General features: G+C 37.8%; 1 protein-coding gene across 1 annotated transcript; it reads right to left on the bottom strand.

The window, feature by feature from the left end:
- Positions 1-32,326: 32,326 nt before the first annotated feature.
- Positions 32,327-66,700, bottom strand: LOC117399577 (E3 ubiquitin-protein ligase RNF144B-like). The gene is made up of 8 exons (XM_033998854.3): positions 66,422-66,700; positions 55,071-55,279; positions 44,948-45,052; positions 40,782-40,842; positions 38,588-38,798; positions 37,768-37,912; positions 36,266-36,355; positions 32,327-35,890 (listed from the first exon to the last, which is right to left on the bottom strand). The coding sequence occupies exons 2-8, from the start codon at positions 55,239-55,241 to the stop codon at positions 35,744-35,746; spliced, it is 930 nt and encodes a 309-aa protein (XP_033854745.1). The 5' UTR covers positions 55,242-55,279; positions 66,422-66,700; the 3' UTR covers positions 32,327-35,743.
- Between the last annotated feature and the right edge of the window lie 5,389 nt (positions 66,701-72,089).

The following is a 72,089-nucleotide window of genomic DNA, read 5'->3' as shown; positions in this document are numbered from 1 at the left end:
GGACTACAGTAATTGTATGGCAGAGCTTAGGTTCAGTAGATTGGACATCTTTATATTGTTTTATAGTGATGTACCAGTTTGGAAATGTGACAGTAAAAAAATACTGTTTTTAAAAAATGTTTGAGATTGTGCGGGCATCGGGGTCCTCACATGAACACCGATTGTCACAGCAATTTGCCATTCTACACAGACCTCTCCTGGTTAGCTTACAAATGTTGTGCTTGAGTCAGGGTTTCATTAAAGATTTTAGAATCTTTAATAGACAAAGTTTGCTGCTAGCTGTAATTATTCATTTTGAATGGTATTTGATCTAAAATAAGAAATCACACTTTGTAATAGTGTGCACCCTGTAGAGTGAAGATGTCACAGGGATAAATGTTAAATAAATATGATAACTGTGTGACAATGATTGTTCAAATAATTACTGGGGCACTTTAATTGTGGCAGAACAGAAACACCCAAACCAATAAAGTAAAATCAAATGTATTAAATATATTTTCTTTTACTAAAACCCCAAAAAATATAATCATAACAATTGCCTGCAGGCACAATATAAGAACATCAAATATAGCAGCTTATAAGAACCCCAACAGGATCTTCAGCACAGCACTCCTACAATGTGACTATCAAGAGGTAGAATACACGGGGGGAGAGGGGGGTGTCAAGCGGGGGGGTCGTGGTTTCTCCATCAGTTCTACAGGCAAATACAGCTTCACTAAACTTTGAAAAGCAGGGTACATTAAACGAGAGACAGTATCAGAATACTTCAATATATGCAATGATTAAGAAGAGTATCACGTATGTATGTACGTATATATATATATATATATATATATATATATATATATATATATATATGCATACATTATATGAAGATATAACCATATAAACACACAGTATAGAGACACAGAGGACGAGGACGATAAAGTTTAAGAAATCAACAACTTGAGTTAGATCGTGTTTAGAAACAATACACTCGCATTGCTTCACAGTTGCGCTTACTTTACTTTAATCTAACTCCAGCCGGCAGACGCGTCTCTCGCACAAACCAACTTCGTCACAGCAACCAGCACAGTACAGCACAGCACAGCACACGCCCGCGGATCGGTCCAGGCACTCGAGTCAGCAGGTAAACAATCCGGCAGCAGCATTGCTTGTAGAACAGATGGTATCGGTAAAGTGGATATCCCTTTCGTCACGTCACGTCTCTCTGCATCTCAGTTCCCGGTCAGCACATTCCCCCTGTATTATTCCCCCTGTATTCTCTCCCCTGTATTCTCTCCCCTGTATTCTCTCTCTTTCAGCCAAATGGGATGGTATAAATACCCGACACTAACTTGTAGCTCAGCCCATAAATAACAACAGTTGTTCAGCTGAAGCTCATCCGTTCATTCGTCCACCTGCAAATAGTGCCTTAAAAACACACAGCAAATCCACAGCAGTGTGCTCAAAGTAAATAAATAAAATAATGAATGAAGTGTCAATCTCAAACTCAAAATAAAGTGAAAGCAAAACAAGAAAATTGTGACAACACAATTAATACAAATAGTAATAATAATAACAACAATAATAATAATAATACTTTGCAGGTGTGACAGATAACACTATGTAACACAATTTTTGTTCCTGGGTAGTAAGTGTTATTTCCTAATTGCTTATGCCTCAAAAGTATAGAAAATGGCTATTATTCCCCACAAACTTTGCTTTTGTGACCAGGACAAAACAGGTGAATTTGTGTCTTTTCGTTCACATAAAGTCAGAAAAAAACAACATATGAATCCAAATTAACATGTATTTATACTAAAGTAATACAAAAATGACTACAAAAGATTTAGAAGTGAGTAGTTTTCGAGATTTACGATTATACTGTAAATCACTTTCACGAATCAGCCCCCAAATGTAGTCTCCCATCATGTTCTCGTTATACTGTCCTTGGTAGCGGCGTTCAAAGTCCAGTATATCCTGGTGGAAGCGCTCGCCTTGCTCCTCCGAGTACGCTCCCATGTTCTCCTTGAATTTATCAAGATGAGCACCAAGGATATGGACTTTGAGGGACATCCTACAGCCCATTGTGCCGTAGTTCTTCACCAGAGTCTCAACCAGCTCCACATAGTTTTCGGCCTTGTGATTGCCCAGGAAGCCCCGAACCACTGCGACAAAGCTGTTCCAAGCCGCTTTCTCCTTACTAGTGAGCTTCTTGGGGAATTCATTGCACTCCAGGATCTTCTTTATCTGTGGTCCGACGAAGACACCGGCTTTGACCTTTGCCTCAGACAGCTTAGGGAAGAAGTCTTGAAGGTACTTGAAGGCTGCCGACTCCTTATCTAGAGCTCTGACAAATTGTTTCATAAGGCCCAATTTGATGTGCAGTGGTTGCATCAGCACCTTCCGGGGGTCCACCAGTGGCTCCCACTTGACGTTGTTCCTCCCCACAGAGAACTCGGTCCGCTGTGGCCAGACCCGCCTGTGGTAGTGCGCCTTGGTGTCCCTGCTGTCCCTGCTGTCCCAAAGGCAAAGATAGCAGGGAAACTTGGTAAAACCGCCTTGGAGACCCATCAGGAATGCCACCATTTTGAAGTCTCCTATGACCTTGATGCCATCTCAGAAAAATGCAGATATGTATCCACTTAGGCAGCTGGAACTAAACTGAACTGGTGGGCTTAAGGCCCCTGTATTTATACTACTATTTATATTACTGGAAAGTTCTAGAAGTTACTCCAAGTTTACTCAGCACTGAATCTATCTGGAATGTTCTGGAAAATAGGTAAATTTCAAAATATCACTGTCCTGGTCACAAAAGCAAAGTTTGTTGGGAATAATAGCCATTTTCTATACTTTTGACATACATATTCATAAACCAGTTCATTCTCCTGTTAACCAATGTATGCCCTGGAGGATACCGGCATGAACAACAGACAGATGAACAAATCCAAACGTTGAACTTGCTTACTGCTTGACTCCATGAAATGGTAACCAATTACCTGTTTCTGTCTGAAATGTGGATGAAACTGCGAATGCATTTAACTAACAGGAGGTTTTCACAAACAGGCAGGATACAGAGGACCAAGGATATGTTGAATAAAATGCAATTGAGATGTTGAAAAACATTTTGTAGGAATATGTAGCAGGCACAGCAGGCAGCAATGTGGAAAATATGTGTTTTCTTGTAAACTCTACAGCAGTAGTTAAAGTGGGGCGGTATGCGCCGGTATGCATACTGGTAAAAAATGGCAGTATGCCATACCAGCAAAAAAATTAAATAAATAATAAAAATAATAATATAAAGTCTTACTACTGATGCAAAACGTAGATCTTGTTTTTCATCAACAGAATTACCTGAATCTATTCAGTTGGCAACTTGAGTTATCTTGGGTTGATTGACAGGAATTCCCTCCACTCACTTGTAAATAATCACTGAGACTGACATTCGCTCTAGCCTATCAGAGGCTTTGTTGAGTTGTTCTGTTCTTGTTTGAACTGGTACAAGTAAAATTCATCCCTCTTTTAGTAAACACTGAGCTGAGAAACGCCACAAACTGCAGTGTGAGCTAGTGTGGTGTGTTTCATGGAATTAGATCAAATTGGCTACCTCTGCATTTATTTTATTAATTATTACAGTATATTGGTTTTATTTGTCTGCCGTGTGTAAAAAAAAAAAAAAATTACCTACCGCCACAAAAGCCCTGTTTTGTCAAGATCATAACACGACTGCATCGTAAAAGAAAAGTGCACAGATTAGCCTGCTGCAGTATACCAGAGAATAGCGTGTTCTTACAGACAAGTGAATATGTAAAGTAAAAAAAAACAAAAAAAAAAAACGTTCAGATATTTTCATTACTATGGCGTTTGTAAAGCTGTTCTGGAAACATCTATCAAATCCTGTTTCAATTTTTTATTTTGTATAGCGCCCTTAAAAGCAGTCATCTCAGAGCGCTTCACAATTAATAGTACAGCAACAAATAAAACGATTATACATAAAAAAGCACAAGGATATAAAACAATCATAAAAATCATAAAAACGCCTTTCTAAAAAAGTAAGTCTTTAAATTAGCTTTAAAAACACTCAAAGAGGCCGAGTCCCTGATCTCTAGTGGAATAGAGTTCCATAATTTGGGGGCATAGCAACAGAAGGTCCTGTCGCCCATAGAGCGCAGGCGAACAGGCGGGACACACAGCAGTCTGAAATCAGCAGAGCGGAGGTTGCGAGCAGGAGTGTAAAAAGATAAAAGATCTGACAGATAAGTCGGAGCTAGCCCATGAAGAGCCTTATATGTCAGCATTAAAATTTTAAAATCAAGTTAACTTGGTTCAAGCTAATATGCTGCAATACAAAACGTAGCCTAGTTGAGAAACTCCTTTATCATATTCCACATGCAACAAAACCATGGTTACCAACATTCTAATTCAAATAACGTCTGGTCACAGCGAAGCTATACCTAGATATAGATCCTACACCAAAAAAAAAAAAAAAAAGTCTCAAATAAACCGTAGAAAACACATGCACAGAACAAAACATTCGATAGTTGAACAGAACTAACTTGCACTTATTCCGAGCTCCACTCCTCTCCTTAAGCACAGGTGGACTCAATGGAGGCAAGGCAGACTGGCCTGCTTTGTCCTGCCACGGAGACTTGTGCCGTCGATCAGGGTATTGTGCACAATACTCATTAAGTGTTTTCCTCTTGCGACCCATTTTCAAATCAAACTAGTAACTCACCGTATATACCTGTAATAGCAAACGCTTACTTACTTAACCCGCTAATTTCAAAGTAGGCGTTTTGAATGACAGGCGCTGTAGCTGGCAAATGAAAGTGCACAGTCGGTCTGATGATTGACATTCATTTAAACAAATGAGAGCATTCTAGCGCTGCTTCAGCCAACGAGATCTGTCAGGACAGGATGAAATGGCCAACAGTGAAACTACACTAGCTTATTAAGGAACCAGTGATTTGACTGACAGCGACCCTTAGCCATTCAGAGTGGGGAGGGAAATTTTGAATAAAACATATTTCACTACTCAAGCAGTTTTGAGTACTTGGTCGTTAGTCCAATGACTGGCTAAGTAAAATGTATGGATTATTTATTTATATATATATATATATATATATATATATATATATATATATATATATATATATATATATATATATATATATATATATATTATGTAAGGCAGTGTGTTGTGTGAGACAGCAGGGAGGGGGTTAAAACCTCCCTGAAGGAAAAATGGCACCTTTTTGTATTTAGTTAATTAGTTTTGTTAATTGTTTTATTATTAATTATCCCCTGCACCTGGTAGCTATTGTAAATTAGAGCCAGGTGCAGGGTATTTAAGAGGAGCAGTCAGTCTGCTCGAGGCTGCTGAGTAGAAGGAGGCAGATGAGGTGCTTTGCTTCTGAGCAGTCAGAAAAGTAAGTGCTGTGTTAGCGTGTGGGTTCTGTGGTGCCAGGTAAACGGCTTAGCCGTCCTGCAAGTTAGCCAGGGAAAGTACCTGTTTAGTAAGCGCTCCAAAACGGAGTTAGGTTTTTGTTTTGTGTTTATTTTGTTTCTGTTTAATAAAAATAGCGCAGCCGTGCTTTAACCCTCCATTTCTCTGTCCTGGGTCGCAGTTCTTAAAGGGGCACGAACCCGAGTGAGTGGCAAGCTCGCTCACAATATATATATGAATTTGTATTTTTGTGAGTTAATAATAATTTTTCTCCACTAGGTGTCACTTCTCTAGGAGTGTAATCATAAGTAGTCATTGGTGAGTGACACTAAGATTGGTATGATTGGATAACTAATTAAAGGCAAAACTTCCGGTTCGAGAAAGGGAAGAGAAATCACAATTGTTATTGCTTGGTTATATGTACTAGGCTGAAAATCGCTTATCATCCAGTGCCTCATTCTCAATAAATGAACACCTGAGCATGACTCTTTTCTACTCCTCAGGAGTTATATTTAAGAGTAAGCATCCACTAGAAGCAAGATTCCCATCTTGCACTAGCATGCATAACTTTAATTATTACACCCTTTGGTGTTTTCTGATTGAAGCCAGCACATTTTACCAATTGCTTTACAAATGATTCAATCAATTGCTGCTAAGAAATGTATTGAAGAGATTTGCATTCAATATTTATCAAGTGCTCAAATAACAAGTACTGTACTCAACCCGTGCTAACCCAGGTTTAATCCATTTTCCTACCGTATTAGCACTAGCGACTTTATCACCAGTCCTTTCATTTTGGTTAAGGTCTTTTAGTTATTTAAGTTATTTTATACTTCAATTTAGAATATGCAGGCATCTCCAAAACAAAACATTGTTTTTCCATGGTAAATTGGCACAGTATGTATGCCATGCTTTTCTTGTTCTTCTGCATAGTTGAATTCAGATTAATTTTGTATTGGATCAATCTTAATTAGTTTAATTTTGCAGGAGGTTTTTCTTACATGTTTTTAAATGTGGATACAAGGCACTGAAAATGTTAGTTGTTGCTTGACATTAATGTAAAGCTCTTGCAGTATTTAAAAAAAGTATTATTTTCATAAAAGTATTTAAATCATTCATTCTTGCTTATGCTAGAACAATGCACCAAAGACTAGAGACTTAAATAAATGGAGTGACAGTCAGTCATTTATTCCACAAGCTGTATGATCACCACCTTATGTGTGATACCATACTCCACCTGCCAGCTCTCTAGCACTAATACAGCTCATTATCGGAGCCTCCTTATTTGATGAGCTGGATCGTCCACACCTGCCTGGTCCTTAATTAGCTGTCTGTATAAAGGCTACACATTTTAATTTGCTTGCCTCCGGGTAAGTGAATGAATAATTTTATCCTGATTGTCTACACTAAAATCAATTTATTTTCTTTTGTGAATAGCAGCTACAGAGTTCATGTCCAGGTCTACTTCCCCACACAGTTTAACAGTATTTGCAGTCACGCATTAAACAGTATATTATTTATTTTCTATTAACTGTTAGTTAATAATATATAATAGGCCAGGTAAAACTGCAAACACCCGAGCCCTATGGATGATCAATACCAAGTCAATCTTATGCTTGAAATCAGTTCAAATTGTTAATGTAGTAACGTTTAGCAAATTAAATTTTTAACCCTAACCCTTAGCTAAAAATTAACAATGTTTGTTAACGGTTAATAAACTAAAGAAAACAGCCCTTAAAATAAAGCGTGATCATATTTGCTTATAGGGTTTTAAGCTAAAGAAACCTTACAAAATATTAGGTTTTTATCAAAGACGGTGTGTTGTGAGAGTCACTGTAGTGCAATGGTTACTCCCCATGTCAAAATCAATTCTCGCTCCTATTTAAGGGACTCACACCTGAATTAAGGACAGCTCCTGCTTGACCAGTATCCAAGATCAAACTGTCACCATTCTATATTGCATGAATGACATAAATCCATCAACGCTGGGCCTCAAGCTTTGAATCTATGTTTGTTTTTTGTTTTTTTTTTGCTCCTTCACCTTAACAACAATGGGCCTGATTTTGATAACACGGGAGCAAGCCCAAGGGCAACAGTCAAAGTAATTCCGTTAGCGCTGCAGGGAGTGGTCTGTCCCAAGAGACGCACAAGCATAATCCGACACAGTGTCTTTGCGCTACGCCAATCACTGCCGAGTGGGAGGTGAAATCTGATGCCCAATTGTGAGTCAGTAGCATTCCCTTTAAAAAACTGTTTGCGCTGGCGCCAGGACGCTCAGCAATTTTGAGTTGAGAAAAAGAATAAGCAGCGTTATCTCTGTGTTTTTGGTATCTAACATGGAAGAGACACCATCACAGCATGAAGTGGAATTTGGCAATTCACAGACAATGAAAGAAATGCTTCACGCCTCAGGACCAGATATTTTTGCAGGAAGTTGATAATAATATATGGCACAAAACCTCGCGAACCCAGGGCAAATAATGTGAAAAAGGCACGGGAACAAATTGCTGCATCTATGAATGCTTCTTTGATTGGCATCCGAAGAACTGCACAAGAGTGCTGAAAACGGTTCAACAATGTCTGGCGGAGAAGCAAACACAAATGATCATCTGCTCGCTGGGCTGCAGCATACACAAGTGGGGGTCCCTCTGTCATGGCAAATTTCGCCCCCCACTGTAGTTGTAAATTATTATTATTATTTTTTTCTTAGCAGACACCCTTATCCAGGGCAACTTATAATTGTTACAAGATATCACATTTTTGTATTTTTACATACAATTAGATTATTTTCTACACATTATTTTTAAATGAATAACATGACCATTCAGTTTTGTGATTAAAGGCCCTATTCATAAAAATACTTGCCAACTGCCGTAATAAAACAAATTTTGTTTAAAATTAATGAAAGTTGTCTACAGTAAAACTTCAAATAATCGCCAGTCTCCAATACTCGCCGGTCTCTAATAAGCGCTGGGGCTGCTGGGAAATATGGTAAATAGACGCCGGGTCTCTTTTAAACACTGGGTTGCGTCATACTGAATGTTCCAGCCAATACACACGGCTGTACAGCGAGCTTACCAATTTGTAATAGATACGGGCTCCTAAGTCACATTAATGAGTGAAAGTGTGTTTGTACATCACTTCAAGCACCAAGGAATGAGTGATAGGAGAGATATCTGGCTGGCGTTACGTGCCGCGAATGTCCTCAGAATTCCATATGTGGGTTATATGGTGGTCGATTTCCAGGTGGGCGAAGTGACGATTCCAAGCCCGAGGGTTGTCATTGTGGATGACAATTGTTTGGGTTCGCAACAAACAATTTTAGGAATGAATGTGATTCAAGCCTGCTGGGAGCAATTCCTTCTTCAAAGAACTGTTAATGATCGTTCTTATATTTCTCAGCCTCACCCTATAGAAGAAGTATGGAAAACTGCCTTTGCTACCTGCCCAAGTATCCAAGCCACAATGCCGAGGGTCGGCCATACAAGTACCCCACACCTAGCATCTCGTCGCCCAGTTACTGTTCAAGCACAAAGCAAGCAGGTGGTGTGGACTAGAGTGGCGGATGACTTCAAAGGAGCCGAGTATTGTGCCATGGTGGAATCCAACGGTAAAGATGGACGAACAGAGGTGGCAAGGTCAATGAGTATGGTTTGTCAAGGGTGAGTTCTGATTCGCCTGAGGAATTCAAGTACTCACCCAATCACTGTGAATCGATTCCAGCAATTGGCTGAAGCATCTATGATTGACCCAGAAGATGTGTAAAATGTAAAATGGTGAGTGACATGCTGCAGTGTGTGCTTTCCTTCCAAAGCAAAGTGGGGCTTTTGATCAGAGACTTGCACACCATTTCCCCAAACTTGACGTATTTGTGACGTGCATGACTCAACTGAGGTAGAGGTTTGAAGCACGATTTTGTGACTTTTGCAATGGAAAGGTTTTGTTGTTTTTTTGCAAAATCCTTTTGTTGTACCAGTGAGAGCCACCTCTACTAAACTGGCACAAATGGGGGCAGCAACTGCCAATTCAGAGTCTGAACATTTGGAACTTCAAGCTGACTTTGACATGCAAGCAATACATTCGACATGCTATGTGCCTGAATTCTGGTTTAAAGTACCTCAAGAAAAATACCCCACATTGGTATCCTGTGCTTTTAAGGGACTGTCCGTGTTTGGTAGCACATATGTGTGTGAAGCCAGCTTTTCGGCAATTAACTCAATGAAGAACAAGCACCGTGACAGACTGAGGCACGACCGCCTGCAACATTGTTTGCGTGCCGCAACCACCTCCTACAAACCACGTTATCAGAATATTACAAGCAAGTTCACTCGTTTCCGAAGTTCCAACGAGTAAAGGTAAGTTAAAAACGTATTCCATTTTTAATGTTTGGGGATAAGGGGGTTATAATTTGTCTATGTGGCCCGCCAATGATCGCAGAGTTACTTATGTGGCCCTCCACAATATTTTAGTGGGGAATGCTGCTCTAAAGCAACAGTGTGGTAATTAGAGCTGAGAGATACAGGGTTTGGTTGAGTGTGTAACATTTGTGGGTACTGTCCTATCTGATTTTGCAAAATTTAGGACCATACCGAAATTGTGGGAGACAAGTGTGTGCACATTTTGGCTGCCTGTGTATCCCTGACAGTGACAGTAGAGGCAGAATTAATTGTTCTAGATATTTTAGATGCTTGTTGTGAATCCTGCAACTTTTTTGTTTTTGTTGTGCTTCTTTTAACATTTGTGTAAAATAAAACCTTGTTAATTGTACTCTCTTTGACTGCTGGCTGGTGGTGGATTTTAGTGGTGTGGCTCCCCTACAGAAATACTATCGAACCTGTGTAAGCCTACTGTATGGTTAATCTATTGACATTTAGAGACAGTAAAGGTTTATATAATCTATTTTATTTAGCTCTCTGTACAGGTAACTCCCGTTCTGGCGTAGTCTGGCTAAATTATATACTTACTTTACCCCTGCCATGCCTGTGCATGCGCTAGAGTGCCGCGCCACACACACATATATATATATATATATATATATATATATATATATATATATATATATATATATATTTTATGGCCACCTACACCACCTCAGACATTTTGCTGAATGCAAGAAATAGTTAACACCCCCCCCCCCCCCCCCAAAAAAAAAAATAATATCACATAATGCGATATCTACTTGTGTAACTGAAGGTAACAGAAGGAAGAAAAAAAACTAAAAAAGGACCTAGACCTTCACCCGCATCCTATATAAAAAAATGATATAGCATAATTATACATAATAGGTGGCATCATATAACAATTAGTTTGTTTGTTTTTTCTTTCAGTATACAAAGGATATGGTAGGGTTGGATTCTGGAATAAAGTCCTTCTTTAGGATGCTGGTTGCAGATGTTGGGCAATGAGAATGTGTTTAATATTGTTCATTATGTAGATCTTATAAGCACCTGAAGACCACCGACCAAGCTTTTTTTATGACATGCGCAGTTTTGCTGAGCAGCTGTTGTTGCAGCTCCGATCCTGAAGGAATGGCACAAATAGTTTGAGGAAGAAATGCCGTCTTTTTGGCAATCTTGGAGTTTTGCAGAAACCAGACCTGCAGACTGGCGGGTTCTGCGCAGTTTAGAAACAGCAGGTCCAGAGGTGCGGATCGGGATCTGAAGGCCAGATATCTCAGCATGGAAGCGTGGGGACAAATAAAAAACAGAATTGGTGTGAGCAATGTGAACAGTTTCACCTTCACTTAATTTATCAGATTTACTTTGTTTACGAAAGATAGAAGACACCCCTGAGCTGCAGCAGGACCCCGACAGGCAGCCAGAGGGAGCAAAAAAGGTAAATGCAACCAGCATGACACTCTACGTGCTCCAAATGCACAGAATACATGACCCGGGACCGAAGTTCAAGGTCCACGCAAACTACAGCAAACCACCTCGACAGGCAGCTAGAAGCAGAAATTAGTACGATATTTTTACTTGCTTAAAGATGTACAAAATACATGACCTGGGATTGAAGTTTAAGGTCTCCAAGGGGTCATGTAATGGATCAAGGTTTCGGTGGTGATTTTGCCATGCCTGAGGAACCCACAGTAGCAGAGGAGACGCTGTTTTTAGAAGGACATCCTTGAATGGGGAGAAGCATCCGGAGTGCAGAATGATGATAGAACTCCAGGACTCCTTAGTGATGGGTGGTACGGAAGATGAAGGTTAGAGTAGATCTTTAGATGTCCTGCAGTGACATTTGTATCCTGAATGTTGGAGCAGGTCCTTGAATATCCCGCAGTGACTATAAATCGGAATTTCGGTCTTCCTATTTTGACCTGGCCTCATACTCCACACTGCTGCCCACTCTCTCGTCTCCTTACTACCGTGCACTCACTCTTTACAGGTACAAAAAAACCCTCAAAATAAAATTAATACCACACAAATTGGGCTGTTAAATGCTTAAATGACTGGCTTTTAAAAAATACAATTTGACTTTAAATTAATTACTTAATAATTAATAATCTTCATCCCAACAAAGCATCTTAAACTCTTGCGCTGTTAGAGCCAATGGGAGTGAATTACCTAGCAACAATTGTTACGTAGCATATGCAGGAAGGCAGCACCTCACAGATACACAACTAAGCAAGGTTTTTTTTTTTTTTTTAATAGTTATTTAGTCAGAAAAATGAATTGAAACACACATAGCAAGGTTTTTATAGTATAATTTAAAGTCTTTATTATTATTATTTTTTTTACTTGACAACAAGTGACAATATGCCTTACTGCTTAAGAATTTCATTTGTATTATTATAAACATATTTGTCAATCTTAATGTTTTTATAGTTTCACAAATCGATGGATTGTGCTTGTCCAATAAATAACTAATATAGTAATATAACACTAACACTAAACACTAAAATCGAAAGAAAAAAAAATCATTACATTTTTTGCCAGGGAAAGTTTGTCTTGAAATGCTTCTAAACAGTAAACTTTACGTTTTTTAAAACATATTCCCAACAAGTACACGCTTGACCACGAAGTGTTATAAATTACACAAAACTATATTTTCAAATCCGCTAATACCTTTGCGACTATGATGTATTTTTCTTTACTAGATTGCTGCATTTAAATGTCAGGTTCATGTATTAAGAAAGCAGTATCACTTATTTGCTCATTTACAAAACAATTTAAATAATACCTTAAGTTTAAAAGATTAGCGCGTGTCTTGACAAAGGCTTTCACTCTCAGGCAGCCATTTCTGGGTTTCTTTGTAAGCAACAGAAGATCAGCTTCTTCCACAGCTAGCCAATCAGAAGTAATAGGAGTGGGACTTAAACACTTTTTTAAATGTTTGTGTATGTGCTAGACTACCGCAATTCAGTTTTCAGAAAATTGCGTGGCTCTCTACAAATATACCCTGAGTGCCTTTTTAGCAACAGAGCGAACATAGGAAAAATAAATAAATAAAAACTACTTGTCCGACGGGCAACAGCAAAACTTGTTGTCCCGGACGTCGGGCGATACGAATTGGCCACCCCCGAAATATATTGATTCAGTGCTCAGATTTAGTCTAAATTGGCATCCATAACATAAAAAAACTTAATATTAATTTATATAGACATATCCTGTACAACAACGTTCCTCACAAACTAATATGCAAAACTTGTTTGGCTCCCAAAAAATACCACAAAACATTGCACCACAGGTACAACTACAATTTCTCAGACAAACAAATGCCCTTCAAAATGAGCTGCAACACGCCACGTTTCTACATATTATAAACCAAAACCCATGCATTTAAAAATGTTTTTTGGACGTGAGGTGTCACAGTCCTGAATTTGATGTTTACGCGTGGCTGCTTTTGCATCCTTCCTGCGGATTTTGAGCATGAGGATTACTGGAACGAGAAACATTCGGTGACACAGTCACTGAAATGAAGTGCAAACTGAAACATTGCAGCGTTTGTCGGGACATTTTCCTCCCAATTCCTGGACTGGTCTATGCTTGGAGAGTCAAATCCATAATGTGAAGGTTAAGGACAACGTCTACACGACCGGTGGGGATATGTAACCAAACAAACGACAAGCGGTACATTTTAAAGCATGGCAAGACTGAGTTTGCAAAATAGGTTTATATACCTATAGGTTAATGGGAACTTGCCGGTAGTAGGTTTGTAGATTAATCAATGAATGAACTAGGCCACTGTTCTTCATTGCACGGCCCGTGAGCCAGTGCGGCCCCCGTAAACCCTAAGGGCGACTCCTGGACTCATCTTACAAATTATGATGACGGCAGTGATAAATGAATAGTGTAAGACAGTAATCACAGTGTAACAAAACACTGACACATGCGCATATTTAAAAATGGGGTTAAGGGAAAAAAAGGCGCTTCTATTACTACGCGTCATCATCAGCGCATAGCGGTTTGTGGAGATTTTGTATCTGTATTTCGTGGAGAAAGTTACTTGAGGAAGAATGCAGCGTTTTTTAATTCCGTTAAAAAGACAATCAGAAAATAACAAAGAAACAGAAGCAAATGAAAGCGATTCATTAAGTGCCAAACAAGAGGGGCTGGAGGTAGCAGTAGCCATGAGGCCACAAGCCAAGGTTGGAGGAAATCGGAAAAGACATCTGGCAACAGTTATTGGCAGATCTTTCAGCAGCACCTTGTTTTAGTCTAGCTTTGGACGCGAGTACAGATATAAGTGACTTCTCACAATTGTGTGGGTGGGTTTGTTTCCCCAAAGAAGAATTATTCTGTGAGGATCTGTTGTTTCTGACACCCATGAAAACCCAAATGAAAGGTTCAGATGTTTTTTCTGCAATTCTCTATTTTTTTTTTACTGAAATAACCTAGTGGAAGAAGCTAATATCTGTGTGTACAGACGGTGCACCAAACATGAGGGGGAAAGAAAACGTATTGATGCGAAAGCGAGGTGGCATTCCAAAATTCATTACGTTTCACTGCATAATTCACCAGGAAGCACTCGTGAGCAAATTGAAAAACAGTGAAATGCAAGAAGTTATGCAGCTGGTTGTAAAGTTGATCAATTTAATTGTTTCAAGAGTATTGAATCACAGGCAATTTCGTTTTTTGGTTTCAGAGTACAAAACAGAGTATGGCGACAAAATAGTGATGCACAATGAAGTGAGATGGTTGTCTTGTGGCGGGGTTCTTTAAAGATTTCTGGGTCTTCTTCCTCTGATTCGTGAATTTCTTGAAAGCAAGGGGAAGGGGGAGAAAGAATAGGAAGATCCAGGCTGGATAATAAAGCTGCAATTTCTGACTGACATCACAAGCCACTTGAATGCACTAAACCTCCAATTACAGGGGAAACAAAAACTTCCAAGTCACATGCTGCGTGTTGTTACAGAATTTCATTGCAAGATCACAATGTTGTTTATTCCTGATTTGTGCAGGAATTGCTTTGTTCACTTAACAAAATCTTTTGAATCATTACCAGCACACATCCAGCACATACACCTGCGAGTCCACCTTTTCAACAATGAATGTTGTGAAACAAACTGACCAGTGAATATTTGGACTGCCTCAGTTTTGCATTATTCACTTTTTAAATAGTTGTTTTATACTGGTTCACCTTGCATAATTTAATTTAATGTCAGTTTAGTTAGTATTAGCCCATTATGCTTTAAATGTTTTTATTATTGTTATTGTTATTATTATTTATTTCTTAGCAGATGCCCTTATCCAGGGCGACTTACAATTGTTAGAAGATATCACATTATTTTTACATACAATTACATTATTTTTTACACATTATTTTTACATACAATTACCCATTTATACAGTTGGGTTTTTACTAGAGCAATCTAGGTAATGTGCCTTGCTCCAGGGTACAGCAGCATTGTCCCCCACCTGGGATTGAACCCACGACCCTCCGGTCAAAAGTCCAGAGCCCTAAATACTACTCCACACTGCTGGCACATGTTCATCTATCAATTCCCATTATATATATGTAACAAATTAATGCACTTACCCGTCACACGCGATTTTCGGCTGTGTCACCAGTTTTCTGATACAAAGCCGATCTCTTCAGTGTTAAAATGTATTATCTGTCTTGTTTAGTATTGTTTTTTTTCGCATACGCAATTCAGTCAATGCAATTATACAGTGCTTCCTCCAGTTTCACCTGCAAAATGCAATAACAGCAAAGCGAACAAGAACAGTGGTTCCATCTGCGGTCGTCCATAATCATCTCTTATGCCAAGTGATATTTTCAGAATCATATTGTTCTGAATTAAAATACTACTTCTGTTGAAAAAATAGTACATCTAAATGGAAGCCTACTTATTGTTAAACACAGTTCTTTCAGCTATGTATTTTTGACATTGTATCTTTTTTGTGTTCCCTGAAAAACGGACAAGGGTTGGAAGGGGCCACAATAAAAAAATCTGATATGCGTCACAGGCGTTTAACCGCAAAATCTTATAGGGTTGGATATGTGAGTGCTGACTGTATATTGTTTTTGTTTTTCTGTTATAAGCTCAGCAGTTACTTTACTCAAACAGCAACATTAAAGGAAAGCAGCACTTCATTGTTGTTAGATAAGCAATTGTGGTACCCTTATTTGGTGTATTCTCACATTATAATCTCATTTCAGTTATTTTTTTTTCTGGATGCTAAATCTTAATGTGAGTATACTATTGCATTATTTTTTACTTAGTGTAGTTATTAAAGCTGTAATTGATGACATTGACCGAGAGTATCTCAGTCTCTCTCTCTCTCTCTCTCTCTCTCTCTCTCTCTCTCTCTCTCTCTCTCTCTCTCTCTCATATATATATATATATATATATATATATAATATATATAATATATATATATATATATATACACAGACGTGCTCAAATTTGTTGGTACCCTTACAGCTCATTGAAATAATGCTTCATTCCTCCTGAAAAGTGATAAAATTAAAAGCTATTTTATCATGTGTACTTGCATGCCTTTGGTATGTCATAGAATAAAGCAAAGAAGCTGTGAAAAGAGATGAATTATTGCTTATTCTACAAAGATATTCTAAAATGGCCTGGACACATTTGTTGGTACCCCTTAGAAAAGATAATAAATAATTGGATTATAGTGATATTTCAAACTAATTAGTTTCTTTAATTAGTATCACACATGTCTCCAATCTTGTAATCAGTCATTCAGCCTATTTAAATGGAGAAAAGTAGTCACTGTGCTGTTTGGTATCATTGTGTGCACCACACTGAACATGGACCAGAGAAAGCAAAGGAGAGAGTTGTCTGAGGAGATCAGAAAGAAAATAATAGACAAGCATGGTAAAGGTAAAGGCTACAAGACCATCTCCAAGCAGCTTGATGTTCCTGTGACAACAGTTGCAAATATTATTAAGAAGTTTAAGGTCCATGGAACTGTAGCCAACCTCCCTGGGCGCGGCCGCAAGAGGAAAATCGACCCCAGATTGAACAGAAGGATAGTGCGAATGGTAGAAAAAGAACCAAGGATAACTGCCAAAGAGATACAAGCTGAACTCCAAGGTGAAGGTACGTCAGTTTCTGATCGCACCATCCGTCGCTTTTTGAGCGAAAGTGGGCTCCATGGAAGAAGACCCAGGATGACTCCACTTTTGACAGAAAAACATTAAAAAGCCAGACTGGAATTTGCTAAAATGCATATTGACAAGCCACAATTCTTCTGGGAGAATGTCCTTTGGACAGATGAGTCAAAACTGGAGCTTTTTGGCAAGTCACATCAGCTCTATGTTCACAGACGAAAAAAAGAAGCTTTCAAAGAAAAGAACACCATACCTACAGTGAAACATGGAGGAGGCTCAGTTATGTTTTGGGGCTGCTTTGCTGCGCCTGGCACAGGATGCCTTGAATCTGTGCAGGGCACAATGAAATCTCAAGACTATCAAGGCATTCTGGAGCGAAACGTACTGCCCAGTGTCAGAAAGCTCTGTCTCAGTCGCAGGTCATGGGTCCTCCAACAGGATAATGACCCAAAACACACAGCTAAAAGCACCCAAGAATGGATAAGAACAAAACATTTGACTATTCTGAAGTGGCCTTCTATGAGTCCTGATCTGAATCCTATTGAACATCTGTGGAAAGAGCTGAAACTTGCAGTCTGGAGAAGGCACCCATCAAACCTGAGATAGCTGGAGCAGTTTGCTCAGGAAGAGTGGGCCAAACTACCTGTTAACAGGTGCAGAAGTCTCATTGAGAGCTACAGAAAACGTTTGATTGCAGTGATTGCCTCTAAAGGTTGTGCAACAAAATATTAGGTTAGCGGTCCCATCATTTTTGTCCATGCCATTTTCATTTGTTTTCTTATTTACAATATTATGTTGAATAAAAAATCAAAAGCAAAGTCTGATTTCTATTAAATATGGAATAAACAATGGTGGATGCCAATTACTTTTGTCAGTTTCAAGTTATTTCAGAGAAAATTGTGCATTCTTCGTTTTTTGTGGAGGGGTACCAACAAATTTGAGCACGTCTGTATATATATATATATATATATATATATATATATATATATATATATATAACCATGTCATAATATTTTGAAATTGATTCATTTAAAAAAATTAAAAATTAAAATGGTCAGGGTGGGAATTATCTCCAAAAAATTATGGATCTCCTGATAATGTGGCAAAATAAGTTAACAATTTATATATCTTACATATACTGTAACTCGACAGATTACATTAAGTCTGATAGAAACATTTTTGGCTGTGATAATTCACAGTAGGTTGTCTGTCATGGGATGATATTTGCTTATTTTTCTTTCAGCTTGTTATTTCCATTTTTTTTCCATCATTAAACATAAAATATCTTACTTGCCAATATGCTAAGGGCACTCATTTAAAGTCATTATTCCTTATCTCAATTTGATTATTTAAAAAAAAAAAATGAAGTGAGTGCTAAAAATGGAGAATAAAGAAAGTGCCTTGAAGGCTTTTCCTGAATCAGACAGCATATCTGATGCACTGTAGTTGTACCCCATCTAGTGCAGGACAACGGATTTACATTGAATACTGAATTCAACCAAAGGCAAGTCTTTTTCTACTCCTGTCTAAATGGACAAAAGCTGGTGCTGTTTAGAATCATATGTTAAAAGCAGACTTGTCATCCATGTGGAACTGCATCTGTCCCTCCTGCTTCTTTTGCTGGCCAGAGAGAAGAGTCATATTCCAGTAAGAAATGCACTGAACATATGCTGGTGCCGACCAGTGGGACAGATACAGTAAGTGATACAATAGTTACGTGTATCCTCTGTCTGAAGGGGGCACTGGGACCAGCACATCTCTATTTGGATACCGAGAAATGAAAGTCTTGTTAGAAATTCTGAGCTAAATGTTAAGAGGAAGGGAAAATGGTAGTAAAAGATAAATAAGTGTAGGACAAAAAATCTCAGTAACTACATACAAAGTGAAGTATAATAATAATAATAATAGTAAAATGATCATCCATGTCATATCATATCCATGTCATACAGTATCTATGTGCCAGTGTACAAAAACACTATCTGAACTGGTAAAGCCCTCTTAATGCTTAAAATTGATCTTTGTACCCCAGCCTGTGAGATTTAGTTGCTATATTCAATTCGTTTTTTTGTTGTTTTACTTATTTGATAGATCACATTAAATATTTTTTTATTTTAATTTGTTTTGTGGGTGGGGGTGGGGGAGCTAAATTCAGAATGTAATTATGTTTAATGTTTTTCTATTTCAGCGCTTGTTTGTTTTACATGTGTAGTTCAAATTAATTCTCTTTTACTGCACATGTTTCTAAAATATGTCTAGTTTGAAATATGTCTCATTTGCATCTTCAGTAGTCATTTTAGAAAAAAAAAAAACATCTGAGACATGTATTGAATTTAAGTGAGACGAAAAAGAGATTATTGAGGATATACCTGAGAAGTGAAAAGATATAGATGAACACTACATTTTCCTTCTGGGCTGTTATATAAGGTACAAGTATTTTAATACAATAAAGGTTTTAAAAAGCTGGCAGATTATCCTGTTACAACAGTTGGACTGATGATAGGTGTTCTCAAAAGCTGATATGCCAGTATCTCTCTTATCATATAACTTCTGTCAATATTTGCAGAAGCTCATTGATTAAACATGACCTCCACTTTCAATACCCTTAAGTAATTAACCATGCAGAGTGCAGATCTGTATAGGCTGTACAGCATTCCTTTTATCAAACAACAACATCACAAACTCAAAATCTACCCAGATTCTTTTAAAAACCCAGTGCCAGGAGCACAGATAGAGGCACATTTTCAGAAATGAATACAGTATATATATATATATATATATATATATATATATATATATATATAAGAAAAGGTTTTTTAAAAATGTACACAAAAGATTTAAAAGATGAAAAAATCTTATATTTTCAGGATGTTTCGGGCAAATCTTTTTAAACGGCTGAAGAAGGGCTTTTGCTCGAAACGTCCTGAAAATAAAATATTTTTTAGTCTTTTAAACCTTTTGTGTACATTTAAAAACAAAAAACTTTTCTTTCATAATTGCCTTCAACTTTGTACACTGCAGTTTCATTTATATCTATATCTATATCTGTATCTATATCTATATCTATATCTATATATCTATATACTGTATATATAGATATAATCCTACTATATAACAAATCAGTATCTATCTATCTAATCTATCTATCTTTATAATCTAATAAATATAATTAATAAAATGTGATCTCATTTGTTAAACATCACTAGAGGACACAAATTTAAACCTATTCAATGATATGAGCGATTTATAGTTGATAATCCCGATTTAGGGATCTGATGTTTGCTGAGCAGTTTTAGTGTCACCTTTTTGTAAGACATGGCACAAGATGTATACCTTTGTTTTCAATTATTGGTAATGGTGATTGTTCCCATTTGTTCCTTGTCTTTCCTATTTTCTGTGGTTGTTTTATGTTGATCTCCCAAATTGAGACTTCCACATGTACAACATATTGTTGCAAACTCAGAACCAGAGGTCAACATTTCTCAAGTATATCTCTGGGTGGCGAGGCAATGTGGCTCTGGATGTACTGTACAGAAAAGATGTGGCAATATTTGTCTTTCTTAGTATGCCAGATACATATTGATTGATACATGGTCTATAACTGTTAATCAAAACACTGTACAGTATATTATGCATCAATAGAATTGACTGTCCCACTTGCTCCTTTAATTATTCAAAATCAATATCCTACTATATAACAAATCGGTACTCTATTCCTGCGATAAATCCTAGGCCAAATGCTTAACTTCTGCTCAACTCAGCCTCCGGATGCCACTGAATGAATCTGACACTGACCTGTGCTCTAATAATAATAATAATAATAATAATAATAATAATAATAATAATAATAATAATAATAAAGATTGGTACCTTATTGTATCTGGATACTATACCCGTATTTTGATTTGATATCCACCTGCACAAAAAAAACATTTGTCTTTCTTTTAAATTTGCTAATTGTCAAATTTGGCTATATTGTGTTTAAATACACTTTGTTTTTAATTCACTGGACTCTGGCCCCATTTAAAAAAAAACTCAGAAACCCACATTTTACTTCCAGCTTAGTCAGGTATTCTTTTGGAGCCAGCACCTACAGAAAACATATCCATTGTCAACAAATTTGACTTTTTGAAAACACTGGTTGTGTAAACTCCTAAAAAAATGCAAAACAAATAAAGTTGTGTCCTGAATGTATTTGTGTTTCTGCACAAAGGCACCATACACCTTACAATATTAGAATTGACAATTTTAGTTTCATATTGTAGGTAATCCAGTATTAAGAAATGTATGAAATTGTCCTTGGGTTAGGTTACAGTACGTTCTGAAGCACGAGAATAATCTCTCTTGAGAAACAAGTGATTGAGGTTTCTTGAACACCAATCCTTCCTAATTAAATAATAATAATAATACCAAAAAACCCTTGAATTAAAGTTGAATTGATATGTTGTATTCCTGAGGCTAAATCTGGAATATGCAACAATGAAATAAGTGAGACTGACACATATTGTATTTTCCCGCAGTGCTGCTTGGCAGCAAAGATGGTCTCAGCAGGAGAAGCAGCAGCAACATTTTCACCCACAGGCTGACCTGCAAGATGCTTGGAGCTTGTACTACAGGTGGTGCCCATCTCCAAGTGGGAGACCACTGTGAGTTCATTCAGATCTCCATGATGATGGCTTGTCACACAGTAAGATGTTTTCCCACTTTTTAGACAAACAGACGGTCCACATGAACCTGCAGTCTTGCAGGCCAAGGCCACAGTTGTAGCTGAAATACATAGTGAGCAACACACATGACAAAATGCTGTAGTTTAAAAAAAATCTGATTAACAGTGCTTCATTACAAATACTATATGTGGGAGATTGCACTTTTGCATGTGGAGGGCAATGTACACAAACTGGACAGTCAAAAGTTGGAGTTCAAAACAAACATTTATTTGGACCATCCAGGTATTGTAACAGGGATATTTACAGGAGTGGGGCAAAATAAACAAGGTGAACAAAACACACCGGTAACACCGGGTACTGACATTAATAGCCAGTGATGAGTTAGTCCAAGTACCTGCAATGGCACTTGCATGGGATCCAAGGAAACGCAGGAGCTGACAGCCAGGTAACCACGAGTTCACTCAGGTAGTTACGTGTTTCAAGTCTGTTGTTCATAGTACAAAGTCAGGCAGAAAGCAATTTGTATATCTTGCTGTGTAGAATGTCTCTCCTGTCATCTCCTCGCCTCTGGGAATCCCACAACTAACTCCCTAACACACACACACACTTCCCCAATATACTCCAGACCACCCCTTGAATCACTCCTGCACCTATCCCAAAGGAACAGGTGCAGCTAATCTAACAATGGCTCAAGGAAATGGCGTCTGTAGCACATGTGCGGTTTTCCTCTACCAAGATGGTCACCACAATCGGACACTGGACTTAAGGTCAGCGCCATCTTAACGGGAGTTAGTGAACACAGCATCACCACCTGTTGGGAGGCCGAACACCACTTTTTTTTGGTTTGCTGTTTGTGATTCAGCCTGTATATGACAGCATAAGGGGGACTCAACAGAGCTAAAATGCCAAAGCAACCCTGCCTTATTTCCTTTCTCTTAGGCATGACTGTTGACAAGGAATGAGGGCTCATTCACTTAAGCTCTGGATTGCTGTTATTACTGCATGCCTATGAGTGGGAAAACTGCACCTACTATAACAGGACTAAGGTCACCATAAAAGCTATCAAAATTGAGCGTTCATACTTCACGCTTTTAAAAGTAAACCATTAACATTTGCGCTTTTCCAATTTTTGCATAACTGTCTGAACAAAAGATTATAGGACACCTGGGTGACATATACAGAAACAGGGACACACTGTGCAGTGTACAGGGTGTGTGGGTGTGCAGCTGTATGTGTAGGCTTGCTATCTCTCTAACAGCAATTGAGGAAAGACAGAAATTTGTCAAGGCCAGCTGGGCTCCTGGTGACCACTTTGCGGGGGAGGCTTGGTTATGTCTGGTTCAAACAATGAAACTCCCTGTGCACCAAAGATTGGTACGATAAGACAGAGAGCAATGGGTCAAGGTCTGAAAAGTCTCTTTTGTACAATACTGTGACTACTTTCAATAATCATGTTAACATTTCTCTGCATTTCCTACAGATGGACGTCTGGACTAGTCATGCACTTTTCTTTTCCAGAGGGAAACTTTTGCACAATGACTAAAACTACCATATTATGAACTAAGTGGCCACAGCATTAGTCACTTTGGTGTAACCTGAATTAGATGTACAGCTGTTGCTAACCAGAGCTAAAAAAAAAAAAACTCAGCTTGGGAAATTCTAGTAGATACAGTAAAGGTCAGTTTGCATAATTTAGTTCATCTTTATTAAATAAAGGTTTGTATTTTTTTTCTCTGGGATGAGAACAGGTAAAGTATTCTACTTTTCAAAAACATTTAACTTCACATAGTTTCCAAAGATGTATTTTAAATCTGTTTATATACAATGATAGTACAATAATATGTAATAGTGGCATGCAAATAACCATAATTTCTGAGTTATTTGCTTTAAATTGTTTTTTGTTTTATTTGTCAGCAGGTTAATAAAACAAAACAAGCCCATTAATAAATGAATTTATTTCACAACATTTATGTATAGTTCTACATATTCAGGGAACATGAATCTGGCCACCAGACTGTTGACACCAATGTGGCAAACCTCAGTTCCCACAAGCAGGGGTTTCTCACAGGCGAAGGGCGGCGCAAACCTGAGACCTCCCACTCCGAAGCATGGCGCCGATAGTGCTGTACAACACAGCCAGGAGCTGATATTGGACTTATGTCTTCATGGTTAGATTGCGTCACCTACAAGCCCTGACCCCTATAATAATAATAATAATAATAATAATAATAATAATAAAGCAGTCAGAATGGCAGTCTAGTAGCACATACCCTAAAGAGATTGCTGCACCAAAACCTAAAAGAAGATATTTCAATCCTGCTTGGGAAAATGAATCATTTGTTTTTGAACGGTCCAGGGGTGGAATGCATGAGGTGTGGTCAGGTAATGAAATTGTGTAAAAAGATGACGAAAATGTTAAACATGACTGCAGGAGAAAAGGAGATGTAACTAAGAGAATCAAAAGAAAACAGGAGGGTCAGATGCATGCCGGCATTTGTAAACTTGACCAAAAAGACAAAAAACGCACAAAATGATGTTGTGCGTACACTAGTTTGACAAAAGCTGTTACACTTTACAACAGATAGCATCATTAATGAAATCACCACAAAAATTGACCACAATTCCTCTGCCTTCCAAAGACTGCACTGTAGTGTATAAACTGTTGTCAGAAACAATGAGAAATTTCGTGACTGCCTTTTCAGCTAAACCCTGAAATCAGCAGATCTACCCTGTGTGTAAAGAATGTGTGATGAAAGCACTGACCAAAGTGACATGAGTCAACTTATTATTTACCATCGTTTTATAACCTAACAGAAATATCGACGCTGCAGAAAATCTAAGCCATATTCAGTTGTTTGAAAAATTAACAAAATGGGGGCTCCAGAGTGGCGCATCCAGTAAAGGCGCTCCGCGCGGAGTGCAGGATGTGCCCTATAGCCTGGAGATCGCAGGTTCGAATCCAGGCTATGTCACAGCCGACCGTGACCGGGAGTTCCTAGGGGGCGGCGCACAATTGGCTGAGCGCTGCCCGGGTAGGGAGGACTTAGGTCGGCAGGGGAATCCACGGCTCACCGCGCATCAGCGACCCCTGTGGCCGATAGGGCGCCTGTGGTTCTGCAGTGGAGCCGATCTGTGTTGTCCTCCGGCACTATAGGTCTGGTGGCATTGCTGTGGATCCGCAGTGCGAAAAATGACGGCTTGGCAGGAGCAAGTTTCGGAGGACGCATGTTCCAGCAGCCGTTTCCTGAGTGGGCGGGGGGGCCGTGAGCGGTGAGCCGAGGATACAGATAATAATTGGGCATACTAAATTGGGAGAAAACTGGGGTAAAAAATTGGTGACGACTAAATTAAAAAATAATAATAATAATAAAAAAAAAAAAATTAACAAAATAATTATCCAGTTCAGAAAATTGTGCGGTTTAAATCAGACGGTGCATCGATAATGCTAGCACAGCATTATGAAGTTTGTTTATTTTTTATTATAATTAAATGCACGTAATACTGACAGACATTTTGATAAATATGGGTGGCAGTCACAGCTATGGAAAATATTTTGCAGCACCCTACAGAATTAACCATTTTGCTTGATAAAGTCAAATGAAACCTGCTGAATAATGATGTTACTCTAGTTTCACTGGAGGCAGAAAATGGAGAAGACACACTACTTTCAGTTAAATTCTTTTAATCTTTGGACGCTATCTCAGCACCCACTCGAGACCACTACTCTGTCAGCTTCACTGCTTTCTGGAACAACAACCATAATTGTCATTGCAGTGCCTTCTTATAGGCTTAGCCCACCCCTTTATATGCAGATAGGGTACCAGGCCTCGGACACATCCCATTGGCCCTCAGCCACACACTAGGACCAATGGGCACAGACAAACAACAACCAATGGGAACTGACTGTACTACTATTATGGCTTACTGTACACTTTTGCAATATAATTTTGTAATTTCCATTGCATTTATATGCATCATTTATTGTACAGGATACATTTTTATCCACACCAATCGTAATTTTTTTCACTCGCATGAATTAACCGAATTTTCGCCTATTTGATGGAAACTTAGCTTATGATGTCACTGCATGAATCGCTTTATACTGTCACTGGATAAACTACATAGCCTAGATCCTACTCTAGCTTTGTGCAATGAACTAATAATGATACACTGCTGGCTAGCAAGCAAGAGTAAAAAATAAATACCAGGTATAATTTAGTCCTATAAATAAAGTCTTTATTTTAAATATTTATTTTAATAAATGTACAATCAAACACATTTCCTACCTCCTACCAATAAACTCTCCACTGCCTTCTTCGCGCTCATAAAGGCCTGGTCACACCAGCGCATTGTGTCACTTCACCTAGCGTAAATTTGTGATGGAATGGATTTCTATGTACCTTTACACACTAGGGCATTGTGTTGCATCATGCCTAGGAGCAGTGCATCCAGATTTCTCCCAGAGCAATTTTTGACGCGCCGTTCGTCCAGCGAATCTGCACTCGACCAATAGCAGTCAACTACTGAGTGACATCACCAGAAATGAAAAACTTCTTAAAAAATCTTCGAAGAATGGAGGAAATATTAATTACTCTAAAAGTACAAAAATGGCCTGTATTATACTAACCATCATGTGCCAGCTACAAAGATACAGAAAACAAAGAAAATGTTTGGAGACTCATTTTTTTGAGGTACACCACCCTATTTTCTCCAACTGAACTCAAGCTCTAATAAATGCCTATGAAACCTCCTAAAAACAATTCAAACGGAGCAGCCCTAATATAAATACATCCTGGCACATAGAGGATCATATACTTGAGTCAGTAACCGTACAGCAGAATTATGAAACTGTATAAATTAAATTAAAAAAACAAACAAACTGTGATTTCTACGTAAGATCATCTTTTTCACTCATTGTATGGAATACAGTGAGTACACGTAAAATGTCTTATGCAATGACCTAGAAGATCGATCTGAAACCTAGCATATACATTGATTCAGGAAACGATATTCGCATTGCGCAACTCATTCATATGTGCTTTGTTTTGCTGATTCAGTCTTTATTAAATGAAAAATATCAAGATGTACCAGTCAGATATTTTGCTGCATATTCAGTTGCTGTAAAACTGTGGTCTTGTAATATTATTGACTGTTTACACACAACATGTATATACAGATAAAAAGTACACCCACACAGACACAAACACGCATGTACAAATATACATAAACACATACTGTTATCTATACATGTTTAAATAGGCACAGTACTAAAGATGATTAAAGACAATGGTTCTTTATTTTAAAATCCCTTTTTAAGAAGTTCAAATCAAATGGAAATTTATGTTCAAACTTTAGTACAGTATGAAACTTTCTTCCTCCTCCTCTTCTGTTGTTGTCATGCTTTCTTTGTATTAGGTAAGAGCAACAGTGGGGGGAGGGAGGGTATTTTCGTGCTAAATGGAATGCTATAAAGTACTTTTTTTACCCGAGAAAGGGAATTGACACTTGAGTATAGATGTGCTGGTGTGGCACTGTCTACCGCACGTCTAAAAAAAAGAGGGAGGCGCTGGTGTGTCCAGGCCTTAAGACTAAGCCAATCACAGTGACACCACGTCAGTCACATGACACAACTTGTTGCTGGACTACTAGGCAGGCACTATGAGCACTACCTGCATTGATCATGGGGGTGATTAATTTTCACTAAGAAAATTAAACGTTGATTTTTCACCTCTGAAATTTAGGGCCAATAGGGCACCCAGTGGGGGACGGGTTCGCGGGAGCCTTGAGCCAGCCCTGTTGATTGGTACACAATACTTGTATAACCAAGGCAACTGAGGGAACGCTTTCTTTTGTGTTTAGTAATAACCACGTTTTATTCCATTTAATTAATACCTAAAAAGTTCAAACATCTTAAAGGGAATTACGGTCGGTGACGCTTTATCGGGATGACTCTGGGGAAGGAAAAATATCCCGAATACGCGGCTGTCCCAATTAAATGAGAGGCACTTGAGACGATCTTAGTCACACTTTTTTGATTCTTAATGAAAAGAGAAAGAATTAAATCACATTATGATTAAAGGTTAAATACAGCATTTAAAATACAAGTCCATGTTTTTTTTTTTTTTTTTATCCCTAAACAAAATTAAGGGATAACAGCAGCAGCAGCCTGAGAAACCACAGGCGGCTCCTCCTTCTCAAGAGTTCAACGTGGTTTATGCAAGTCACAGCGTAATCACGTACTCCCAGCACTGACTGCACTGTGCTACGCGGCCTGTCTTGCTCTGAAACGCAATGTCATCATAATCATTTGAAAATACTGTATCCCAATTAAACGAAGTGACGTCCCAATTAAACAACACAAATAGCATTGGGAAGAACCGTCACCTGGAGTTGTATCCCATTTAAGCAGCAACCACGATTATCAGGATCCCGATTAGGCGGCGCCGACTGTACTTGGAAAATAACTGCATAGTAATTCACCATTATTAACTATTGTAACTAGTGCTTACCCACAAGCTAGTCATTTTCCAGATATCCTCCATCTAGTGATTCCTTGATAGCTAACCTTATTGCTAAAAAAATGACTGTATATTTTGTCAACACAGATCGTATTGCCTCTTACTTGCACAATCTTGAATTGGTGTTCAATGTGTGACAGAGCTCTTTAAGGAATACCTAACCCTCTGAAAACATGTTTAACCCTTTACTAAGGTACACCATTACAAAATGTAGTGCATCATTGACTAAAAACAAAGTTTAGAAATATGAAGAAAGTTGCTTGGAAATTGGATTTACTTTTGTCATCTGTGCTGATGTACTGGCTAATGGGCAGAAGTGTGGAGTAGTGGTTAGGGCTCTGTACCCTGTGCTGCTGTACCCTTGAGCAAGGTACTTTATCTAGAGTGCTCCAGTAAAAACCCAACTGAATAAATGGGTAATTGTATGTAACAATAATATGTAAAATATAATGTGATATCTTGTAACAATTGTAAGTTGGCCTGGATAAGGGCGCCTGCTAAGAAATAAATAATTAATAATAATGACAGAATATTAATAAAAACAGAAGTGCTGTCGGAGAAACGTGTGTTTTTAAAAGTTTGAAGTGATTTCGGTAATATTTTTTTGTAGTGATTTTGTGGAGAAATTATTGTGAAGTTCATCAACATTTAATAGAATTATCCATTTTACAAAAGGTATCAGGTATGTGTTTTTTTATTTGTTTAGATTTTTGTTTTGTTTAGATTTTTGAACACTGGAATTAGGTGAGGTGTTCTGTGTATGGGATTACATCTGTACACAGGATAAGATGTACTGGAATGCTGGGACGCCAGAATCACCGTCGAGCCCTCTTGAGGTGTCGTGGGCTAGTCGACGAAACACTGAGGATGGAAGGTGCCCACTTGAAAACCCCAGAGATGTACCCTAATTAGCTCAGTCCAGACGGTTGTCATGCTGATGCGCTGGGGAGGCTGCACTGTGGTTGATCCCCGGAGCCAGCATCGCAGCCGTTGTGTGTGCTGATGCGCCAGGGAGGCAAATAAGCTGATCCCTGGAGCCAGCATTACACTTCAGCCATTAACACCAGACAGAAGGATATCTACATCATCATATGGAAGGAAACGTAAATGGATGGAGACACATATGGATCACATTAGTTTACTGTAAAGCTACGTCTTAGTTGGTGCTTATCTTGGCGAGAGCCGAGTTCAAATCAGCATGAAGTTTTAACATCTACTCTCGTGTAATGGAAATCATCATGGCAAATACTTCACTGTGATTGGTTGATTTCTGATATGTGATTTATATCTTGCTATTGTGGTGGAGGGCTTCAAGTAAAAAAAAAGATGGGGCGTGATTCAAAAAAGCTTGAAAACCCCTGGATTACTAGTGATTGCTGTGGTAAATAGACAATTTGCCAGGTGTTGGTACAATACATGAAAAAAATGAATTAAAAGGTTCCCTGTAGTTCCTCATTTGCTGATTCAGAGTGACATTATTGTGCTTAGCAAGACACTGTTACTTAACCATAAATTGTTGGCTTTCATATTAAAAAGATAGTGAATGGAGAAAACTGCAATTTATTTAAGTAAAAAAAAAAAAGTTTTAGGGACATGCAAAAATTAAGCTAAATGACATTTAGGAGTAAAAGCAAAATATGAAACAGGCATCCTAGCAGAATGTTAGATAATATAATATTTGGTCCTGCAATGTATTGCAGAGTGACACAGCTTGTGTAAAAGGGGGGTCTAATTGTGAAGGAACTCTTTCTGTCAAGCAAGAAAAGATGGAGGGCTCTAATTTGTGGACCCAGAGTAAAGGACTGGTATTTAGCAACGGAAACTTTAAAATAAATATGTATTACAAGTTAAAACAGTGAAAATGGTACTGTACTTTAAAGGTGTTTGGTACATAAAGGCTGATTCTGGCCTGCTTGGGGAATCTATTACATAAAAAAAAAAAAAAAAAAAAAAAATCTATACAAATGGGATATGTTGTGTTTTATATGACAACCCGATTTATATGCTTTCAAAAATCATCATGCCTTCAACATTGGAAGCAACATATTGAAGTATTACTGCTAATATTGGCTAATGAATTCAGGATAAATGCTTTGTCTCCCTCTGCTGGCATGAATTCATATTCAGAAAGGAGACATCCACAAGATTTGAAACAATTGTTTATTGCGTTTGACAAATTACCATGCATAATGAAAGGTAATATAATTTGCCCCATGGCCTTGTCCATTGGAGCGCAATAGCCACCCTTATACACTGGCCAAACTATGATGCAATGTGTATTGATTGATGATAACTAATGCCAGCGGGCAGGACAAGTGGCACTCTGGGCCACCTATTCTCTAGACAAGGCACGCTGCAAGGTGGAGGCAGGGGAGGAGGAGGACCAAACAAAGAAACAACAAGGAGGTGTAGACGAGAGGGCTATTTACAGGAACAGGTTGAGTATGTATGTGATTAGTGGGTGGATTCCCCTTTCAGAAACACAACATAGTTACCAAGGAAAGTTACTAGCAATTTTTTGGAAGAAAAAGTTGTGTTTTTAGTGGGTTTCTAATTATGATCTATGATCATAAAGGATATAGAATTTGGACCAAAAATGAGATCCCCCTCACATGGATTAATAAGAATGTAGCTAACTCCATGTGATCATTAATTCACAGCAGCAATTCCCACGCAGCTCCGGAGAAGTGAAGGTTCAGTTGGTGTCCTCCAATGCCAGTGAGCTAACAGCCTCTGGAGGACAAAGGCCAGCCCTGAAGGTGTCCGCTTGAGCTTACCAGTGACCTGGCCAGTAGGGTCCGCTGTGCAATGAGGAGAAACAGTCCCTGTTGGTTTTGTCTACCTAACCTACGGGAGAGGCAGGGCCAGTGCAACGCTCCCTCCAAAATCCCCAGCAAAGACCGGACTTCACACAGACAGGACATGAACCTGTGCTCCCCTGACTGCATGACACTCTCCACACCAGACAGTTGTGCTTTTTGCCACTTGAACCCTTCTATGGGTCCTTTTTGAGAGGAGACATCAACGTAAATCTCCACCCCACTTCCCTTTACAAATAAAGGAATATATACCTCCAGAATGAATTAGATACATTTTCAAAAGCACTGCTATCTTAGATGCCAAGGTGGCTCAACAGCCAATTGACAGATTTATTGTATGTTTGGTATTTTTTTTGTCCAGTGTTACATGGTCACATTATAAGGTACTTGTTTCAAAACTAATGAAAAGGCAATACCAATTTTAACATCTGAAAAGCAGCTGATACAAAGTAGACAACAATAGCCGTCTAGGCCAAAATGGTTATTTGTTTGAGCTGTGAGTCACTACTTTTATATGCCACCAGATAATGAATGCTTTTCATTTAAGAACATTTCCCTGGAAATCTGTGCAGTTTATTTGTAAAGGTCACATGAGCAAGGTTATGCTTGCTTATTCATGGCAACAGTACATTGACATTGCAGTGATGCCAACAGTTATCTTGTCAATACTGCCAAAACTATGGAATATAATAAGAAGAACATAAAAAGGTTTGCCTGGTTTCTAGAAGCTAAATTATTCCAGAACTTTGTCTAATTGGCTTAATCAGCTTGGTAACCTATTCCATACCCTCTCCACTCAATATTGTACTGCGTCCTGCAGTCCTGGCCTCTATGCTGTACTTGAAATACTGACTAGGACTCCTTTCAGGATCAAGTCTCTCCTAATCAATATTTGTTTTCGGCTAATTAGATTCAGTTCCCTCAACCTATTTTCATAACCCAAGCCTTTTAGACCTGAGATCAGTCGTGTTGCTCTTTGCTCGACTCTCTCCACAATTACGTTTTTATAATGCATGGAACCAAAATTAAATGCAGTGTTCTGAGTGCAGTCTCAGAATGATCCAGGAGGTGGAGTGCTATATCAAGGAAACCCCTGTTTCTGCTGGTAGAAATCCACTTGACTGTTGAAAACAAATCTAACCTGAAATATCCACACCTTGCTGAACTGGCCAAAAAATACCTGTTTATGCCAGGTACATCTGTTCACTCTGAACAGGTCTTTTCAACAGCTGGAAACATTGTAAATAAAAAGTGTGCCACCTTGGGTCCCATTCCAGTAGTTTTTGCTGTCAGCAGCAATACAATAACCACAAAAGCACAACTTGCTTCCGGTTTGAATGACAAATTGTAGAAATCAAACAACTGGCTGCAAACTGATTACTTTCAACAACTTTATTTCAGCATATCATAACAACAACACAGGCACAGGAGACATGAGGCTTTGAATAAACTTTGTGAACATACTATGAACAAGTTACTGAACAAACAGCATGATCAGCATTAACACATGTAGGCTACTAGATATTTTTAATAACTAAAAATTTTTCTTTTCCCTTTCGCTAATAATTTTTAGCACCTAACGGTAACTTAAAAGTATACAAATACATCTTTTACATGTTTCACAAACAGTTCACAAACCATGTTCGCTTTTGTGTATGAGGTACCTGAACTGATGAACAGCTCCATGTAAGTAGAAGATTTTTTTTGTTAGTACTGAGTTATTATTTAGGCTATTGGAAATACCCAGGATGCAACTGGTCCACCGCCAGGGTTTTAAAGCCCAAAGGCTACCAGACCATATATATGGATTTCTGAGCAAGCCACATTACTCATGGAATATTGAGGAAAACGTTTGTATCCATTAGCAACAAAAACTATTGATGCATAAAATCATTTAAAAACTTTCCTTTTTTTAACACAGCCATTTTCTAATAGCAATAGCGGCAAAATTTGCTTGGAGAGAAATCTGGACATTCCGCTCCTAGACGTGACGCGATGCAACACCCTAGTGTGTGAGGGTACATAGAAATCCATTATATCTAAAAGTGACGCTAGGGGAAGCGACGCGACGAGCTGGTGTGTCCAGGCCTTTAGGGCAGTGGTGCGCAAACTTTTCATAGGGCGCCTCCTTAGCATACATTTTGAAAACGTTAGAATTTAACTTTATATTTTAACAGCTGTTTATTCTCTGGATTTAATGTAAATCACGTTTTGTTTTCTAGATTTAACCACAAAAGGTTCAGATTTAGCAACATACATAAATGTTAACAAACACGTTCTTAAAAGTTTTGAAATTTGTACTTTCAGATAAAATTTATAAATGTTGAAAACACGTATCACAAATTGTCAAGGCAAGGTAAGACAACACAATACATGCAAATAATGGGGCTCAAATTTGGTAGCTAGTGCATGTCATAGCATCTTAATTACCTTACAAGAGAGCCAGAATGCACAAGAAGTTGCCTTCGGGCAGTGCCGCAGGACTCTCTCATATTTAATCTCAATACTCTTTTACCCTTGATCCCCACCCCATTTTTAATGCATGTTAAATAGCTCTGTATTTATTTATGGATTGTTTTCTTTGTTTGGTCACTAGAGGGTGTAATGTGTCTAGAAAATATGAATGTATTTATTTACTTTCTTAATTATTCTGATTCTTTGGTTCTACCTGGTTTTATTATATACAGTATTTCACTCATTGTTTTGAAAACATAGAACTCAAGATAAGACATGATTTCAAACACAACAGCTTTGGAGTTTATTCCACAAAGTTTGAGCTTCTCTTTTTGAAATATTCTTGATATAGGCAACAATATGTTCTGTATACTGTCTGTCCATTATCCTTCAAAAACTACAAACATGTGAAAAATGCAGAATGTTTTGTGCCTTGTGCATTTTTATGACATTCAACATGGTAGTCACTATTGCAGGAACCGACTCTTGAGCATAAAATGAAGAACAAATATCCCACCCAGTTTGTATGCACTTTTACCCCATTAAGTGCCATTGTCCTCATTTAAGGACAGGCTACTTTGCACTTTTTTGGAGCATTTTTAACTGGCATCTACCTGTTAATTTAATTTTCTCTTTAACTATATTGTTATGATAACTTACTCTAATTTTATTAAGTGCAAAACTGAAGTCTAAATGTAACTGTTCATTCTGCAAATATAGCCCTTCAGATGCTTTTATGATGCCTCAATATAAAATATAAACCTGAAGTGTAAAAATGATACATGTCTTGGTATTTTCCTGCCCACAGTGATGATAAAACTCAATGTTCTATGTGTTGAGCTTCATAGCTGGCGTGAAATTTCACCGGTCTGATTACGGGCACATCTAACTCCTTTGGCGCTTAATGTGTTAATCAGCTGCTCTTCAAACTCTACTCAACACACTGTTATAGAAAGGGTGGGCTGTCACGAAATGAGATTTATGAAGCGGCAGAACAGCAGCACCGGCCCTAAAAGGGTCCACAAATAAAACCGATTTCAAATTGGTCTTATTTGGGCGCAAAGAAAAAGTAAGAAAGCAGCAGAAAGGAAAGAGCATTATGGCAGCAGTCATATAGGGGCCTGGAAAATGCACAGTATTTTTGTATTTTTATTTTAAAAGCAATTCACAAATGACAATAAAAAAAAAAATAATAATAATTCATGAAACTGACATTTTATTTAAAAAAAAAAACACACACACACATTTTCTATTTACATTATATTCTACTGATGTAAATTGGATAACATGTGTTATCTTTGCTACTTTATCAAGAACATCACCCAGAAACCAAGGCTGAAACATTTTAATATTTAGCCTAGCTGTTGAGTCAACTCTTTAAAAATGTACATTGTAACTCGACTCGCTACTGAAACAATCTTTAAAAATGTAATAAACGTCTGCTGGAAACAAGATGTTTAAAATGGTCTGTGTTAGCTGCAAAAAAAGAAACAAGCAGACAAAATAGTTTTTTTTTTTTTTTTAAAACAACCTTGAATGACAAATTCAGCAACATTTACCATAGTTATGAATGTGACAGTAAAAATAGTGTTTTACAACACAGGTGCTACGCAATGACATGGTTGTATCACGTGTCCACACAAAGGTGATTTGTAGTAGTTGAAAACTGCCTTGAATCAAAAGCTTTAAACCTACCATATGTTGAATGCATGTACTATATGAGCTCTTCCAAAAAAAAAAAAAAACTGGTGCAAACTTAGCAATGCTTTGTCGACCCATACTGTATATATAGCCTACTGTATAGACATCTTGAACCTGGAGTATGCTTTCTCAATCCCTATGGAAATTGCAAATAACTGAATAACCCAGCTTATGACAAAAATACTGGTAATAGTTTATGCTGCCCATTCTTCTATTTTAATTATAAAAAATGAATAGATATTATAATATTTTCTCTGGGGGTGCAAACTGTGCTGCTGATAAAAAGACCCAGTAACTGGTTTAAATCTTGAATGCCATACACCTTATGCAATTTTAAAAAGTGTGGATTCTTGAAGAGAAAATGTGTTTGTTTTTTAGGGGGGGTTTGCCCTCAAAGTTCACAGAATTTATAAAACATATTCCTTTTGTTTTATTCTTTCGCTACTATAACTGTCATTATTCAGTATCTTCATAAAGTCAGGATGACCGCTACGGCATTCAAACAAAATTCTGAAAAACCTTCCACCAGAATGCAGGCACACAAATATTAGGCACTTGTTCCACCAAGATCTGAATGGTGGAGACCTGTATTGGCAAGCTTGGCACCAATAGGTTATAAACATTTTCCCTCTTTTTTTTTCATGTAGTTGGCTGGTCTTGCTGTTTCATCTTCTTCTTTCCCCGACAGGACTTGCAGACGCAGCAGATAATGCACGGCGATGCCAACAGTAAGAGTGGTGAGGTCACCAGTGCAAGTATACCCACACCAACCAGGATACCCACAACCTGGCCACAAAGAAAACACAACTGTTTAGCACCTTACACATTTTAGAAACTTCCATGCAATGTCAATTTCAATAGCTCTGCCAGACCAAGGTTTCCATGGAAGCAGACTTATAATTGAACAAAATAAATGCAGGAGCTAGACAAGACACCCCACTGATCCACACATCTTTGGAGTTAAGTACCTGTTAAACACATGGTTAATCTCAAGTCTGAAATGTTTCACCTTTGCTGTGTAAGTCTCATCACTGTAACAGATTTCAATTATTTCGATGTTTGCAATATAAATTGGCTTGAGTAAATAGCAAACCTATTTTAGATAATTGTTGAATATTGCTCAGTTATACTATGCCCTAGTTTTGACATTGACTTTCTTACCTGAGTCCGATTCCACATCACAGAAGCCCGAGAGTGTCCCAGTTTATTTCTGCATGGCCCTTTGTCATAATGTCTCAAGAATATGTCGTTCTGAATGAGAAAGACAAGTGTGATTAATAGATACCAAAGTGTAATAAATACCGTATTTTCAGTTCTAAAATCTGTATTAAAAGCAGCTAAATCCAACCAAAACATGCGGTACTGCTCAAAGCATGGTGTGTTTTGAAAAAAACTGTAGTGAGCTTGCTTAGAATTATTTGTAGAGTAAACATCAGTGCACACCTACATTTGCAGGATCATTAGACTTAATTAACATCCTCAAAAGAAAATAAATAAGTACTGGACCTAAATAAAATAGCTGCAAGTTACATGAAAACACATTCAAGTGATACTTTATATCACAGTACTTTATACTGTACCTTTTTCACACACAAAAAGCTTTTGAGTTTGGGTAACCGAACTGTGCTATCCAATCAAATTGTTCACAAGAAGACACTTATACCATAAAAGACAACTTATAGAAGAGCTTTGATTGGCACTTTAATACTACAAAATGGAACACATGAGAACAAGCCTGACAATGGATGGGTAAGATCTTCATTTTCTGCTTTTTTGCAGGTTCTTGCTGATTTGTACTTCATTTTTTTGTTGCATCTTGTAAAAAGGAATTCCCGTTGCAGCAATCAAACTGTAAAACAACCCAACTAGGAAAGATCCTACATAGATTTTATGTTTGCTCTTTTACTAATCAAAATATGTATCATGACACATGTTGAATTTGTTTTTACTGTACAGCCAGAAAAAAATAAATTACCTTTAGCCATATCATGAATTTTCAAAAATGTTGTGAAGCATCTGCTAATTTAATGAACAAATTAAATTATTATTATTTATTTATTGGCAGACACCCTTATCCAGGGCAACTTACAATTGTTACAAGATATCATATTATTTTTCTATACAATTACCCATTTATACAGTTGGGTTTTTACTGGAGCAATCTAGGTAAAGCACCTTGCTCAAGGGTACAGCAGCAGCGTCCCCCACCTGGGATTGAACCCACAACCCTCCAGTCAAGATTCCAGACCCCTAACCACTACTCCACACTGCTGTTCCATGCTAAATGCGTCACTCTTATCTCTTAGAGGGCTTCTATCTGTAGGATAATGAAAGCCCTATTCCGAACCGGAGATAATACGGGATGTTATCAGTAAAAAAAAAAAATTTAAAAAATGAATAGGAGGCTGTGTGGTCTGGTGGTTAAAGGCAAGGGCTTGTAACCAGAAGGTCCCCAGTTCAAATCCTAGCTCACTCAGTCACTTAAGCAAGTCACTTAACCTCCTTGTGCTCTGTTTCTCAGGTGAGACATTGTTGTAAGTGACTCTGCAGTTGATGCATAGTTCACACACCCTAGTCTCTGTAAGTCGCCTTGGATAAAGGTGTCTGCTAAATAAACAAATAATAATACTCTGCATTTTAATATGTGTAAAACACAAGCTTACATTTAGATTTTGAAGACAGTACCAGCAGAATGTGTGTTTGCAGTTCTTGCACATCATTTGAGCGCAGCCTTCATTTCGTTCAATATAGATACTGCACACAGGGCACTGCTTGATTGGAGCTTCTGTGTCATTGCTGACAGAAACACTGGGTTGGAGAAAGATAAGTGACATCAAATAACTGAGGAAGTATTGTAATTAAAATCAATACCCACCTTGGTGTAACCTGGGGTCTTCTGCAAAGGCTGCAAGGGATCGTGTCAGAACTAAGATGCAAATTGTGTTCAAATGGCTGAAAAATGCAGTTTAACCTAAAAAAAAGCTGTTGTAAAATGGTTTTAATAGTAAAATAAATGATACAGTGGTCAAAATCAGTGCTGCATTTTATTCACAAGAGGACCATAATTTCTGTGTACAGAGTGAGGTGTCCTAATTATTAGGCAAATTGGTACCTGGCTCCCACCATTCCAGCCATTAGAGAATGGGGGAAACTGGGATTGATTGATTCGCCAATAAAGGTCCCGAAGATCAGAGAGATTATTTCTCTGCTGGGAATTTTGACTGATATACCTGCCAAACTGCAAAATATAAAACTAATTACGTGATGGGGGAAATCTTACCCTGCAACAGTTAGGTTGCTTACAGTTTATAGTGCCTTACGCATTGGCAATACCTTGACTTGATCAAAACATAAAAAATAAATCTTATTACAAATGTACTTTCAAATATTTCCTTATTAAAGGAAACAACATCTTGAAATAAGAAACTTTTCTTGAACAAGACATTTAATTGATTCTACCTTTTTACTAGGGGACCCACTTACCCATTATCAAAAGAATCTGGTAGATTGAGAGATTGGCTTTCTGAACAAGAATGTCCCGGATGCCAGTCTGCCTTACAGACAGAACAAAACACAGTTTCGCAAGTGGGACACTTGACTTGCACTAGATGTCCAACACCATTTGATTCAACGTTGCACACAGCCTGGCATTCTGCAACAGGACACCAGGTTTTATATGGATTCAGATGCACTTCTAGAAAAAAATTAAAATAAAGACATTGAATTAGTCTGGAGAAGCATCTCCTGTGTTGCTGTGAAGTAGCTGGTATTTATTGGCACCACTGATAATTTTCTCCTAAGATGGCTCAATGCCTAGACCCAGAAGGGCTATTTCAGCACTGCCTGCATACTTAAAAAGAAGCAGTACCCTATTTATAAGAAAACCCCTGAGAGTTACAAAAATAGACCACAGATGACTAAGATACAGATATTTCTGTGACTCTCCTTGAACAGTGGTCTACAGAAATGAGAATTAAATGACAATGAATTGAACATTCCTGTTATACCAAACATAGATCTTTTACAATGCTTTTAATCTGATGGAGAGATTGTTCCTGTTCAACTCAGATTACAATACAATACACATTCACAAATAGTAAAATCTAAAAGCAAGCCAAAACCGCATGCTGTAAGCAACAAGTGTTATTCAAGCTCTAGAGTTACATGTAACAACGCCAAGCAATGATAACCTTGCTAAATGACTGTCAGGTCACCGGATGTTTGCTGTATTATTGCAATATCAGGCAAATTACCCTTTCAGTCAAACATATCCATATTAGATGTGTGTGTAACATGGGTTGGAAAATTACATTTGTTTTTATATCTAACTGACATACCCATTGTGTTCAGGTTTGAAGTACTGGTTTAGTTTATGTTTTATGTTTAGTTGCAGTAACATATTTAGTAAATTATATTGAGTGACAATGTGAATATAATTGTGGTAATATTTTAAAATGTTGATATATTAATGGTACTACACATTTTACCACATCCGTACTGTACTATTATAGTACATTCTTAGTCTCTTATACTGTATACAACCCTGGGCCTCAAACTTTTTTAGTAAGCCCTAGGCCTTAAATGCAGGCATCAGATATGGAGGGGTTTACGGTTGATTGTTCATGTGAGACTATACATTTAAACAGAGCTTTTTCATAAGAGTGTAAGTTCACAGGGTTACAGTATGTATATTCACATAAAACCTTTTGTTGAACATGACACAACAACATTGGAGACCACTTTTAATACAAGCCAACATCAAGTGGAATTCAGGTATGAGGTTTGCAATCATTCTGAGTAGTTCCTATTGCCATTACAAAAATACAGTGATGTTATGTTTTGTTTTGTTTTTTGTAAAATATGCTATCAACTGAGTTCTGGAGCTGCCTGAAATTGTTGTTAATAAAACATATTGATAGAGTTTCTATGTCATACTTAAATCAATGCTATGGCACATTATTGAAGTCAATGGAAACTTCCCAGCAGAACCAAAAAATAATTGTGACTGTATATGAGTCATCTGTTTTTCCACTGGTGAAACCTGTTACCATGCACCAACCTACGTTTCTATTATATCTATTTTGTTCAATAACATAGTTACAAAATCAACACACACACACACAAGTCATTTTGAAAAATGCGTTAGGCAGATAAAGCGTATAACTGTATATACTGTACAAAAGGGCATTCCGTTTTCATTTCCAATGAAAACTGAGACTGTACTGGACTAAATAAGTGACCAAAATACCTTAAAAACACAATGCTATTAGCTTTGCAATTCCTGTGGAGTTATCAAACACTCCTCAGTATCAAGAATTTGCCTTTCTATTTACTGTATAACAGCTGTTTCGATTGGTTTTTCAAAATGTTATCCGTTTTCTTGTTGATTTTACTTCATTCAGACCCTTTGCTCCCCAGATATTTTGGTATCCTCAAATAGATGAATACACGCAAAAGATTTTAATGTACTACCCATCCAACAAGTACAGAGGGAAATAAGTTGCTCACTGTTATCCTCAAATTAAAAAAGGCCTGAATTACAATGCATGGCAGCCCCATGATTTTGATTTAATATAGACCTGGGTTCATTTTTTGGTTAATTTCAGTCAAATGGGATTATAAAATTCAAGAGCTGGCTCTATTTTTAATTATTGTTTATTGAAAAATGTGTGCATACCTCTCTCAAATTTTAATCGCTGATACAACTGAAACTGATCTGAAGGGACAAAACCAGCAATCTGAAACAAAAGGAACAAGAGAAAAATGTAAGTATTGCATGCTGAATCTTGATTAAATGAGACAACCTCTACTACCACTTGCTTTGTGCCATAATAAATGACAACGTTTCATGGCAATGGAAAAGTAAAGATCAGCCTAACAAATAATTGCCGTGTTTATCTTTCCCATTAGGCACGGACAGCGTCCAAAACAAAGAGCTTTTGCAATGTTCCAGATAATACACAGCACTTTACTCATTCAATACAGGGCTTAAACGTTTAAAACAGAAACCTTTTTTTCATTGTTAGACTTGTTCATGTCCCATTGTCTTATGGAGTTAAGCAATTAATGAAAACTTAAATTATAGTTTGAAGCAACAGGCTTAATAACCCACTAACTACAGTTCAACAAAAAATTAGATAATTAGTACTCTATGGGCCTCATTTACGAAAGGGCACTAAACATTATGCTGCACCATAATTGCAATTAGTGTGTACGCTAATGATTTCCATATTTAATATTGCAATTTTATTAATTATCGCGTGCGATACTTGGCATATTATGGCACTGTGACAGAGACTGAATGATTCTTGGTGTTAGATATATTACTGTGTAAAGGAAACAATATTTGTGTAAAGGGAACAGAGTACCCTGGACTGGATGGCACAACAGTTCATTCCAAAGGTTAGGCGGAAATCGGCCATCTAGAAAGGGGGCGGAGCTACGATACACAAAACCAATGACCCGGACGGGAAACAGCGTGCATCCGTGGATTGGAGGAGCAGATGCGCTCGTTGACCAAGGGGTCGTGGGTGACGGTATAAAAAGGGGACGTAGTGATGTGATCTGTTCCTTTGTGAATGGTTAATGTGAGAACCAAAAGGAACTTGTGGGAAAATAAATCATGGGTGTTTTATTTGTTTGTCTTGTCTAACAATACTGTTTGTTATTGTCTAGACAGCTAACACGATTCAGAGCTGTCAAGGAAGGACAGCACTAAACCCAGATCAAACATCACTGCACGTTGTTTTCACAAGAACTGTATTCACCACGAGCACTAGAGCACTGTGGACTGGTGTTTGTGTTTGTGTTACGTGTGGGTAAAATATAGCGGAACTATATTATTATTTTGGGTTCCACCCGTGGATTACAAATAAAAGCAATACATGCTGCTGTATTGCTTTTGCATCATTGTTTATTATTGTTTACTGTCTTTTGGTCACCAGACCACTTGGGTTTGCAAAATAAACCTCCATTGCACCTGGATTATCGTTGTCTGTCTTGTTATTGATCACCTGCACCTGCACACTGTTTACCACTTTGCCACAGGCACACACTAAATTTAGTGATACACACTATGGTAATCAGAATGAATATGTGATTTGTATTGTATGCATACTGATGTATTTAAATGAGCATTCAGATCAGAATAATGAGATGAGCTGTATTCACAGGGAATTTATTAGAAGGCGTTAATTTTAGTGCACACATTAAAGTGATCATTTATTAGTGCGTATGGAAATCAGGTTTTAACCACTGATAGCCGTGCTATTTAAACCTCTTTTTCTGAGCTGAAAACTTGTGATGTGCAGTTTGATTCTATTTACTGACTCGATTTGTTTGATTCATTCAGTTTAGTGACTGTCTGGAAACTTGGCACTTCTTTTCTGGCACACTTGATAACAATGCTCTTTATGTGTTCAAATTCTGCAACTTTTCCACATAATGCCTGTCGATGAGGAATGCCGTGTAAGAAAATTGGTACTTCTGCATTTCTTTCTTTAATTTTTTCCAGCACTCTGCTAGCCAGTCTACTCTTTTGCCCAGTCATATATGGTGCACCATCTGATGTAATCCCAGTTAGTTTCTTCCAAGGTTACTCTGCACTTTCCATGGCTTCTTGAAGTTTGCTAACAATAAAACTGGCATCCACAGCACTTTCATTTTTTCTTCTCATTTTCAGAAAAACCTTTCGTTGAGACGACATAGCTTCTTTAATTTCCAGTAAACTCAGAATACGTTGCTTTGTGCAGCGTGTCATAGTGCTATCAAAGTTATTCAGTGAAAAAAGAATCATCAGGCAAACAATTTTGGAATCTTCTGTGTTCTGCCTCCACCTTTCGCTCCTGTGACATCTCCAAATACTTTTTGGCTACTGATTTTTAATTTTACACAAAATAAAATAAATAGTTTAAACAAGCCTTCGCTTCGCTATCCTAATCAAAATGATGTGTGCTGTGCTGTTACATGTGTGTTTGAGGAAACGGATCCTGTGTGCTATTTGATTGGCTATTTTTCCTACCTGTGTAAGCTGTGATTGGCTTAATAGGAATGTCACTCATACAATGCAGACTGCATATGTTGAACATACGTGTTATATTAAAGAGGCGGGTTGTTTAAAGAAGAATTCCACAATGATACAGTACATCAAAGCAGTTATAAAAACTAATGAGACCTTTAATTTACAAAACAAAAAAAAGCCCTGATAAAGCTCACAGTGAATTATATTAAATTTACCACACAGAGGACAGGTTTACAGGACATGAAAGTGGGCTTCTACCCTGGTTGCTGGCTTCCCCAATGTGATGGGTGCTGTTGATTGTACTCACATAGCATTGTCACCCCGATCCATGAGCCTGCTCTGCAGGGTGACAATGCCGACAAGGAAGAGAACTGAGGCTATCTCTCATCAATCAATATTTGTTGAGAAGCAGAACAAAAAGAAAAATATGCCATTGTACAACATGACTTTTATTGTATAGGCATTAAAGGAGAAAGGGAAAAGGCTTTATTTATTTATTTATTTATGTATTTATTTATTTTTTACATCAGACAAGGAATACATGTTAAAATGAAAAGGTAAGCAGTGCAGTTTCACTTTACATTGCCTCTGCCTGTCCCCTGCTGAGTGCTGTGTCTGTTGAGCGTTAATTTTCGGTCAATGTAAGCCACCTCCACCTTTCATAATAAGCTACTGACCAAAAGATACGCCTGGACTGCTGGGGATTTTTAAATGAAGGTGGTCACATGTAGTCTCGGACAATATTGTGCGCATTAAATTATTGTTCGCACTACATTTAGTGTGCGTGCTATAGCATGTAAATGAGTCAAATAGTGTGCACAAAAATGAATGCGTTTTTTTTTAGTAAATGGGGCAGTAAACTTAGATGTATCGCACATGTTAGGGTCACTACTTTACATGCACACTAACGCTAAATTTAGTGTCCTTTAGTAAATGAGGCCCTAGGTGTTTGCACGCAAGCCATTTGGATGATATTTACACAACAAAATATATTACCCTAGCCAGATTATTTTGTATTTGTGTGTGTATTGTTAACTCATCTTAATTTATATTTTAAAAATTGTGGTTCAGCTGTGGAGCTGTATTTGGGTTATGTGGTTTATCATTAAGTATTTCAGAGAGAGAGAGGGAGAGGGGACATACTGTACAGGTTAAAAGTATTTGAGAACAACAAACAAAAAATGATCAGAATCTTGTATCCTTGGCTACCTTCATTGCTGTATAGACACTGGTATTTCTGGTATTCCCACGGAATTCAGAAAGTCAAAACAAACTGATCAAGTCTATGAGAAAGGAATGTACATATACAAATGTCTTCAGTATATGGGGCTTGGATAATCACCTTTTCATATCACATTTCTGAATACAGAGATTACAAAATGCAGCACAGTTTAATGGTAGCAGTCTTATGTGTTGGCAACTGGGGTTTATGAAACTGTGAACAATATGAATGGGGAGAGGGGGGTTACTATAGATGTTCAGCTCTTATCAGCTACGTCAGCTAACCTGCACAGAGAAGACATTCTAGCAACATTTCAATAATTGTTTGCCTAATCACTAGGGAGACTGTTGATGCTTTTTTCTCCAGATGATACTGCAAAAGGCATGTTGCTTCATAGTAGTGCCTCAGATCTGCTGAAACATGTCCTGATCTTTTTTTTATGACTCATACTCCTAAAGACCTTCACTAGCGATTTAGTTGTGATACTTGTAAGTGACACACCCACCATTTTGTAAAACAGAAAACCAGTGTAAAGACTGTGTGTGTCTTCCTTTTTAGTTACTATAAACACAAGTGAAAAAAAAACAGGAACAGAGAATACCTCAGAATCGATGAAAGTCCCATTCTTTAGACAGGCCATGTCAGGGCAGGCGATGGGCGTACCACATCCTTCTCTGATCGCAAGTTGCATATACTGCTTTAGGCACTGCAAATGGAAAACAACAGCAATGACACAAAATTAGCCAGTAAAAAAGTATTTGCATTTCTACGTGTCCAAATATAAAGAATCTGAAAGCAGATTGTTTAAAACTTTTTTTGTCAAAACCACTCAATATCAGTCCTACGCCCAGAATACAGGCTTTTCAAGAGGGACACAGTCCTAATGATATCACTATTATTATCACAATGTGGTTAATATCAATCACATTTATCAGTCATATAAACATTCACTTTTGGAAATAAGACTAGAAAGTGTATATATAAGTAAATTGCTGTACAGTATTGAAATGCTCAGACACATTCATTAAGTATCTAGCACACACAATTTTGTAATATGTATGTGTACAGTTTCCATGTTTTTATTATTACACTGTGTTTTATATGTACATTGATTTTCTTTTTAATGGGCACCAGTGTAATCAATAGAATATCTATTACAATGTATATTTCCACAGCAAAACAAACATATTTGGTATATCAACACTTAATTCTTATTTTTCCAGAATTTTGTTACACTCCTGATAAAGTCAAGATTACTGACACCATTATTGTACATGCCCTTTGAAATGGTATTAAAAGGGTTGAGCTGCATTTTGTTTCCAGATCTGTAACTTCTACTTCTACTTTATTCAATGAATTTGCTAACTAAAACTCTATTGGCTGGGGCACGTAGTAACTAGGCAAAAATCAATGAGAGAAGCGTTTCAGCTAATGCCTTCTGTGTTATGAATTCAGAAAAAAAAGCTTTCAGAAGTAAGGCACTTATCACATTATATTTTAATAATCACTGAACTAAATAAAATCAGAAATCAATAAAACAAAAAGCAAAATGTGGAATATGACAAAGTAAAGAATATTGAATGCATTTTTACAAAATGGATGGAGTTTTGGGATTAGTGCTTGCAAATGCTGGCAAGTGGCAACAGCATAAACAGTCCTCTGTGCGCAGACCCTGGGTTTTGCTGTTAGTGCTGTGCATGGCTTGCCAATTTAAACACTGCACAAACACCCTTTATATTCACATATCGTGCAGCCTCCCCTCTTAAGCAAGGAGTGAAAAATGGAAAAGAAAAAAACAATACAGGCCAGTAAGTACCTTTTTACACATGATAGGCACCCTGGCAATCAGTCTCCTCTGTATTTAACAACACCTAAATCACTGATGCTGGTTTAATAACTTGTACTCTAAAAACAGTATTACAGAAGACTGTTTCCAAGATGTACAAGGCAACTCATTTGAATATAAAACTGACTGGGAATAATGACTGGTAACATACATCCTTTTTCATGGCTGTCAATTCAAGCTAAAGTATTTTAAAAACAAGTGTCATGACAATTGCAGAAGTGGTTCTCCAGACACATATGTAAGTGTGACATACAGATGGATGGATGTACAGACAGCTGCACCCCCATATATCCTCAGAATATGATATTCTGAATAATGTGAACTTAATTAGTGGTAATACCAAGTTTCATGACAATTGGATACATGGTTATCCAGATACTGTATATGTAAATATCCCTGTCCTACTTATAAAATACATGTTGAATCTATGTACATGTTTAAATGTATTTTATCTTTTGTTCATGTCTGATTTTTGGTTGTTTCCCTTTACAAAAATCAACATACAGTATATACAATGCAAGTGGGTTTTGGTAGAAGTAAGATGTACAATTTGTATTCTGCCAGAACCACATAAGCATTTCAATGGTTCGCATGTGGTGGTTTATTTCGCTGGTATTATTTAGTATATCAAAATCATATAGTATCTACTGTATCCTAACTGCCTCCATCTAAAACAAGGAATAAAAAAAGAGAGTGAGGACCAACAAAATAACCCTGTTCAAGTAACAACTATAAGAGAGATCTGTTTCCTACAGTAATTGGTACCATTTGGAATGATTCACTTTGAGGTGGTGCCCCATACAATTAAAAAATTGTGGTTTCTGCAGGTTGTAGCAGGAGCATTCTTATTTAGTTCTCAGGAGGTGACAGGGCGGCAACAAGGCCTCGGGACAGGAAGAATAATATGGGCCTGCAACTGAAACGTCATACATAGTTTACAGCAATAGCATATCCTCCATAGCAGGCACTATCATTAGCACACTGTTGGATCCATTAAAACACTCTTTGCATCACCTCAGAACACTACTATGATTGTGTGGTCAGTTGTATGTCTGTATGGTAAACCCAACGTGGTCCACTACCCCAACATGGTCCACTACAATAACGTGGTCCACTACTCCAACATGGTCCACTACTAATGTCCTCTAACCAGGGTTATGTTGTTTAAGTACATACAAACAAATTGATACAAATTATTTATCTCTAGATTAATTGCACCCTTGAATCTTAAATTGTGCTTCTAATGTTTATATAAAAATTCTAAATTGTTCTCTGATGAATGAAATCTCATATGAACATATACAAAACCCAGCGTTGCTAGGTGATAAACAAATAAGAGCATGTGTCATGAATCCTATAAGTATATATTTCTATTCTCTGCCACATCTTGTCAATCCTTACTCAAGATTGCTCAAGATTAGTACCATTGTAAACCATTTTGAGTGCATCATGTATTACATTTAGTATAATCCAGCATCTTGAACCTCCATTTGTACAGAAGACACATGTCACTCTGTTATTATATTCCATTATAGGACATTTAAAAAAAAAATATGAAGCATGACACACATTAGGGTATTTTCATAAGGACGGACATTTAATGTAGAAATTTGACCGTGCAAGCAATAAAAATCACAATTTGTTCACTGATCACCATTAATGTGGTTGATTATGAATTATGAAAGAAAACAGACAGAAGAAATTACAATATAGTCTAAAACTGAGCATTGTTGTGGGACCCTGCAGCTTTAACAAAAATGTTTTACTTACTAAAGCAATTATTAAAATAAAGCATAGGTCCTAGTCTACAGAAATACATGACATTAATTATGATGGTATTTAACAGACAAAAGCAAACAGACCTTTTTTTTCAAAGAGCCAATTAAACTTCTGAGACTGCATGTAATTATACTTATTTCATAGCTGAAAAGCAAAGACCTGAATTTGATAAACATCAAATGCTAATTAAGCTATCTTGTTTTATCAGTTCAGTTAAATCTGACCAGCAATAACCAAATAATGTACATATACATGTATCTACAGTGTTCCATACTGGATCAGCATCTTTAATATGTAGAACATTTTACTTTAATGGCTGTAATGGACTAATTTGTTATGCAAATGGCTCCCATTCGTTAAAAGCTGCATCTCCCTGTTGCAAGTCTGTTTTAGTCAAAATGGGCAAGACAGCAGATCAGACTTTTTTTGCCAATCCTAGGATAGACATTCCCCAAATTTAGGAAACAACACAGTCTTCTACACAATAACTATATATTAAAATATTAACATTCCTTCTCATCCTCTATATGCACAAATACTATACTTAATGCAAATCGCCAAAAAAATAAATAATGTACTAGTACAACTGCCTCTCAAGAACTGTATTCAGTATTAAAAAAATTGAAACAATGGTGGCAGTCCTCTTATTTTTCCTCTCTTAAACATGTGAGCGTGGAGTCGGAGCTCCAAACTTTGTTACAGCCAAACAGAGTATACTTATTGTTCAATACACCTACTGTAAACGTGTAATTGCTGAGGAACAATAAAGGAATAATGCACGACAGGGTGTGTGTTGTGCTGGGATAACATCACGTCTCGGCTGGTTGGGTTGCATCCAACACCCGTCAGAGAGAGCACGTACATAATGTTATTTACATTTTAAATAGCGAGCAGATAGGTTTGTTGATGTTTGAATAGCATTGTTCCTTGGGATAAAAAAATACTGATCTCAAGTCATGTGATTTCATAAAAACACCAGGTGCTCAGTGTTTGGTATTTGATTTGAGTTAAAATTGCCAAAATAAGTTGATTAAGAATCTGTATAAATAGCCATTCGAAAAAGCATGATTTTAATTAATGCAAGAACAGTGGAATATACAGCCATGCCCCACTTGAGTAATGAAGATTGCCTGGTTGTTATTGGCATGATTGAAGGCGGCTTGTCTCTGAGAAAAGTTGCCCGGAGAATGAGATGTCCTGCTTCAACAATCAGCAGACTAGTCCAGAGAAACCAGCTCTGTGAGGGACAGGCCACGTCCTAGAAAGCAGAGGGTCACAACACCGGGCCCAGGACCTTCGCATCCGACTGTTCCATCTGCGTAATCATTTTCAAACTGCAGTGGCTACAGCAAGAGAAATTCCAAGAAAAAATGACTGTAGCTCGTCGTCTGCATGAAAATGATTTGCATGCTCAGAAGCCGTTCAGGGGTAACGTGTTGACAGCTGAGAGACGAAATCACCATCTTCTGTGGGCCAGAGAACATCTCAGGAGGTGGCAGAGAGTGTGGTGGAATGTTTTATTCACAGATGAATGACATTTTGCCCTTGACAGACCTGATGATAACATGTGTGGAGACGTCGTGGTGAGCGTTATGCTGACTGTTACGTTGTTCAAGCCAACCGGTGGGGCGGTGGAAGTGTGATGATGTGGGGAGGAATCTCCTTTAACACAAAAACGCCTTTGTTGCAGATTGAGGGCAACCTTACTGCTCAGCAATACATTGGCGAAGTCCTTGAGGTTTTTCCGTTGCAAGCCAATATGGGAGTGTCGATTTTCCAGCAGGACAACGCAAGACCAGACAGTGCTAGGATTACAATTGCACAACTTCAAGAAAACAATGTCGACTTCTTGCCATGGCCAGCTTTTTCTCCTGACCTGAATCCAATAGAACATCTGTGGGACCACAGGATGAGTGAGTGGCGGAACAACAGCAGTCTATCCAGAGGGTGATCAGGTCTATGCGCCAACACTGCCAGGATTGTGTTTATGCTCAGGGAGGTCATACCCGATACTAATTCTGTAATGTTTTCATTTTGACAGTGTGTCATGATTCTTTGATCTGTATTTTTGTTCACATTGTCTGTGATTTTGTTTGGTATCTATGTTTAAAATATTTGATTAAATCCATTAGACCTGAGTGTTGCGTTTCTTTTGTGCATCAGTATATATGTAACAATCCAGTAGCTGTACCTGGTTTCCAAGGAGATATAAACACTCGGACTGTATTGGTACTCACAATATACAAAAAGTAGAATCGTTCCCATGCTTACCAGGAACTGTGACTCAATTATACCATTTATGCAACATTTTGAAATAAAATACTGTCCTCTGCCATTTTCAATTTTCAGAAAGAACTTATTTTCTAAATGTATATACAGTAATTGCACTTTTTAGCTGTTTAGAGTACAGTGGGTCTGGTTTTGCGATGCTGTTGCATTTAAAATTAATGGCTGTTCATATTCTGTTTGACAAATAAAGCGCTTTGTGATGATGGTCCACTATAAAAGGCGCTATATAAAATTAAGATTGATTGATTGAATAACCTTGAGCAATGTAAAGCATCATTAACAATGAATAACAGAATGCATTTCCTTGTTTAAAAAAGGTAAATGAATCATACTGTATATAGCATGTTTTGGAAATTGCTTCAGACTGGCTTTGTATAATAAACCAAATTACTAGAATAAATGTTCATGCAGTGCTGAAATAAAAGTAATAAAGCAGAAGGTCTTCGCCAGTGATTACAGAGACAGAGGAAAAAATCACACTTAATGTCTGGGCTGCATATTGCACTTTATTAAAGGTTAACTTAATTAATCCATTCTTCAAAACGCTCAATCAATCAACAATAGATAATTTCAGCTAGTGCCTTGATCAGAGTACTGATTATTTTTGTACTTATAAGTTGTACCTTAACGTATAATTAACCGTTTTGATAATGAAAAACCATATGAGATTATTGGTTTATTGATGCTTAATTACAATAAAGTATACTATCACTACAAATACGCAATAATTAGTTACAGAACATTGTGTAACATTTACCACAAATGCATTACTTAATGTTAAAGTCACCACAATTTATTTTTTTAACATAATAACAATTTCTTTGACTTTCTCTTATAAAAGTGTACCAAAGTAAAAGCACGGCAGATTGTAATAAAGCATAGTGAAAGCATAGTAAAGCAAACAGCAGGTAAGCATTGTAAAGAATAGTGAGGTACAGTATGGTAAAGCATATTATTAAACATGCCAAACCAGGGTAAACTATGGTATATATATATATATATATATATATATATATATATATATATATATATATATATATACACTACCGGTCAAAAGTTTTAGAACACCCCCATTTTTCCCGTTTTTATTGAAATTTAAGCAGTTCAAGTCCAGTGAATAACCTGAAATGGTACAAAGGTAAGCGGTAAACTGCCAGAGGTTAAAAAAAAAGTTTAGGTTACCAAAAACTGAAAAATAATGTACATTTCGTTACCAAAAACTGAAAAATAATGTACATTTCAGAGTTATACAAAAAGGCCTTTTTCAGGGAACAAGTAATGGGTTAACAACTTACGGCTGTTCTGCAGCAATGGAAGTAAATTAAGCCTTGAAAGTTGATGCTAACAATTCCTACAGGTGTCCCAACTTTTGTTGATTACTTACAAACCCTCTGTCTGTATAAGCTATCTTGTTTTAACAGACTGTTGGAACAGACTGTGTTACTACACCCTCTTAAACATTATTTGGACAGTATTGTACTGCAGGAAGTAGTATATTGCTCTCATAATGGCGAGAAAAAGGCAATTAACAAAGGAAGACAGACAGACCATTATAACCCTTAAAAGTGTAGGTCTTTCCTTTAGAGAAATTGCAAAGAAAGCCAAGGTGTCAGTGAGTACAGTTTCCTACACCATCAAAAGGCACTTGGAAACTGGAGGAAACTCTGACAGGAAGAGGTCTGGCAGACCCAAAGCCACAACAGAATCAGAAGACAAGTTTCTGAGAGTCAACAGCTTGCGTGATAGGTGGCTCACAGGACAACAGCTTCAAGCACAGCTTAACACTGGTCGAAGTAAGCAAGTCTCAGTTTCAACTGTGAAGAGAAGACTTCGAGCTGCAGGTTTGACAGGTCGAGTGGCAGTAAGAAAGCCATTGCTAAGATGGCAAAATAAGAAAAAGAGGCTTGCCTGGGCCATGAAGCACCGCCAGTGGACTACTGAAGACTGGAAGAAGGTCTTATGGACCGATGAATCAAAATTTGAAATCTTCGGTTCATCACGCAGGGTTTTTGTACGCCGTCGAGTAGGCGAAAGGATGGTTCCTCGGTGTGTGACACCAACTGTCAAACATGGAGGAGGAAGCGTGATGGTCTGGGGCTCTTTTGCTGGATCCAGAGTCGGTGACTTGCACAGAGTGAGTGGCACCCTGAACCAAAACTGCTACCACAGCATTTTGCAGCGCCATGCAGTACCCTCTGGTATACACCTAGTTGGTCAGGGGTTCATCCTACAGCAAGATAATGACCCAAAACATACCTCCAGGCTATGTCAGAACTACCTTAGAAGAAAAGAACAAGCCGGTAGGCTTCAAATCACAGTCTCACAGACTTAAACCCCATCGAGCTGGTTTGGGATGAACTGGACAGAAGGGAAAAGGCAAAGCAACCTACAAGTGCAACACATTTGTGGGAACTTCTGCAACAGTGTTGGGAAGAACTTTCCGAACAATATTTGATTTCCATTGTAGAAAGAATGCCACGAGTGTGTTCGGCTGTTATATCTGCAAAAGGTGGCTACTTTGATGAGTCAAAAATTTAGATTAAATTTTGTTAAACAAAACGATTCCATGATTTCTTTTTTATCTCCAATTGTTTATTTGTTTTATGCTTTAATTTCAGAGTACATTGAGACATTAAACTATGTAAATTTCAATAAAAACTGGAAAAATGGAGGTGTTCTAAAACTTTTGACCGGTAGTGTATATATACCAAATATTGTGCAAAAATGCTGTGGTAAACTTTTATAAGGGGTATTATTCACATAGCCTTATTCAGCTGATGAAAGAAACCAATTACCCTGCATAAGCGGGAACTCGTCCCAGCCCAGAGAACTTTTCAGGAGCAGAACATCATATCTTTATTACATATTGATATAAAACCTCCCCCTTACAACAACAGCTGCTTGTTTTGTTGACTAGATGCTCAGAATGGTTGTAAAAAGGATCTGTTATTTGAATATGCCACAAGCATATAATATTCAGTAGAGGAGTTCTTTGTTTGCAGAATACCTTTTATGAACTATGCAGGAGTGCAGTATCTGTATGGTTTAATAATACATATAAAACTTTGATTACTGTATAGCAAGGATATGTGTAACTTAAGAGACAGTAGAGATTGCTCTTAACACAGTGGTGGTCGGGCTTAAATAAAAACAGCTCTAAGTTTAAATAAGGGAAAACAGGTTATCACACTGTACAGATATTTTTGTCAAGTTATAATGTATGAATTATAATGTATGAATTATTCTAAAGACTATTCTTTGCAGTCATGGAGCCATGTATTTTGGGGGTTGTGTGAACCGGTATTCTGAGTCCTGGGAGAATTGCAAGGGTGGTCTCACAGTCATTGTCTTGAGAAGGTGGTGATTGCTTGTCCTGAAGTGATTAACACATCTTCAGTGGTTCCGCACCCACTTTTGATTGCCCTTTGAAACAATCTTTTTTATCTCCGATCAGCACATTATTTGCCAGACATGTCTTCTCTCTCATTGCCATTGCTGCCCACCACACAATGGTGCCCCCCTATTTCAAAGCCTGATTGCCCTCTTGTCAGTTTTTTCTCGAGCTAGACAGCTACACCTGTTGGCCCTATATATATATATATATATATATATATATATATATATATATATATATATGTACACACATGCCTGTGTGTAGCTCTACGCTTGACTCACAACCAACATTTGAGTCCTGGAGAGAACTGTGCTCTTCAGTAAAGTGACCTGCCAACTGACCTACAAGCTGTCTTACGTGGTTGAAGCTGGAATATACAATAACATTTGTTTAAGTTTGAAAACATTTTGTGTCAGGACTTTCATTTTGAAGAAGGAACTTGTTTTTGAAGAAAATAAACCTTACAACACATAGGCGCACTACAGCAATTGTCTTCAGGGTATCAATCAGAAAAAATGCAACTAAATATAAGGTAAGTTTACGTTTACCATTTTCAAACATAGCAGGAAACAATTTTCTTGCTGGCTATAGGTAAGGCATGATCTTGAAATGCCAGCTTGTGGGCATAAGCTGAATAAAGGCAGACACTCACAGGAACAGTCAGCAACTGTGCTCTCTCCCATCTCCAGTGCACTTGTGTGCACGGTGTACTCTGAACTACTGTATAAATAAACAAAATTCCTCATAAGAAAGTGCATGCAATCTCAGGAGGATATAGTAAATCTTAGCTTTGAATAGGGATTATCGAGGCAAATTCTAGCTGCTGCTTATCCATCTGAAGTAATCAGCCTTTTTTAAAGCTGCAGTGTCCCTTATACTAATATACTAATATAGTATTTATTGGAATACCAAACTCATATTTAGCCTCATGTGCAGTCGCCTTAATCAGAAGACTGACCATGGGGTCCATTCTAATGACTAAACAAATCCTCATATCATCACCCTACAACTTGCAAACCAAGTTCTAACAAAAAGATATAACAGCTTAAAATATGAGCAGCAGCAAGGTACTATATGCAGAGCTCAATTATGTCGTGATTCAGCAAACAGGCAGAGGGCTTTATTTGAATAATATACTGGTATGGATTAATAAAGACTAAGACAGCTGTCAGTGAGTATCTGTAAACATTTAAAAGGTGACTTTTCAGGCTTTTTTTATCAGAGCAAGGCAGCAGTTGCTACAGTACTGATTCTAAAGTAATAGCAGTATTTTATATCTGCCACCTTCTAGATCAACTGAATAGACCCCTTCAGTGTTGTGGTCTTCAAAAGATAACTTCTGAAGAAGACACCTTAGACAACCCTGTGAACTTTTCACGCACCCCTCCTTCAAAACTGTTAATTGTGAGAGCTTACCGAGGTACAGAAGACACAGTTGCATGCTTGGAGGGTGCTCATCCTGTAAGCAGGCCACTCACATAGGCACAGTTTGCAACTGACCAGGGGCTCTAGTGCCAGCTCCCCGGACACTGACAGGCTTGTTGTCGTCATTGTGTGCTGTCGGCAGTTCCTTCCAGTGGAACCCATCAGCGAATTAAAATTTCACCACAGTCTCCAGCAGCCTTCTGCAGGAAAAAAAAAGCACAGGCAAGCAGCCGGTAAGAACTTCACCACAAAATAAATGAATAAATAAATAAATACAAATAATACATTCAAGCATGCTCTCAGGGAACATGATACAGATATATTTTTGTAAGATGAAAGGAAAAAGTATACATAATCATTCATTCATTTACAGTATTAAAGGACATATGTTTTTGCCCTCACCTAATTTGAACACACAGACCAAATAATGTTTAAAGCCCCTACTTCTGTACCGTGTGAGCCTGTGAATAACAAGTATACAATTATGTGTGGTATTGTAAGTCATTATTATCAACCAATTGTATCCTAGACTTGTACATTTTCGTGTTACAACTTATTTTGTAGCAAACAGGATCTTTTTTCATGCTTCTAGCAACATCCTTTGTGTCTGTAATCAATTTCCTTCTGGTAGATTGACTAATATAGGATGTGACTGGAGCTATAGCTGGCATTACATCATAGACAGAACGCCAAGTAATATGACCACTACTATGACCACCATGGCTGTTCTGGTCCACAGTAATTATTAGGTAATGCCCATGTTATTACAACATCCAAGGTACTAAATGCAATGATTTGTGTAAATATGCCTACCTTTCTATTAGAGAAAAGGTAGACTAAATTAATTTACAATGTAATTTGAAGATACTGTTTTTTTCTCTTTAACATTAACAATTGTAATATTAATATTTTCATTGTGTTCACTGAAAAATATTATCAAACTACAAAAGTATTATGACATACAAGAACACATTTTGCTTGTTTAAATGCGTGCCAACAGGAAATGACATTCAAGACAGGTAAGGACTAGACTGTACTTAAATAATATTATTATTATTATTTGTTTATTTAGCAGACGCCTTTATCCAAGGCGACTTACAGAGACTCGGGTGTGTGAACTATGCATCAGCTGCAGAGTCACTTACAATTACATCTCACCCGAAAGACGGAGCACAAGGAGGTGAAGTGACTTGCTCAGGGTCACACAATGCGTCAGTGGCTGAGGTGGGATTTGAACTGGGGACCTTCTGGTTACAAGCCCTTTGCTTTAACCACTGGACCACACAGCCCAAATAAAAAAAAGTATTTATTATTTTCCATTTATCACCAAAGTAATTTGTTTATAACGGTAAATGGTGTAAACAGGCACTATGCAAGCTTTCTCAGAAATGTACTTGAATCATGCTGAACTTTTACATATAGAAACATGCAAACCATTAAGCTTTAAGGTGTTTAAAAACTAAATGGGGCATAAGGTAATTCTTATAAAATGCTATTCGAGATAGCCTCCTTTGTTTTGTTTGCTTACATTATTGTTTTGCTAAAAACAGAGTAACACTACATACAGTATATAGCATTCATACCTTTACAGCTAAAACTACCTTAAGCAACCAAACTTTTAAGCCAATAATGAATACAGACTGCATAGAATGTAGAAAACATTTACCAAGAAATAACACTCCGGAATGTAAGAAACATTTACCAAGAAATAACACTCTGGAATGTAGGAAACATTTACCAAGAAATAACTCTGGAATGTAGGAAACATTTACCAAGAAATAACACTCTGGAATGTCGGGAACATTTACCAAGAAATAACACTCTGGAACGTAGGAAACATTTACCAAGAAATAACACTCTGGAATGTAGGAAACATTTACCAAGAAATAACACTCTGGATTTGTGAAAGAAACTAGGGTCAACAAATCAACAGTAGTCAATTCTACCACATCTCCTGTTTTCCAACTGAGTGTAATTGTGACATAGCAGAAGGTCTAAGAAGATCTAGGTAACTACATAAAACTGCTTTTTTAACCTAAACTCAGGTAGGAGGGATCAGGTAACTTTCCCTCACTATATATCCAATTTGGTGCAACAGTCCAGACTCAACAAGTGCCCCCTATTTACATCTCTCTGCAGCCTGCACTGCCTCTCTTTCTGTACTCCAACCCAATCACACACGCCACCCCTCGAACCATACCCATGCTCAGCATAACATGACTATCAAAACAAACCAATAACAGTATGTAAACAGGGACTAATTTAGCAGGGGAACCCTCCCTATTATTAATGTGACAGGACACATCAGGGTGGCTGATGTATTCCTACACCAACCAAGCCTCTCAACCTAGTCTCCCATTGAGAACTATCTACAGCTGTGCTGCCATGTGAACACCTGTAAATACTAAAGGGGCAGCCCCCACCTCACATGCTACAGTACCATACATTATTTAATGTAAGGGTACCTAAGGAAACAGCACACTTTCAACCAAATAAGTGTTTACATTTATGTTCATTCATTTTTAAACTGTCATGCAAAATCACATACAACATTGTTGTTTCACAGAAATGAGAAAATAAGCCTGGGAAAAAAAGTTTAAATACTTTAAAATATATATATATATATATTTACAGTGTCTAAAAAGTCTACACCCCCTTGAACTTTTTTCACATTTTGTTGTGTCAGTGCCTCAGAGTTTCATGCATTTAAATGAGGATTTTTTCCACTTATTTACACATCATACTCCACACTGTTAAAGGGAAAAAAGTTTTTATTGAGAAAAAAATGATATATTAAAAATACAAAACTGAAAGATCATAATTGGATAAGACTCCACCCCCCTGAGTTAATACTTGGTGGAAACACCTTTGGCAGCAATTACAGCTGTGAGTCTGTTGGGATAGGTCTCTACCAAATTTGCACACCTAGATTTGGCAATATTTGACCATTCTTCTTTACAAAACTGTTCAAGTTCTGTCAAGTTCCTTGGGGAGAGTTGATGGACAGCAATCTTCAAGTCATGCCACACATTTTTGATTGGATTTAGGTCAGGGCTTTGACTGGGCCACTCAAGGACATTTACCTTTTTGCTTCTTAGCCACTCCAGTGTAGCTTTGGCTGTGTACTTTGGGTCGTTGTCATGCTGAAAGGTGAACTTCTGTCCCAGTTTCAGCTTTCTTGCAGAGGGCAGCAGGTTTTCCTCAAGGACTTCTCTGTACTTTGCTCCATTCATTTTCCCTTCTATCCTGACAAGTGCCCCAGGCCCTGCCGATGAGAAACATCCCCATAACATGATGCTGCCACCACCATGCTTCACAGTAGGGATGGTGTTCTTTGGGTGATGTGCTGTGTTGGGTTTGCGCCAAACATAACGCTTTGCATTTAGGCCAAAAAGTTCCATTTTAGTTTTGTCAGACCACAAAACTTTTTGCCACATGGCTACAGAATCTCATGAGTGTTTTTTTTGCATACTTCAAACGGGATTCAAGTTGGGCTTTCTTGAGTAATGGCTTCCTTCTTGCCACCCTACCATACAGGCCAGATTTGTGGAGAGCTTCGGATATTGTTGTCACATGCACACTTTGGCCAGTCTTGGCCATAAAAGCCTGTAGCTCTTGCAGTTGCCATTGGCCTCTTGGTAGCCTCCCTGATCATTATTATTATTATTTATTTCTTAGCAGACGCCCTTATCCAGGACGACTTACACTTGTTACAAGATATTACATTATTTTTGACATACAATTACCCATTTATACAGTTGGGTTTTTACTGGAGGGTAAAATCTCAAAAGTACAGCAGCTCAAAGGTACAGCAGCAGTGTCCCCTACCAGGGATTGAACCCACGACCCTCCGGTCAAGAGTCCAGAGCCCTAACCACTACTCCACACTGCTGCCCTGGATGACGTCTTGCTCGGACATCCAGTTTGTAGGGACGGTCTGATCTAGGCAGGGTCTTGGTGGTGCCATACACCTTCCACTTCTTAATAATCGTCTTGACCGTGCTCCAAGGGATATTCAAAGCCTTTGATATTTTTTATACCCATCCCCTGCTCTGTGCCTTTCAACAACTTTGTCCCGGAGTTGTTTTGAAAGCGCCTTGGTGCTCATGGTTGAGTCTTTGCTTTGAAATGCACTATCCAGCACCTGAGCTAATTTAGGATTGCTATTACAAGGGGGGGGGGGGGGGTGGACACTTATCCAACCAAGCTATTTCACTTTTTATTTTTAATTAATTTTATACAAATTTCAAGAATATTTTTTTCACTTGGAAGTTGTGGGGTAGGATGTGTAGATAAATGAAAGAAAAATATTTTTATGCATTTTAATTCCAGTCTATAAGACAACAAAAGGTGAACATTTTGAAAGGGGGTGTAGACTTTCTATAGGCACCGTGTATATATATATTATATATATACTGTATATACTGTATATATACATATATATATATGCTGTTTAGACAGAGTGTTGCTGAGACAGTGTGCTGCTGAGAGAGTTCTGGAGAATGAGAGAATTTTACTGTTTAGTCAGTTTTTGCTCTACTTGTTTCCTTAGAATATGAACTAAACTACGCGTGAAAGGTTTACTTCCAAGTGGTGTTACCTTGTATAGTTTGTTTTGATTGTGAGGCATCTCATGGTTGTTTTTCTGTTTGATATTTTTCCTTTTCAAAAGCAATTAGAAGGAACAGCGTATCACAGTCTATCATTTTACCAAATAATAAAGTGGAATAGCTGTATGCCTTTGTCTTATGTAGGTATTCGCTTCAATTCAGGCCACTAAGATTTCAGTTTACAAAAGCATCAAGAGTTTCCACTGCAAGTGGTTTTTTTTTCTTAGTTTTTCAGGAATGCTTCTTCCTGCACCGAATGTAGCTAAATGTCACCAATCTACCCTGTGACGGTCACTATGGCGATCACCCACTCGGTCATCCCAAGTCACGTGAACGTGACCTGAGTGACTGCAAGTTATTTTGCTTAAACATCAATAACAATTAGTAACTGGACAACCAAGAAGAAGCCGAGAGGCGAGAAAGGACTTCAAATAGAAATACAAAATATGTAGCCTAAACAATCATTTTGATAAGTCGAAATATAAAATTACCTTGACAAAATGTTTTATGGGTATGCAGTACCAGGCCGTTACCCATACCAGCTTACTTGCATCTCTGGTAAGAGATGATTAAAAGTGAGTTAGGAAAAAAACACTCACCAGGCCCTTATGAACCTTTAGTTTTCACCAGGATGTTTCCATGGTAACAACTGTACTTTGTTTTTAGTTACTTTTTTCAGTTTATAAACATTAAGAGAAATGTATAACCACATTTTTGTGTGTGATAGATTGATTACAATGCAGTCATAACTATGAATAGACATGTATCCTGGATATTAAACCCACAAAACCATTGGAGTTTTATTTTACGACCATGCCATTCAGGACCCAGGGTGCACTATGAGAAAACGTTTCACCATCACAGTTTGAAATGTAAGAATCACAAAACTGGGAGATTACGTATATTCCTTTTAAAAAGCACAATCAACAACATTCACATCCCAAAGACGAACAAGCCAATTCACAAAACGGTTGCTATATAAACATCCTAGTATCTGTTCATAGAGTCTGTACAACAAAATATATATTTTATTGATGGCAGAATACTAAAATATATTTTGGATTTTATCAAAATATTTTGCAATACATTCTAAAAACAAAGGCTTCTTTGCATGTTGTGGTGTGCCCACACTGTTTCTGTAACATACACATTTTCTTTAGTGTATTTTAACAATTCTTAAAATGTTATCCCGGGTCTAAATTTAATTCCTTACCAGACATTATATTTTAGAACATAAGAAGAACATAAGAAAGTTTACAAACGAGAGGAGGCCATTCAGCCCATCTTGCTCGTTTGGTTGTTAGTAGCTTATAGATCCCAGAATCTCATCAAGCACCTTCTTGAAGGATCCCAGGGTGTCAGCTTCAACAACATTACTGGGGAGTTGGTTCCAGACCCTCACAATACTCTGTGTAAAAAAGTGCCTCCTATTTTCTGATCTGAATGCCCCTTTATCTAATCTCCATTTGTGACCTCTGGTCCTTGTTTCTTTTTTCAGGTCAAAGAAGTCCCCTGGGTTGACATTGTCTATACCTTTTAGGATTTTGAATGTTTGAATCAGATCGCCGCGTAGTCTTCTTTGTTCAAGACTGAATAGATTAAATTCTTTTAGCCTGTCTGCATATGACATGCCTTTTAAACCCGGAATAATTCTGGTTGCTCTTCTTTGCACTCTTTCTAGAGCAGCAATATCCTTTTTGTAACGAGGTGACCAGAACTGAACACAATATTCTAGGTGAGGTCTTACTAATGCATTGTAGAGTTTTAACATTACTTCCCTTGATTTAAATTCAACACTTCTCACAATATATCCGAGCATCTTGTTGGCCTTTTTTATAGCTTCCCCACATTGTGTGGATAAATTTCTGAGTCAACATAAACTCCTAGGTCTTTTTCATAGTTCCCTTCTTCAATTTCAGTATATCCCATATGATATTTATAATGCACATTTTTATTGCCTGCATGCAATACTTTACACTTTTCTCTATTAAATTTCATTTGCCATGTGTCTGCCCAATTCTGAATGCTGTCTAGATCATTTTACTAATATAGGAAAGCAAAGGAACACTTGTATATTGCAGTTTTGATTTATTATTATTTTTTATTTATCCTTTCCTGAACACTTTATATTATCACACACAAATCATTATTGTCTTGACACAAAACAACTTTATAAAATGACATTACCTCACAATACAAGGAATCAGGGACCTAATTAGCATATTGGTGGAGCAGGGCATGCTGGGACAGAGCGATTGGACTTTCTATCGGCTCTGAAGGACAGACGGACTGTTATTATTATTATTTATTTCTTAGCAGACGCCCTTATCCAGGGTGACTTACAGTCATAAACAAAAATACATTTCAAAACCTGTTCCCCTTTTTGGACGTTAACCCTTGTGTTGTTGTTTCCCCTTGTGTGTACCACCATCCTGTCCTGTCTGGGGTAGGTGTGATGTGTTACAGTATTATTATTATTTGTTTATTTAGCAGACGTCTTTATCTAAGGCGACATACAGAGACTAGGGTGTGTGAACTATGCGTCAGCTGCAGAGTCACTTACAATTACGTCTCACCTGAAAGACGGAGCACAAGGAGGTTAAGTGACTTGTTCAGGGTCACACAATGAGTCAGTGGTTGAGGTGGGATTTGAACCGGGGACCTCCTGGTTCTGAGCCCTTTTCTTTAACCACTGGACCACACAGCCTAGTGTTTGTGGATTGTTTGGTGTGAATCGCAGTAAAGTAGAGGGCTTCATTATATATGTCTGTCGGAAAGCTTGGGTGGTGACGTCAGGCCAGGAAGATAGACACAGACAGAGACAGCTCTGAGGTATGAAAGCGCTTCTTGCACATTTTAATTATAAATAAACAAAAGGTTTTTAACAAAACAGGAACAAACACTGAACTCAAAATAAAATGGCATGAGGGCCAAAATAAACAAACACTATAAACAGAACACAACACAAATATTGTGCTGTTCTCCACTCCTGATCACCTTGCTCAGCCACAGCTGTGGGTTTTTATACATGTGACCGTCTCCAACTTAGCAGTAAATTAATTAATCTGGAGACGGTCACATTCTACACAGTTTTATCATGGATGGGGAATTTTAACCCCATCCATGCTGCAAAATAACAATAATAAAAACATTGTGTTTTTACAAACTAAACAATATGTTTTAAATAATAATGTAATAATGTACAAAATAATACATAATACACACAGGGGCAGGGTGTACCCCGTCACAGTGTTATAAACCTTGCTAAGTCCATGAGAGTAAATTAAAATGGTTAATGTTATTCACCACAACAGAAACAAACTCACAGACTATGGATGTAGCATCTTAGAGGAATATAAAGCAGATACTGGCTTTGTATACACACCAGCATTATCAGAGGTGTTTGCTTTGTGTATTAGTTAGTACCGTATTACAGGGTTTTGTAACTGATTCATTTATCAGTTAGTTTTGCAAGAGCAAGGACCCCTTGGTAACTGTTAGTCAGTGTGCTGCAGGTCAGAAGGTTAATATGTTACAATAGGTTACTGTATAAAGACCAAACTCTATGTCGATTAAGATCTTAACTACTGTATGTTGTATGGAAATAATAAGATAAGTTTATTTCAGCATTACTACATACAGCTGTCTACCACTGAGTGTTTTTATAGTTATGGATGTGTTCATGTTTAAAATTCAATAATTAAGGACAATAAATACAGTATGCTAGGATGTGAAGTTAATAAAAATAAATATATACAATATAAAAAAATAGGGCCCCATTTGGACATTTCAGAATGTTATTGTAAATTTATGGCAGTATGTAATAATAAGATCTATACTGCAAGTTCTCCTCAAAGCAATGGCTCAAGGCAGTACCGTTTGCTTTTCTACATGATCTAGTAGGTACTTTGATATTTGTATACTTTAGATAATAAAACACATATGTCCAATTTAGGGAGGAGGTCCATTCAAGCACGAACTGTACACACAAAGGCAATATATTTCTGGTTTGTTTGTTTTACCTTCATTGGCTTTAATTTATTTGGAAATCACTGAACATTACGCATTGATTTAAGCTACAATTTAAATTTTCTTCAACTGAACTTACGTTCCATAAAAACACACACTTGAACTGTGACCAAACCAACTTGTTTAATCTATTTTAGTTATTTCTCATAAACTCATCCTGTGTCCTGAATGTGATTTTTCTAAAGGTTTTTGCTGGGACTATGTGGGGATACAATACTTTTCAATGGGCCAATATACAGTACCCTATAGAGCGAGTCAACATTAATTTCATCTCACAGCTACAAGAGTACTGAAACAGAGTTCTGTTTTTAGTCCGTTCCAGTGGTCAGTCCTGGTTTGGGATACTGAACACATTATCCTCGTATTAAGAGGTGAACTCTTGACCACACTACAAAATCATTTTCCATTGGTTTTCTGGAATAAATAACAAGCAAGTTGCTCTTTGTGGCAGCAAACCAAGACTCATTAAGGTCTGTACCTACACAAAGGAGCGGGGGGCCGAAAATAGAAAAGAAAGAGTGCCTCGTAAACCAGGGGGCAGAATTCAGGTAAGTTAAATACGGTCTTAATTAGGCTTCCCCTCTTCAAAATCCTAATCCGATCAGTGTGTATTTACAAATATTGAGGTTTTCTTCATTGGCAACATTCAATTTGAAGCATTCACACAACCAAATACATTCATGTAATAAGTGGACTCCCACAATTTGTTAAAGTAATTAAGCTTTAGAGACACAGGAGCATCTCTTTTTTTAAAATTTAGAATCTCCAATTATTTTACCCTCGATTTTCTCCCAATTTGGAATTGTCTATTATTATTATTATTATTATTATTATTATTATTATTATTATTATTATTAGTCTTTCACCACGGCGATTCCCCACACAGCTCAGGGACCCGAGGCTCAGTGAGCGTTCTCCGATCCCACAGACCATTCGGCGTCTTTTTACACCCAGGAACTCGAGAGCGGATGTCTGCAGGCTACCAGCCTCTGGAGGACAAAGACCAGCCCAGCAAATCTCTGCCCCCAAGCTCACTAGATGCCTGGCCTGTAGGGGTCACCGCGGAGCGATGAAGAGAAACAGTCTAAGCCGGATCCCACCTCCCCAACACTGGGAGCGCCAAAGCCAATGCGGCGCCCCCACGGAATCCTCAGCGAAGACCAGCTGCCTCGCACAACTAGGATTCGAACTTGCGGCCTCTGGTTGTATGACTCACCCTGCACCCTGTGAGTCATTCGGAAACACAGGAGCATCTGAGTGAACAATCCATTTGGTATGTACATGCAGAAAGAGTGACTGTTTGGGGCATTTTCAATGCTTTCAAATGTTTAAATGCATATGAAACGATTATATAACATTGAATTTGAATAACCGGTGCGTGCAAGTATAGGATCTAATAATACTGAGGCAAATCAGAGGGTACAACAGCCTTGAATGCATGAAGGGTCACCCCAGGTCAGGCTTACAGCCTATTCCCACACTGACTGTGGCACAAATCTGCATATTAAGCTGTCTAACCATCATTTAATTGACCATTTCCCTCAACTCACAGTCGACTATCGCAAAATCAGCTCCCATCAATCCCGGAATTTAATTAATGAACTTTGTTTTAGTATTTCTAAATCCAGGTTTCATTTCCAGCTGATCTTTGCGCAAAACAGAAGGCAATGTAAAGGAAATCCTTCTTATTACAACTTGGAATCATATTCTAACTTTTCTCTAGGGCACCCCTTTTGCAGACAAGTTGAAACAGTTGCAAGCTTCACATTGTCAGTGCTCTATGTATCATCACAAACTGTTGGTAAGCATCCAGGTGTGTAATGGGTAGCCAAGGCCATTAATAGGATAATGTTGTGTACTTTTACCCTATGAGGTAAACCTCCCAGATCATCACACATGAAAGTGCTGCAATGTACAACCTTGGATTTTCTATATTTTAACAGCTTTGGCTAGAACTATACAGTAAATTGAATGATTTTGCCTCCAAAAAGGACAATTGCATTCTTACCTATTGCCTGCTATTTCATGACACAGCACTGTTGTTTGTTTTGAGAACCACTATTTGCTGTGACAGTCTGATCCAGTGAAGTAAAAAGTCCACCACTTCTTTAATAGATAAACACACATGCTACGTTCCAATTCAGTGAATTCTTCCTGTCCAGGTTCCCTTTGTCTCTGCTTTTTTATGGTTTCCAAATGTGAAAAAATACAAATACCCTAGAGAACCAAGGCATTATACAATAACAATCTATTCAATAGGGATTAATATACCTCCAAATCCTAATTAAAAGAGTTCAACGAGAAAGCAACTTGTGTGCATAGGCAGGTGGTAAAAACATTTGTTCTTGTGGTTACAATGGAATAGAGTGAGAATTCATGTAGCTGTATTGGAAGTCATAACATTGAAAAAATATATAAAACCATAAATATATGTAAACCCTTGCTCTGTGCTCACCAGCTTTGTAAGGGACATATTTTATCTTATAAAAAAATGTATCAAAAGCAACTCAATTTAAATATTGTGATTAAATATTTTTTATGCAATGTCAAATCCAGCTCCTGCCTGTTGCTAAGATTTAATTTAACAGATCCTGGTCATAAACTGCATTTTATAGTTTCTAACCCAGCCTTCTCACCATATACATTTAAAAGCACTACACTGAAAAACTCACAAAATACATAGCATGTAGGTATGGGTATTACCTTAAATGAAGACCAGTGTTCCACTTGCTTTCTCTCTCTGTCTCACAGCTGCGATGCTTTCTCAGTGGCTTCCTTTCGACTGAAGCAGTATGATTCAGTGATTCCTGATATAGTCTGCTAGGACGCCAGTACAGTAGTAGCTACCTAGCAGGGCTTGGTGCAAATTTCTGTCTCAACCCCTTCGGCACCCAATTAAGTAAATAATCCCTCCCTGCTATTAAAAGCATGTTGTCATATTATCAAGGGCACGTCACAGCTTGCCAAATGAAACCAGGCTGTTTAGAGATTTAAACAGGAAGCATAGACATAACACTTCCTACTTCCTGGTTGCTACAGGTGATGTAACTGTTTGTTGACAGTTTGCCATTAGGGGCCTTCTATTTTGTTGCTATTTTTAGGTACAGGTATTTAAACTGTTAGGAAATCGGTCCTTAATTTGGCTATTGTTAACATACATATTAACATGCATATCCCCCACCATGAGGATTTCTTTTCTTAAGGATATATGAGTAGGTGAGATAGTTTGTCATGATATCAATATCTCTAATTTTGTAAAGGGGACATGTGTGTTACTGACATAACATATTACGAAGTCCATGTTAACTATATCCCAGTATACTGTTTGTGCTGTATGTTTATAATATACTATTTTGGATACAACAATAACATACTATTTTGGATTTTCCAATACAATAATTACATAAGGATTGATTGAGTGTAAAATCAAATCAATTTTACAGGTATTGTGAAAAAAAGGCCACCTCAACTGGAATTGGTGGTCAGCCACATGAAAACTACTTTGCAATTCAAGATCTGTGAATCATAATTGCAACATAACATCACTAGAATTATAGTGAAATTGGATTGTAGTTATAGTGCTGTAGTCTGTTTGCAGAGAGATCAGAGTGTACACTTATCCTAATTATACAATACAGAGTGTGTGAAAATTTCTTTTTCACACCAAAAATCTGAAAAATGCTTTACTGACCATTCTAGCAAATAGAAATATCTTGAGAAGAATTTAGAATGGTCAAATTAGGAAGCACAGTTCCTCTGTCACTGCAACATACACAGAATTCACCCCTTCCTCACAGGGAGACAGTCAGCATGGTTTTAGGAAAGGGAGATCATGTCTAACTAACCTGCTTGTTTTTTTTGAGGATACAACATCGACAATGGATAATTGCAAAGCATACGACATGGTTTATTTAGATTTCCAGAAAGCTTTTGACAAAGTCCCGCATAAAAGAATAATTCTCAAAATGAATGCAGTAAGGATTCAAGGAAATAATTAGGGAGTGGTTAACATGTAGAAAACAGAAAGTACTGATTAGAGGAGAAACCTCAAAATGGAGCAAGGTAACCAGTGGAGTACCACAGGGATCAGTATTAGGTCCTCTGCTTTTCCTAATCTACATTAATGACTTAGATTCTGGTATAGTAAGAAAAACTGTTCAATTTGCAGACGACACAAAAATAGTAGGAGTGGCAAACACCGTTGCAGCAGCAAAGGTCATTCAAAATGATCGAGACAGCATTCAGAACTGGGCAGACACATGGCAAACGACATTTAATAGAGAAAAGTGTAAGGTACTGCATGCAGGCAATACAAATGTGCATTAGAAATATCATATGGGAGATACTGAAATTGAAGAAGGAATCTATGAAAAAAACCTTGGAGTTTATGTTGTCTCAGAAAAGTCTTGACAATGTGGGGAAGCTATAAAAAAGGCCAACAGGTTGCTCAGATATATAGTGAAAAGTATTGAATTTAAATCAAGGGAAGTAATGTTAAAACTTTACAATGCATTAGTGAGACCTCATCTAGAATACTGTGTTCAGTTCTGCTCTAGAAAGAGTGCAAAGAAGAGCAACCAGAATTATTCCGGGTTTAAAAGGCATGTGTGGCAGTGTGCCCCGCCCATGTGTTTGTTATGTGTTATGTGTTGCATGTGGTGTGTTAGTGTTGGTGTATAGGTATTGGTGCACGGGATATAAATGGGTCTGTGTAGCATGAGTGATTTAAAATATATAGTTGTATTTAGGCACGGGGATTGCATAATCACTTCACGTGCAGATAAAGTCTGTGAGCACGGGATTGCACAAATTTGTTCACGTGCTGGGATTCAAGTGAATAATGAATTGGTAATTGAATCCCGGCAAAACAATATATATAGATGCACATTTTACTCAATCGGGGTTGTGTGTTCTATGAGTGGAGAACGGGTGTGGAGAGAGGAGAAAATAAAAAGTAAGAAAAATAACAAATGCTACTCGTGTGAGAGGACTCACACGATACTTGTTTAGTGTTCGTTCACTGTCTGTTTTGTCTATTTATTTTAGCCTCAAGTGCTGTGTGCTGTTTTTTGTTTAACTCTTTTGTTTATTTGTATATTAAACGCACTGTGCGCTGCAGCGTCTCAGTTTCACCTGCCAGTACTGTTTGTCTGTGTGTTCCTTTCTGACCTGACATCACCCCTACAGCCAGTCTGTTCACAGCATGTCATATGTAGACAGGCTTAAAGAATGTAATATATTCAGTCTTGAACAAAAAAGACTATGCGGCGATCTGATTCAAGCACTCAGAATTCTAAATTGTATTGACAATGTCGACCCAAGGGACTTTTTAACCTGAAAAAGAAACGAGCGCTATGTTGAGAATAGGAGAGGGAGGGGTCGAGGGTGACACCAAGGTTCTTGGTGGATGAGGAGGGAGAGAGGGTGGTGGATTCAAGAGGAATGGAGATAGAGAGATCATAGGTGGGGGAGGAAGAGGGGGGAAGAAAAGGTCTGATTTGGAGTGGTTGTTTCAGATGATGCAAGTGCATCCAGGAGGAAATGGCCAAGAGGCAGGTAGAGATACAGGAGGAAATGTCTGGGTCAGAGTGGGGAAAGGAGAGGAAGATCTGGGCATCATCAGCATAGAGATTACATAGAGATGACTGAACCTTGGGGGACATCTGTTGAAAGAGAACAAGAGGCAGAGGGTGAGCCACACCAGGACACCCGGTACGTACGATCAGCGAGGTAGGTGCTGGAGAGTCCCAGGTCAGCGAGGGAGGACAGGAGAATAGAGTGGTCGACTGGGCCAAAGGCTGCAGAGAGGTTGAGGAGAATTAGGACAGAGGAGAGGGAGGCAGCACGGGCAGAGAGTAGAGAGTTAGTGATGGAGAGAAGAGTAGTTTCAGTGGAGTGTGCCAGGGCGAAAACCAGATTGGAGGGGGTCGAGCAGAGAATGTGTTGACAGGAAAGCAGAGAGCTGGCGATGTACCACTCGCTTAAGGGTTTTAGAGAGGAAAGGGAGAAGGGAGACAGGATGGTAGATCTGGAGGGATGTGGGCCTGCTGGGGTCACGTGACAGCAAAACCTCAAAAGTCTGCCAATGTCACTGGCAATACAGTAAGCCCAACAGGAATAGCAACTAGTCTTTGTTTTGAAAGACAAGTTATAGAAATCAAACAACTGGATGCAGGCTGATTACTTTGACTAAACTTTATGGACACACTGTGTACAAGTTACTGAACAAACAGCAGTCATGTAACCGTGTCAGATCTCATGATGCATCCAGTGAGTGTTGTTAAGCAAAACGAAAATACATAATTCTTAGTTAGACTGTAATGAATTCAGCTGATTTAGCAGCAACTGAGGCTTGGTTAACAGTTGTAACGGTTAAGTGTAGTTAAATTGTCACCCAGTGTGGAACATTACTGAATGCATGCTATCTTCCAACACAGTACAGTACAGTACATAACAGTGTCTATATAGTAAGTTTTCTCTAGGAAATTGCTTTGTATTCTTGCTATGAAGCTGGTGGGTGACTATCACATTCTCACCACATGCGATGCATTTGATCAAATGTGAGTTTCAATAATGTGTAAAAACGTGTCATTTTCTTCTCAGGACTATTAGCATTTGTTTTCATGTCCTTGTTTTTTGTTGTCAAACTTGCTCAATGGCCTGCATGTTCTTGCAAAAGCTATTCATTAGTGTTTATTGCTGTCTTTCTGGGAAATGCCTACGGTGTACAGGATGTAGGACTTGATTTTATACACAATGCAGTGGGGATTCGTTGTCTAATTTCAATGCCCATACTTTGACCGCCCACAAAGACGTGTCAAGTTACAACATAAATCAATTTAGTTATCACAAAATGAATTAAATATACAATGTTATGAGATAATGTAAGATCAAATCACTCATTTACAATAGTTAACCTGAAGCCAAGTAATGCCTAGCATACCATATACAACTATGGCCAAAAGTTTTTCATTATCCAGAATTTTAGGATTGAGATAGATTATTGTATTTGTACCCCGATTTCTACTAGGTTTTCAACAAATACCTACTACAAAGGAAAATAAATAAACTATAGATGTAGGAATTATGAAAAAAACCTCAGTAACTAAGACAAGGTGAAAAATGTATTTGCACACAGATTTTGCATCTGCAGTAGGATGTTATAAATCAGTGGTTTATGAATATTTCCATATTATATATTTCCCATGGAGACCAACACAATGAATCCAGAGGACAGAGGATGTGTGAATTATCTTTTAGTATGCCTTGTGCAGTTGCACTACATGACCGCCTAACAAACCCATAAATGTTTGTTATACAGGCATAGAACCATGCTCCACAGCAAAGGATATATGTGCTTGCCCAGAAAACCGTAGAGAAGTGTTTACATGTTGGGCTTGACTACAAGCGGACCTTGTTTTATGTGTGCACAAATAGATCACATGCCTCTCCTTCTTTCTTAATCTGGTTCAAGAAATTACTTTTTTATTTCCTAGGCAAATGGTGACTAATTATTTATAGTAGGCCTGTTTTGTCATCTGATTGAGATGGGATTTTCCATTATCATTAGTTGCTGCAACAAGTAATGACAGTAAAACTTGTAACTATATATGTAACATCTGTAAGTAAAGTTAAAAATATATATTTGCCTGTGGAAAAGTTTACTGTGTATCATGTCATGATAAGAAGTATGTACGGTAAAGAATGAAAATTAGTTCAATGTAGTTGATTAATTATGTTTCTTTTTCACAAGTTGCAATAAAAAAAGATATCGCTTGGGTAATCATGTGGAAATAATGTTAACACATGCTGTACCATGCAATATTTAATGTATACAGCGCCTTTGCTGTAAAATACACTACTAACATACTTCAAGGAGCATAACTTCCATTCTGCCTTAAAAAAGCGACACACCACCACCTGGTGAAGGTTAGATGAATTGGCATATATTGAACCAGGGAAGTGTTGAACCCACAAAGAAGTGACTGCTTTCTTTTTTCTTTCTTTCTTTCTTTCTTTCTTTCTTTCTTTCTTTCTTTCTTTCTTTCTTTAAAATATACTTAAAGCCTGTAAAGCTTTTGAGAATCCTGTGCTTAACACATTAAGACATACAGTAGAGTAATTAGCTTACACTAAGCTCATTTTAATGGTGGTTCACTGACTATGAGAGACCCTCATAGGATGGTAAATTGAAAAAAGGAACAAACCATATTGCATCAAATAATTTTAATAGCTTGAAAATCTATCTATATATTTTTCAAACTTGTACACCTTAATGTTTCCATCTAACTTACAGTATATTGACGTGGCCAAAATTAGCTTCCTTCAAAGTAAAGCCTGGAAAACGATCAATATCAAAAGATGTATTTTG

This window comes from Acipenser ruthenus, chromosome 4 (assembly GCF_902713425.1).
Source record: "Acipenser ruthenus chromosome 4, fAciRut3.2 maternal haplotype, whole genome shotgun sequence".
NCBI lineage: Eukaryota > Metazoa > Chordata > Actinopteri > Acipenseriformes > Acipenseridae > Acipenser > Acipenser ruthenus.
Note: the sequence above shows the minus strand (reverse complement) of the source record. Positions and strands in the feature narration are given on the sequence as shown.

Bases quoted from the DNA above. Each gene is read 5' to 3' on its own strand.
- LOC117399577 (XM_033998854.3), bottom strand. From the start codon at position 55,241: ATGGGTTCCACTGGAAGGAACTGCCGACAGCACACAATGACGACAACA. The intron at 40,843-44,947 runs GTATTCTCTGTT...CTTTTGTTTCAG, and splicing joins GGACTTTCATCGATTCTGAG to ATTGCTGGTTTTGTCCCTTC. The intron at 36,356-37,767 runs GTAAGCTTGTGT...TTTCTCATTCAG, and splicing joins ACTGTCTTCAAAATCTAAAT to AACGACATATTCTTGAGACA.